The sequence below is a fragment of the Carica papaya genome, chromosome 3, assembly GCF_054855325.1.
Source record: "Carica papaya isolate Zhongbai chromosome 3, ASM5485532v1, whole genome shotgun sequence".
NCBI classification, from domain to species: domain Eukaryota; kingdom Viridiplantae; phylum Streptophyta; class Magnoliopsida; order Brassicales; family Caricaceae; genus Carica; species Carica papaya.
The window spans coordinates 11,472,987-11,545,075 of record NC_142311.1 but is presented as its reverse complement, the minus strand read 5'-3'; the positions used below and the strand labels follow the sequence as shown (position 1 = coordinate 11,545,075).

The 72,089-nt window shown below is 34.9% G+C and overlaps 2 protein-coding genes and 1 long non-coding RNA gene across 6 annotated transcripts; all 3 read right to left on the bottom strand.

Annotated features, from left to right (window-relative positions):
• Positions 1-16,906: 16,906 nt before the first annotated feature.
• Positions 16,907-18,960, bottom strand: LOC148266696 (uncharacterized). Its single transcript, XM_088216034.1, has 4 exons — positions 18,751-18,960; positions 18,063-18,609; positions 17,450-17,618; positions 16,907-17,144 (listed from the first exon to the last, which is right to left on the bottom strand). The coding sequence occupies exons 1-4, from the start codon at positions 18,958-18,960 to the stop codon at positions 16,907-16,909; spliced, it is 1,164 nt and encodes a 387-aa protein (XP_088072160.1).
• A 28,545-nt stretch (positions 18,961-47,505) lies between these two features.
• LOC148266695 (uncharacterized) lies at positions 47,506-54,912 on the bottom strand. The gene is made up of 3 exons (XR_015817781.1): positions 49,008-54,912; positions 48,849-48,929; positions 47,506-48,753 (listed from the first exon to the last, which is right to left on the bottom strand). It is a non-coding gene; the product is annotated as an uncharacterized LOC148266695 (long non-coding RNA).
• A 2,445-nt stretch (positions 54,913-57,357) lies between these two features.
• On the bottom strand, positions 57,358-65,098 carry LOC110826266 (uncharacterized). 4 transcript variants are annotated; one of them, XR_015817778.1, is made up of 6 exons: positions 64,378-65,098; positions 63,660-63,883; positions 63,463-63,546; positions 62,976-63,097; positions 62,557-62,730; positions 57,358-62,250 (listed from the first exon to the last, which is right to left on the bottom strand). XR_015817778.1 is itself a non-coding variant. In XM_088215772.1 (3 exons), exons 1-3 carry the CDS (start codon positions 64,468-64,470, stop codon positions 63,501-63,503), a joined length of 363 nt encoding a protein of 120 aa, XP_088071898.1. In that variant the 5' UTR covers positions 64,471-65,098; the 3' UTR covers positions 63,200-63,500. The 4 variants fall into 4 exon arrangements, 1 of the variants encoding a protein (XP_088071898.1); XR_015817780.1 differs by having other exon boundaries at positions 64,391-65,098; XR_015817779.1 differs by lacking the exon at positions 57,358-62,250 and having other exon boundaries at positions 62,363-62,730.
• Between the last annotated feature and the right edge of the window lie 6,991 nt (positions 65,099-72,089).

Below are 72,089 nucleotides of genomic sequence, written 5' to 3'. Positions count from 1 at the left end.
AAGTACTAAACAATATAATGGAATAATTTCTCTAAAAGAAATACGAGAAATGAGAAAAATAAAGAAAACTATAAAGCATTTAGCATCTACTCGCGGTCTTATTGTGGATCGGGCTCGGGAACCAGGTCTTCCTGATCTGAAATGGTTAAATAAGGAATGAGATACACTAACCCAGTAAGAACATCACACTATATCACCGTCACAGAAGTAAAAGTTTGTAAAAAACTAAAAATAACCAATTGAGCCCAAATTTTAAACCAATACATTTATTTAAATTAAAACCACTTACCCTTTTTCTTACCCTTAGAGAATCTATGAAAACAACCTATAAAGACAATAACATCATACAGATCACAATTTAATGCATAATCAGTAATATAAAACATATCATGAATCCGTATTCATTAACAATAACTAATTATCACCGTTTCTCGTTTTCACCAGCCTACTAATATCCATGGGGATCCATAGGGGTGTCCCCGCTACACGTGAACTATTCTTCTTAACAGTCTAAATTCCAGGGCCGTCCCCATACCCTATCCGGTATGAGCACCAAGACATTAAACCTCAATACCCCGTCTGGTATGAGAGTGAAGCGGGCCGTCCCCATACCCCGTCCGGTATGAGCGCCAAATGACCAAGTCTGCATACCCCGTCCGGTATGAGATGACGTTCACGGTAGGATTTTCTGTGAACCCGGTCTGTCCACCATCTCTCAAGATATCTAGTGAGACTGTCACCTTATCTGTTTTCCTTTAGTCTCCGTTACTAAGTTGAACATAATCACATAAACAATAAACATGCACCTTGTAATACAATCATATCTTAAATTTTAAAATCACACAATGGTCAAGTAAGACAGTAACACATGCATTTAAAACTATAGAATAGATAGATCAGATACCATAATGCATTTAAACTGTAAAATAATTCAAGTAGGAATCGACAGAGAATAATGTCTGATTTCGAGTTCCATTTGCAACCTTAATTAATTATACATATCTGTTAATTTGCACAAAATACAGTATTGCCATTTATTCGAACTTTAATTTCATGATAGGATATAGGGTGAGGGAGGTCCTTACTTGATTCGACGTCGAAAACTAGATTGTTACTGCGCCTACGAGCGGTCATTGGGTTCCCTGAATTTTTTCTCGGGAACTGAAACATGCTTACGGTACCTACACATGTCCCAAATAACCCTAAAATCAGACCCAGTGCCTACTCGGCCAATTTTAGAATTCCGGCACGACGGGTCTGCTGTGCTCCGGTAATGGTGCCACCGCCTGCGGCGGTGATCTGCCTCGGGTTGGCTATTTTCGACCGTTTTCGGTCGAATTCAGCCAAACTTGCATCGGTTCCTGTGAGAAAACACACTTAGGGCCCTCGGTGGGCCGGAAAAACATAGAAAATTTAAACTCATTGGTGGTGGGGTTCTCCGGTGCGGCGGCTCATCCACCTCATGTTGTGGTTGGGTGTTTTGCTCAGGTCAACCTGTAGAGGAGGAAATGGTGATCACAATAATGGAAAAATCACATCGAACAGGAATCGAGAAGGGCCTTATTAGAGGCAAAAACTGAAACACCCCACGGCGGCGCCGCTGAGCTTCGGCAGCATTTTTCGGCTAATTGACCAGTGCTTTCACTCTGATTTAGCCATGGGTGGATTTAGAATCAAATTCTGTGCAAAGGGTAGAATTTTTACCTCGTTTGGCGGCCAAAAATTGCTCCGGTGCGACGGCGGGTAGCGATGGTCGGCTCCCCGGCGGCTGGGCTGTCTTCTCCGGCGAGGGGCTCTAGCGGCTAGGGTTAGGGTTTGGGTGCGGATGGGGTTATTTATACCCATCCAGTTTTGATCTGAGCTATCTATTGCTTTTAATCTGTACCGTCCGATTGCGATTAAATAGGAAGTGAATCTAGACCGTTCATCGCAATTCAATCTGAGCCGTCCGTGCGTGATTCAAACTAGATCGTTCGTGCGCGATGCAATCTGGACTGTCCCTGCGCATTTTTTATTTGGACCGTCTGTGCACGCGGGAACGGATCTCAGCTGTTCGATCACGCGCACGCGGATCGCCCACGTGGCTCCCTCCCGCGTGGCCTCCGCGTCAACGTCTCTGCCACCTGGCGCGTCCTGGTTGGTCGGTGCTGCTGACTAGGCTGCTGACATGGCGTAACTTTTTTAAATTACGTTCTAACCCCCGATTTCTGATTTTTCTTTTAAAAATACTCCCAGAACTCAAATTTTCACCAATTTTTCTCAAAATTATTTTCAATTAAATCCTTAACCAATTTTTACCACTTATTATTATTATTATTTTCATTAAAATAGATTAAATTAAATTAAATTCAATTAATACATATTTATATTTATATAGAATTAATAAAAATAAAATAAAATAAAATAAAAATAATAAAAATAGTTGAGTGTTACAAAAACTATTTAAAAATTATAATTAAACTCCTTAACCAATGAAATTCAGAACAAATGGCCAGCACTCCTAATTATGTAACTAGAGAAATCTCAAAGTTTTTTTAAACTTTTACACGACTCATACTTATGGAGTCGTTAAAATTTCCTCTTTAATTTAGATATTCCCACCAAATTCAGATTGGTTCGGATCATCAAGGGGAGCACCCTGGTTCAACATCATCTCTATGTTCTCCCAATTCAGATATATATCTAAAGGGTCCTCCTCCACAACTTGTTCTTCTTGCTCTTCATTTGCTGCTGCTGCAGGGAGCTTTGTAGATTCTGGCAATGGAGCACTTGTTGAATTTTCCATTGGAGTCACTATGTTTCTAACTGCAGCATAAACTAAGTTCTGAGATGCAAAATTATAATTACCAAAGTGATTATCTGCGAAGCCAACCGGCAACGGACATGAACTTGCATAATAGAGTCACTATGTTTCTAGCTGCAACATAACCTGAGTTCTGAGGTGCAAAATTATAATTACCAGGATGATTATCAGAGTAGCAAGCTTGCATGTTGAAATATTTCGACACTGGAAATGAATTTGCTGCATTTTCCTTTGGAGTCTTGTTATTTCCTGTTGCAGCGAAAAGTGAGCTCTGAGGTCCAAGATTGTTAGTAGGGTGATTATATGAAAGGCCAAACTGTGGTTGGACAGACACCATTGTCTTATATGGAGGGTATGGAGCATATCCATGAGAACATAAGAGATAACTTGAGAATGAGCCACTCTGTTGGTTTTGGTAGATAATGGCAGCATTAACTGCCGGTAAAGGTCCTGACAAGAAACATTGAGCTCCATGGTTCATGGTATCCCATGATTTTGAGGAAGTTGGCTTTCTAATTTTTGTCCGAGTACTCTCCAATGCCATGTTTAGGTACTCGATTGGTGCTTCTTGACACCTCATCATATAACTCTTAGCCTGTAAAAGTCATAGTTTTATGCCAAAAAGAAAAAAAATCACTACTTTGATTAATTTTAGAATCAAGTGGTCAGATTAAACCTTGTCAAATAATGAGGTTTCAAACTTGTAATTGGCTTTTCGAATTGCAATGTGCAATTATCATATTTCCACAAATTTTTTCTCGAAATAGGCCAAGAATGAAGTCTGTTAATTATGAGAAGTTGAAGATCTTTCTTTTCATAAAAGAATGCAGTATAACACACTCTATAATAGATAAATGAAGTTACCTCAGCTTGCAAGAGCCATTCTTCTTGTCTCTTTCCCTTCTGTCGGGGTCTACAAGGTCTTTTGGGTCTTAGTTTCCTAATACGCACACAACAATAAGCATACAATATAATGAGTAACAATTATTAGATGGATACTAAAAACAGAGACTCTTAGACCTTCTAATTATCTCTATTCAATAAGAAAATCTCCAAAAGAATAATGGTATCTCCTCTTACAAATTTTTCTGGGATGAAGCAGTAGCAGGACTACTGGGCCTGGGGATCAAGGGAGCACCAGGTCTAGGGATCAAGGAAGCATGAGGAACTGGACAAACGCCAGGAATTGTAGAAGCATGAGGAACCGGAGAAACACCAGAAAAGGCAAAAGCACGAGGAACCGGGAAAACATAAGGGATCGTAGAAGAATGAGGAATTGATGAAACACCAGGAATCGCAGAAGCACGAGGAACCAGGGAAAAACTGGGAATTGTATAAGCATGAGGAGCTGGGGAAGCACCAGGAATCGCAGAAAGAACAGTTGCTAATGAAGCATCAGTGCTTGAACAAACACCAATTTTTGTGCTCCCTTTACTTGTGATTCAGTGCCATTGTTGATTAAGGTCAGGTTACAATATATTATTTACATGACTTCTTTTATTTTACTCTTTCACAAAATTTAGTCTTTTTCCAGTTTGTTTATCAAGAAACTCATTTATTCGATAATTTTTTATTGTCGGACAATGTTTTAGATTTTTAACACAGTGCTTAAAAGATATAGTAGTAATAGTAAATTGAAGGTAACAGTCATTAAGAGAAGTAAAAAATATTACTTTTACATTTTGTGGGATAGTTATAATCTAGATCCTTCGCTGAAAATTTTATCCTTGTGTGCTTCTGTAACATGTATTGATAAATATTAGCTCAGTTACTTGAATTGATGTTAAAGTTGAATTGATGGAAAATATGATGTAAATGTATCTACAAATGGCTCTTAACATGATAAAGTTCAAGGCGTGAAACATCCATCATCTTCATGACACCCTTTGGTGTTGCTTCAGCAAATAATTAGCCAGAAATAATTGATGCAATTATAAATATAGAATGTAGAAAAAAAGGAATAGTTGAAGTAGAAATATGGATGGATGAAAATAGAAAGCAAGAATTTGATTGATAAGGAAAAACACTAACTAAAGGAATTAGTACTAAAAGATAAATTGAAAGCCAGATGCTGAAAAATAATTAGTACTAAGAATCACTCAACATAAACTTCAAAACCATGAAGATAGGGTTTGTAGCGAACACGCTGCCTAAGTTAGTTTATATATGAAATTTAGGCCACCTGCATGAAACAATGATTGTAAGCCAATGAATGCTAAACGACAATTTACGTAGTTTAATTCTAATTCAATTTAAGAGAATATGACAAATACAGTTGACAAATGGAAAGAATGAAGTTACAAAAAGGAAATGCTATATATATTTTTCTTTCCATCATTTTATTCCAACTCAATCCAAGAGACCAAAAATGACAAGTATTGTTGTTGCGGAATCTAAGAGAAACATATGAGACTAACGAAAAGCAACAAACTTGGCTTAGCACCTGCCAAAAAATTAACAATATTTTAAAAAGTTATACCTAGGGAACTGAAAGATTAAAAAAATAAAGCTTACCAAATGATCACAATTTTTTTTTTCTTCCGCAGCAATGGAAAAATAATAAAGTTCCTTGATTTTTATGTAAACATTAACACTTAGTACACACGTCACAAAAGGAAAACAAAGATTTGATATTATTAAGATCGATAAAAAGTAAATTTGCCCTGTGTACCTGACAAAGAATTAATGTTAGGATTAACTATCAAATGATTAATATCAAATGATTACTTATCAAAGTTCAAGAACGAAAATCAGAAAGAGAAAAAATCTGGAAAAGGACACATGAAACAAATACAAAGCAACAAACTTGCCCCGTGAACCTGACAGAGAATCAATGTTAGGATTAACTTCAAATAACTAATTATCAAATGATTAATTGTCAAAGTCAAATCTGTTACCAAGAAACAAGGTCTCATCCAGCATCGACTATCAACTTTCCTTGTTTTAAGCACTAAAAAGCTGTATACCAAAATCTAAAAGAATCTTCAGAACCAAGCTTAATGTAATTTAGGCCATTGAGCATTGTGCTTTTCATAAACATTATATAATCAAAGAAGAGAATTAATAATATGTATCTCAATGTTCTGCTAAACTCATTCGATAATAGATCAGGTAATAGCATAATGCAAATTAACAAATTCAAGGGTTTTTCCTAGAAACAAACAGACGAAGACAAACAGCTTTGGTCAAAACTGATGTAACTTGAAGTTATCCAACTAAAATTGATGGAACATAGAACCATCTGAAAGGAGTAAGTGAAACCCAGTTTTGCACAGAAAAAAAAAAACGGGAAACATAGCAGAAAATTAAGAATGATTTATTAATTAGAGACCCTTAGCAACTTAAGGTTCTCATAATTTTCTGGTTCATATATAAGTAAGATTATAACACAAAAAAATAGTGCTTCTAAGCCAGATTGCCTAATTGAAAGAAAAAATCGAGGAAAGGAAGTGCATGCAGAGAAAAATTCATGTGTCAAGCAGAAAAATGAGAAGGAATTTTAGAAAATGAAAAATAAAATAAAATAAAGCATTCGATAATGGATCCGAAAAGGAAAAAATAAGGCAACATAGTCAAAGGGCATGTGACACACTCACACACATTGATTTTCTTCGTGAGATGAATTTTCCATGGGAGAGAAAAAGGAACAAAACCAATTTTAAGCATCAAATACTGTATCTGAATTAGAAATGGCGATTGGAATTGAAAGATCAAAGCCTTGATTTGGTTAAAAAATGGAGATGTTCAATGTAGCAGCCTCTGAAACTGAAGACAAAAAGGAAAGAAGTAGAAGACAAAACGTATTTCTCAAACAACAATAAAGCTGCTTTTTAAGTTCTCAGAAAGATTTAAAACAAAAAAAAGAAAAACAGGAAAAAAATTAAAATTTAAAAATCAGCCAGTTAAAGGATAAGGTTGGGGCTACTAACTAAAAGGTCCACCAAGTAGTTTGACAGCATCAAGAAAACGGTCGTGCAGCTCTCTGGTCCAGCTCAGCCGAGGCTTGTTGACGGCCGAGACAGCCATGGGGCTGCCATCCTCCTCCTTCTCCTCCTTGTCTAATCTGATCTCTTCCGAATCCTCATCATCAATATCATCAATATCATCGATAAGAATAAAATCAAGGTAATCACTATCGGTTTTGCTGATTTGAGATGCAGGCGTCATGGTTTCTTGCAGAAAAAGCAATGTGTTTTGATCACCTTGATCTAGCTGGTCAAGATGACGACCATGACTAAGATTTCTATAATCACCCTGGCTAACCTCATCACGGCTCTCCTCAATAAGAATCCCTTTCCCTTTATCCTTCTTCTCTGAACGAATTATTTCAACATTTCGATTAGTACGCACCATTGTTTCTTCTACCTTATTATCAGACATGAACCTAGGAAACATGCACACACAGAGATATAAAAATATATACACAAACACACTCACAGAGAAACTCTGTGCAATGGGACCCAATATATGTAGATCCAAAGGAAGTGTTATTTATTTGTGCTTTAGAAACTGCACTCCTACATGTTTATTTTTTACCAAGTCAATAGCAGCTCCTAGACCTTAGGATTCAGTTTTTCATTTTCCAGTATGTGGAGATCGTGGCTTGCTTCTTGCAGTTATGATCCTTTATTTAAATGTAGTTTATTTCTTTACTAATTTGTAATTAAGTTTGTAGCAATATAGTTCTTCAGAAAATTATTTTGCAGAAAATTTCTATTTTTCAGATTTTCAGATTTCCAGCTTTTATCTTTATCTTCAAATTTTTATTTTCAACTAACAATTGGTATCAAAGCATTTTTCTTGAGGGACTTGTGTGTGCAAGAGTGAACTCAGTAGACGCCATGGATGGAGAAGCCAGTATTTCTTCAATTGCTCCACAAATTTTTGATGGAGACAACTACCAAATGTGGGCAGTACGAATGGAAACATATTTGGAGGCCTTGGACCTTTGGGAGGCTGTAGAAGAAGATTATGATGTTCTAGCCTTGCCAAGTAATCCCACTGTTGCTCAAATCAAGACTCATAAAGAGAAAAAGACAAAGAAATCCAAAGCGAAGGCATGTTTGTCTGCTGCTGTGTCACCAATGATCTTTACAAGGATAATGTCTCTTAAAACAGCTAAAGCCATTTGGGATTATCTGAGAGAGGAGTATGCTGGTGATGAAAGGATAAAAGCAATGTAGACTTTAAATTTGATCAGAGAATTCGAATTACAGAAAATGAAGGACTCTAAGACAATTAAAGACTATTCTGACAGATTTTTATCAATTGCAAGCAAGGTAAGGCTTCTCGGATCTATATTTACAGACTTTAGAATTATTGAAAAAATTCTAGTTACTGTACCTGAGAGACATGAAGCAACCATTTCAATCTTGAAGAACACTAAGGACCTATCAAACATCATCTTGGCAGAATTGCTCAATGCTTTCCAGGCTCAAGATTAGAGAAGATCGATGAGACACAACACATCGGTAGAAGGAGCTTTGACGGCAAAGCACCAAAATGCAAACAAAAATAAGAAGAAAAAAAGGGATAAAGAGCAAAGTGAAACTGGTACTAAATCATCCAATGTCAAAGGAAAAAATGAAAATCAGAAAAAATCGTATCCACCTTGTAAACATTGTGGAAAAAAGGGTCATCCTCCTTTCAAATGTTGGAGAAGACCCGATGCTAAGTGCTCCAAATGCAACCAGCTTGGACATGAAGCAGTAATCTGCAGAGGAAAAGATGAAAAGCAGAAAGTTGCAGCCCAAATTGCAAATCAAGAAGATGAAGATCATCTTTTCGTAGCATTATGCTTTGCTGGCAGCAGTTCAACTGATGGTTGGTTAATTGACAGCGGGTGTACCAATCATATGACCAACGACAGAAAACTCTTCAGGGATTTAAATCCAACTGACATCAGTAAAGTCAGAATTGGAAATGGTGACCATATATCCGTGAAAGGGAAAGGAACAATAGTCATAACTGGAAATTTAGGAACAAAAAAGATTTCTGACGTTCTTTATGTGCTTGATATTGATCAAAACCTGTTGAGTGTAGGTCAATTGATTGAAAAAGGTTTTAAGGTATTTTTTGAAGACAAATTTTGTTATATACAGGATGTCTTAGGTCGAGATTCTCAAAGTAAGAATGAAAGGGAAAAGCTTCTCATTCAATCCATCTAAGGAGGAGAACATTGCCTATTCCGCTAAAGTCAATAACACCGAGATATGACAAAAGAGACTTGGACATTGTCATCTTCAAGGTATGCTGCAGATGAAAAGGCATGAGATAACAACCGGATTGCCTGCCTTTGATGGTAATATGCCAAACTATCATGCTTGTCAATTTGGCAAGCAAAGTAGAGCACCATTTCCTCAAGTCCAATGGAGATCTTCAAAGAAACTTCAGCTAATTCACACTGATGTTACTGGCCCTCAAAGAACGCCTTCATTAAAAGGTAATTTGTATTATGTCATATTTATAGATGACTTTACCCGCATGTGCTGGATTTATTTCTTGAAATTTAAACATGAAGTGGCTAGTATATTTTGGAGATTCAAGAAATTGGTAGAAAATCAAAGTGGGCTAAAGATACAAACCATCAGATCAGATAATGGAAAGGAATATATGTCAGAAAAATTCAATTTGTTTTGTAAAGAAGCAGGTATTGAGCACCAACTGACAGCTCCATCTACACTACAGCAGAATGGTGTCAGTGAGAGAAAAAACAGATGCATTATGGAGATGACTAGGTGCTTGTTGCATGAAAAAGAATTGCTAAAAAGTTTTTGGGCTGAAGCTGCCAATACATCGTTTTTTTTTTGCAAAATAGGCTGCCAACAAAAGCCTTAAAAGGCAAAACACCATTTGAGGTATGGTTTGGTTATAAACCATCTCTAGCCTTCCTTAGAGTTTTTGGGAGTATATGTTTTACTCATGTACCACAAGTGAAGCGTGACAAGTTAGATAAGAAGCCTATACCAGGAATCTTCGTGGGATATAATACAGTGTCAAAGGCTTACAAGGTATACCAGCCACAAATAGGAAGAATGATAGTTAGCTGGGATATTCAGTTTCATGAAGAAGAAAAATAGGATTAGAAAGACTCATCAAAGTCTGAGAATCATTTGAAAAACTCAAAGCTGAGAATTCCCATCAGCTTAGCACAAGAAGAAGCTGATCACTAGCAGTCTGAATCAGAAGATGAGCCACCAGTTCATGGAACACGACTGCTCTCTGACATTTATGAAAGAAGCAATGTAACAGTATACGAGCTTTCAGGAAATGAAGAAGCACTCAGAGATCCTAAGTGGAAGAGAGCAATGGAAGAAGAAATGCAAATGATTAGAAAATATAAAACATGGGAACTGGTTGAAAGGCCAAAGGATAAAAAAGTGATCGGTGTAAGATGGGTGTTCATAACCAAACTAAATGCAGATGGTTCAATAAACAAGCACAAAGCCAGGCTTGTTGTCAAGGGATATGCTCAGTATTTGGGGTTGACTACTCAGACACATTTGCCCATGTTGCTAGATTGAAAACCATTCGATTGGTGCTAGCCATAGCAGCACAAAATGGTTTGGAAGTATTCCAATTAGATGTAAAATCAGCATTTTTAAATGGTTTATTGCAGGAGGAGATTTTTGTTAAGCAACCAGAAGGAGTTGAAAAAGGAAATGAAGACAAGGTGTATTTGCTCAAGAAGGCCCTCTATGGTTTACCAAACTCCCAGGGCTTGGTATAGCAGGATTGATGATTATCTGCTAGGCTTAGGGTTCATGAGAAACATGTCCGAAGTCACCCTTTACATTAAGCAAAAGGAAAATGATGTTCTTATTGTTTCACTTTATGTTGATGATTTGTTGGTGACAGATAGCAATAGCAAGCTCATTGATGAATTCAAAAAGGAGATGATGCTGATTTTTGAAATGACAGACCTTGGTGTGTTAACTTACTTCCTTGGAATTGAAATCAAACAAAGTAAAGGTGAAGTATTTATTTGTGAAAGGAAGTATGCAAAAGAAATACTGAAAAAATTCAACATGGAAGAATGCAAGGCAACAACAACACCAATGAGTCAAAAGGAAAGTCTAAGCAAGGATGACGCACATGATAAGGTGGATGAAAGCTATTTTAGAAGCTTAATTGGATGTTTGATTTATCTAACTGCAACCAGGCCAGATATCATCTTTACTGTAAGCATTCTCTCTCGCTTCATGCATTGTGCCAGTGAAATGCATCTTAAAGCAGCAAAGAGAGTTATGAGGTATATCAAAGGGACTGTTAATTTTGGTGTGAAGTTCAAAAATTGTCAAAATTTGCAGCTCATAGGATACTCAGACAGCGATTGGGGTGGATCTGTGGATGATATGAAGAACACTTCAGGGTACTGTTTTAGTTTGGGATCAAGTATTTTCTCTTGGTGCTCCAAAAAGCAAGAAATCACAGCATAATCAACTGCTGAGGCTGAATTTATTGCTGCTACAGCAGCAGTAAATCAAGCTTTGTGGCTAAGAAAGTTATTATGTGATCTTCAGTTTAAGCAATTGAATGAAACAAATGTCTTTGTAGACAATCAGGCCGCGATTTCAATATCTCATAATCCAGTCTTTCATGGTAAAACCAAACATTTCAAGATCAAGCTTTTCTTTTCAAGGGAAGTGCAGAAGGAAGGGGAAGTGAGTTTGATTCACTGCAAATCTGAAGATCAGCTTGCTGATATTTTTACAAAGTCGCTTCCAGCAAACAAGTTTGAGCTTCTTCGATTAAAACTTAGAGTTTGCAGCTCCTAATGCAAGGAGGAGTGTTATTTATTTGTGCTTTAGAAACTGCACTCCTACAGGAAGGAGGAAAGAAGGGTCACACCAGAAATATCGTGGGGGCGAGTTGTGAGACTAAAACATGGAGGAAGAGAGAAGAAGCCAAAAAAAAGACTCAACGGCTATTTTTTGTATGTATCTGAGAGGGTGGAGAGTGAGATATACTCACGCATCAGGACAAAAACGGAAATGAAACCGAGGAAACAAGCTGGTGCTGCTACTTCTATGGTTACCTGGAGACTGACTAACTCAACTCTGAATGTAGACTCAAGGGATCAATTAACCTTTCGTTTTCACTCAGATTTTGTATCTGGTACTAGGACTAAGTTTAAGCTGCACCCAGAATTGTTCTTGTTCTAAATGTATACACTATTATATATATATATATATGATATAATTTATAACTTCAGTTTCTTGATAGATATATTTGCCTCATTTTTAGTCGAAAGTAGAGCACGAGAAGTTCATTGTCCTCGTATATATTATTATTTTCAATAAATATATGTATATGTAAATATATATATGGGCAAGCATCAATGAGTCAATCATTAAATGGGGTAGAAGTGGAATTCAAATTGCCTACTTTCATCGGCATTTGGCAAGCGGAGGAAAAATTACGTGTTTCATCAGTTCGTATTTGCAGTGCGATGATGAAAAGTAATAATTAATTGGTGGGATTGTGGCGATTTGATAATTGAGGGATAATTAATATGAATTTAAAATTGATAAGATTTGATTATTTTAACTTTTTTTAACCTTTATTTATCTTGTAATTTTACAATTTAAAATTTAACATAATATTTTATATTTTTAATATCAATAATGTTTATAATTCTAGTATTAATAAACTTCTTATTAGATAAGTGAATGGACCAACTGATAATTTTACCATTAATTGACACCTTAACTGTTTTAATGGCCATATGAAGAATAACTATGTTTTGATGCTTATTGATTGTCATTGATTAGGACAGTGAAAATTATTGAATGTGAGTTCAACGTTATCTTAATTCCTATAACAAATAATTATTACTGACTAGCAATTAGTTATATATGGATTTAGTTGAAAGAACTCTATGAAGAGAAAATGACTTATGGGAGATAGCATAATGGTAAAAGAATTTATTATGATTCATAATGGTAAAAGTTTTTAATTATTATATATCACATGAAATTTTAAATTTCATAATTTACTAATAATACAATTATACAAAGAAACATACTTATATGATTGTAGATTTAAATTACTTATTACTTATTAACAATTAGAGTTTGAGTTTTTAAATGGCAGTATAATATTTGAATTTAGAATGTTATAATAATAAAAGAGTACTAGCTAATTGGATAGTTTAAAATTAACCATAATTTATATATTTGACATACAATTAAATTTAATGTTACTTATATTTTTATTGCACAAACTTAATTTCTTTTCTCACATATTAAAAAAATTAACAAAAATAACTAAATTAATTGCACATTATTGATTTAGAATTAGATATTATTTTTATAAAATTTATATTTAATTCTTAATTCATAGAATTTTGTTTGTTTAAGTGTAAAAAGAAAAAGAAAAATCATATAATCAATCACCGATATAAAAATACATAATTGTGTGTAACGCCCCATTTTTTTTTTTCTTAACTGCACAGTCTAAAACAACTTTATGACTAAATACGAAAGTTTCATTCCAAATCAATCACAAACATAGAAATCTTACCGCAATATATTATTCAAAATCAAGATAAACTTGCAACCCTACATGTACATCACAGAGAAATATAATATCATACACTTCCAGCAAACACTATCTACACTACTACTAATTTTTACACACTCTATTCTTCCCACAAAAAGAATCCTTGCTCTGTTGCGCTATATGCTAGACTCGGAAACCAGCAACTCCGATCCCAACTCCATCTCTACTTCATCTGTGAATGATAAAGAGTGAGTACATATAACTCAATACAGTAAAAATTAAGTTACAAGTATCATATGCAACAACAGAAAATCCATTATTTCTATATGTACTCTATCTACACAACCTAAGCCATACCTTAATACCATCCTAGGACTACACAGGACTAACTTACCCCGATAATTTAGTTAGTATGCATATCAAGTGTGACCGTCTTCTGACGTCACCCCAACCGTACAAATGTCATCCCTCGTCACCAATATCAGCAACCAACAATCAACCTTCTATCTCTCGACCCCTAACAAGCCACACACACACACAAATACAATTCTCTCCCGTCATCAATATCAGCGACCCAACCCCTTGCCCGTCGGAGTCTCCCGACCATCACCACTATCGGCGATCCACTTACTCTTTCTAGGTAATGACAACCAATATCGGCGTCCCCCTAATGCTACCAACTCAAGACAATATCATCCTGTTCTCGCTTCACTATGTTGTCCTGAAGCTCTCCTATACCTTTAACCTGTATACCGAACCTACACGCGTCTCCCCATAGGACACACACTAATATTTAACACACACACACCAGTAATGTTCCCTCGCTAATTACTAAATTTACAGCAGCTATACCAACCTATATACCACTTACGCCCTCACACCACACAACTACACCAACACACCTCTATCCCGATACCTCACACCCACGCCCTACAGGCCTCCCTTTCCTTCTCCCTAATTTTCAGCATACACACACTCCACCCTTCCATGCCTACCTCTACCCACAACCACACCACACTTCTTCTCTTACATGAATATGCTCACGCACTAAACTCCTCCTTCCCCCTCCTCCACTTCTCCAAACGACGCCGTTTCCTCCACCTCTTCACCAAACGACACCGTTTCCTCCAAACAACGCTGTTTCCTCCTCTTCTTCTCCAAACAACGCCGTTTCCTCCTCCTCTTCTCCAAACAACGCCGTTTCCTCCTCTTCTTCTCTAAACAACACCGTTTCCTCCTCCTCTTCTCTAAACGACACCATTTTACCTATGTCATCATCACTATATACACATATATACATACATACAAATTTTTTTTTCTTTTACATCCAGTTACTACATATACTTCCCCCCCCCAAAAAAAAAACTTGGTCCCTCAAATTTTGTTACCTTACCTCTAAACAGTTTTGGATAATTTCGTCTCATCTCGTCCTCCCGTTCCCACGTTGCTTCCTCATTCGCGTGATGTCTCCATTGTATCTTCACCATAGGTATTACCCTACTCCTCAACTTCCTTTCTTGTCGCTCGAGAACCCGGATCGGTTCCTCATCATAAGACAAGTCCTTCTCCAATGGTAATGATTCATACCTTATAATATGATTCGGATCTGGGAGATATTTCTGTAGTAGAGATACGTGGAATACATTGTGAACCTCACTATACCGAGGAGGAAGTGCTACCCTGTACGCAACCGCCCCCACCTTCTCCAGAATTTTAAATGGCCCTATGAAACGGGGACTTAACTTCCTTTTCTTCCCAAACCTCAATAAACCCTTCATGGAAGATAATTTCAGGAACACATGATCCCCTACTTCAAAGCTCAAATCTCTTATGTGATTGTCTGCGTATCCCTTTTGTCTACTTTGAGCAGCTTGTAAATTCTACCGTATCACCAACACCTTAGCCGTAGTTTCCTCCACCATTTCCGGTCCCAACAACTTTCTCTCCCCCACTTCACCCCAACACACCGGCGACCTACAGGGCCTACCATATAGAGCTTCATAAGGAGCCATCCCGATGCTAGTATGATAACTATTATTGTATGTAAACTCTATTAAAGGCAACATATCCTCCCAATCTCCCCCCATGTTGATGACACATGCTCGTAACATATCCTCCAATACTTGTATTTTCCTCTCCGTATGCCCATCCGTTTGTGGGTGAAAAGTTGTGCTAAAACTCAATTTAGTACCCAATGCCTGTTGTAAACTTTTCCAAAACCTAGAGGTGAATCGGGAATCTCAATCGGAAACAATCGATATGGGAATGCTGTGTAACCTTACTACCTCTTTGACATACAGTCTGGCCAATTACTCCACTGAATCAGTCACCTTCATTGCTAAGAAATGGAAAGATTTAGTTAGATGATCAACTACCACCCAAATACTATCATGCTTCTTGCGGTTTCTTGATAACCCGGTCACAAAATTCACGGAGACATATTCCCATTTTCACTTGGGTATTGGTAAAGGTTATAACAAACCCCCAGGCCTCTGATGTTCCGCTTTCACTTCCTGGCATATCAAGCACTTTGACACATACTCGGCCACATCTCTCTTCATGCCCCTCCACCAGAAACTTTTCTGTAAGTTTTTATACATCTTAATACTTCCCGGGTGTATGAAAAATTTGGTGTCATGTGCCTCACTAAGTATTTCTTCTCTTATCGTACTATCACGGGGAACACACATTCTGGTTTGAAATCTGAGTACACCGTCACCTTCCACCCTAAAATCTCTCACTGTCTCTGTTCCACCCCCTTCCGGATCCTCTGCATCTCGGTGTCCACCATCTGCCCCTCTTTGATTTTCTGAACTAAGGTAGGTTGTGCCCTTAAACTAGCCACATACCTTCCATTATCCCCTTCTTGCATACATAGTTATTGCATGGCTTCCTGTAAACACCACTCTGACACCATAAAATGTGCCAGCACCCTAGTACTCTTACAACTGAGGGCATCCGCCACAACATTTTCCCGTATTGGGTGATACCTAATTCTACAGTCGAAGTCTTTCAACAGGTCCATCCGTCTCATCTGTCGCATATTCAACTCTTGCTGTGTGAACAGATATTGTAAACTCTTATGATCCGTATAAATTTCAAAGGTTTCCCCATACAAATAATGTCGCCACAACTTTAAGGCATAAACTACTGCAGCCAGTTCCAAGTAATGGGTTGGGTAATTCCTTTCGTGTACTCTTAATTGTTGGGACCCATACGCTATAACCTTCCCCATGTTTCATTAATACACAACCCAATCCAATATGAGATACGTTGCTATACATTGCAAAATCACCTTCTCCCGATGGAATGGCTAATATTGGGGTGGTAGTAAATCTGCATTTCAATTCTTGGAAACTGCTCTCATACCTCTCATTCCATTCAAACTTCACATTTTTTTTTCGTCAACCCAGTAAGAGGTATCGCGATACTCGAAAACCCTTGAATAAATCGACGGTAACACCCTGCCAACCCCAAAAAACTTTTGATCTCTGTTATAGTCTTTGCCCTTTCCCACTTCACTACTGCTTCAACTTTCGTTGGGTCCACTGATACCCCATCTTTCGATACAATATGGCCTAAGAATGCTATCTGATTCAATCAGAACTCACATTTACTGAGCTTTGCGTATAGTTTGGCTTTCCGAAGCATCCCTAGCACAGTTGTCAGATGTTTTGCATGTTCCACTGAATCCTTTGAATAAATCAATATGTCATCTATGAAAACAATGACATAACGATCCAACAGGGGTATGAACACTCGATTCATCAAATCCATAAACATTGCGGGAACATTCGTTAACCCAAAAGGCATCACCAGAAATTCATAATGCCTATACCTGGTGTGGATCGTCATCTTAGCAATGTCTTCTACTCTAACCTGTAGCTGGTGATACCCCGCAGATCTATTTTTTAAAATACTTGTGCCCCTTGCAACTGATCAAATAAGTCTTCAATCCTTGGTAATAGATACTTATTCTTTATTGTCACTTGATTCAGTTCCCTATAATCAATACACATTCTCATAGTCCCATCTTTTTTCTTAACAAATAATACCGGGCCCCCCCACGGTGATATACTCGACCGGATAAATTTTTTATCCAATAACTCTTGTAACTGTTTACTTAGCTTCAGTAGTTCTGACCTCGCCATCCTGTATGGAACCTTGAAGATTGGCTGGGTGCCGGACTGGAGTTCTATGGTGAACTCGACCTCTCTATTGGGTGGCAGTCCCAGAAAGTCGTCCAAAAACACTTCCGAAAAATCTCTCACCACTGGTATCTCCTGGAGTGTAAGCCTCTTACTCTCGTTCCCTATCAAAGACATAGATAAAGTTGTAACTCATGCATATATTCTTTCTAACACATTATCTTAACGCAAAACTTATTTATTCATTAATTTTTCCCATACAGTAAAAGGTTATTCATTAAGGATCTTAAACACTATCCTCTTACGGAAACAGTCTACATGAGCATGTTGTGCCGCAAGCCAATCCATTCCCAGTATTACATCAAAGTCGTTAATGTCTAGTAAAATTAAATCTACCTTTAATTTTCTCCCCTCTATTTCTACTCTACATGAGTTAAACATTACATTGGTACATAAAGCGCCATTTATTGGCGTAGATATTACTAATACCCGATCCAACACCCGAGGTTCCATCCCTATTCTAGATGCGAACCTAGGTGATACAAATGAATGTGTGGCATCAGGGTCAATTAGTACTCTAGCAGGAATATTTGAAATGTAAAGTATACTTTGTATTACTTCCAAAGTAGCGGCTACCTCCGGTACTGTTATGGCAAACACCCGTCTTTGAACCAACGATCTACCAAGCTCTCTCGGCAGAGGGCAATCCCGCACGAAGTGTTGAGTGTTCCCGCACCTATAGCAGCCCCGACCGTCACTCATACATGGCCGATCCCCATGGTTCTTACTACACCGCGTGCAAATCGGGTTACTCAGAGACATCTGATGACTTGGGGCGGCATCTTGTGCCGTTCTCTTCCTCTTCTCTGTTTGGCCGGATGATGGTGGTGGCCGTCTATAACTGGAAGATCCCTTATTATTCTCAACATGTTCCTTATACAATGCCTTTTCAATTACCATCTGATATGTAGGTAACGCAAACATAGCCACCTGGTGATACAATTTCGACCGCAATCCCTTCTTGAACCTTCGGGCCTTCTTTGCCTCATTCATCATAACCTTGGGCACAAACTGGCCCAAATCTATGTATCTCTCAGCATACTCCACCACATACAATCTTCCTTGTCTAAGTTCGGTAAACTCTACTTCCTTCTGCTGCCTCAGGAAATCTGGAAAATACTCCGCATTGAAAGCTTATAGAAACACCTCCCAAGTGATTGGGGAGATCAAAGCTCCTCTTTTCAATTTCCACCAGCGCTCGGCGGATACTCTTAACATGAACGTAGCCAGTTGTACCTTCTGTTCCGTGGTCACGGTTATCACTTCAAATAATTTTTCTGTCTCTTTTATGCAATATTCCGGCACCAATGGGTCAGAACCCCTATTGAAGGCATGAGGGTTTAGCCTTCGGTATTTCTCAATGTTGCTTGTATCCACTACACCTTGATGAATTCCCTGTTGTGGCACTAATGCTGTCTCCGACCGTAATTCTCTATCTCTGATCATAGTAGCCAGACTTTCAACTACCCTGCAAAGCTGATTAAAATCCTCTTGATGCACGTCGGACTGCCCCGCATGGGTTGCCGATGAACCAGTAGCGGGTCTCGACTGTGCGGACGGGGGCACGACGTGGTACGGGGGCGGCCCTTGAAATACAGCGAGTGGCACCTGGTGGAACCCATGTGCTCGTTGAGGGGCTCCCGGTGAACCCTGCGCCCCCAGAGCAAATTCACGACAGGGTCGGCCCTATCCTTTCTTCGTCACCTTCCTTGATCTACCTGCAAAATAATAACACTCGTTAGTAGTATTCTTAATTTACTTTGATACCAATTGTAACACCCCGTTTTTTTTTCTCAACGGCGCAGTCTAAACAACTTCATGACCAAATACGAAAGTTTCATTCCAAATCAATCACACACATAGAAACCTTTCCGCAATCTATTATTCAAAATTAAGATAAACTTGTAACCCTACATGTACATCACAGAGAAATACATTCTCATACACTTCCAGCAGACACTATCTACACTACTACTAATTTTTACACACTCTATTCTGCCCACAAAAAGAATCTTTGCTCTGTTGCGCTATATGCTAGGCTCGAAAACCAGCAACTCCGATCCCGGCTCCATCCCTACTTCATCTGTGAATGATAAAGAGTGAGTACATATAACTTAGTACAGTAAAAATTAAGTTACAAGTATCATATGCAACAACAGAAAACCTGGTATTTTTATGTATACTCTATCTATACAACCTAAGCCATATCTTAATACTACCCTGGGACTACACAGAACTAACTTACCCTAGTAATTTAGTTAGTATGCATATCAAGTTTGACCGTCTTCCGACGTCACCCCAACCGTACAAATGTCTTCGCCCGTCACCAATATCGACAACCCAACCCCTTACCCGTCGGAGTCTCCTGACCATCACCACTATCGGCATTATACTTACTCTTTCTTGGTAGCGACAACCAATATCGATGTCCTTCTAATGCTACCAACTCAAGAACAATATCATCCCGTTCTCGCTTAACTATGTTGTCCTAAATCTCTCCTATACCTTTAACCTGTATACCGAACCTACACACGTCTCCCCATAGAACACACACTAACATTTAACACACACACGCCAGTAATGTTCCCTTGTGAATTACTAAATTTACAGCAGCTATACCAACCTATATACCACTCACACCCTCACACCACACAACTGCACCAACACACCTCTATCCCAATACCTCACACCCATGCCCTACAGGCCTCCCTTTCCTTCTCCCTAATTTCTAGCATACACACACTCCACCCTTCTATGCCTACCTCTATCCACAGTCACACCGCACTTCTTCTCTTATACGAATCTGCTCACGCACTAAACTCCTCCTTCTCCCTCCTTTCGCGACCTACTATAAGGATCCCATTCACGATCATGAACTCTCCTCTCTCTCACGGACCTCACTCACACACCGCACTCCTCTTTCTTTCTCTTCCTGTAGCCTACTCTAAGTATCCCGACTCACCATCACACAATCACGAACTCTCCTCTCTCTCACGGACCACTCACACACCGCTTTCCTCCTTCTCTCTCTTCCCGCGGCCTACTCTAAGTATCCCGACTCATAATCACACAATCACGAACTTTCATCTCTCTCACGGACCACTCACACACCGCATTCTTCCTTCTCTCTCCTCCCGCGGCCTCCTCCATGAACCTCACTCATACTCACACAAAATCTCCTCGCTCTCACGGATCTCACTCACTCACCGAACTCCTCGTTCACTCTCTCCTCCTGCAGCCTCCTCCATGTACTTCCACTCATTTTACACAAAATCTCCTCACTCTCTTGCACCTCTCTCACTCATCGACTTCTTCACTCTCTCTATTCTCGCGACCTCCTCCGTGAACATCCTTCACTCCTCCACGATTTTGCCTACCATCCACACCCGCCTATTCCCTGCATCGTAGTTTTCTGCTCTATATCCCAAACAAAACCTAGATTTCTCAATCTAAAGTCACAAATTCAAAGCCACACCACACATATACAAGAACTTAAAGTTTACCATACCTCTCATCTCTATCTTCCTTCCTCCCTTGGCTCGCATAGTCACAGTCCTCTTTTCATCTCTCTCTCTTCTCGTTTCTCTCTGCTCCAGCTCCTCTCTCTCTCTTGAACCTTCTCTTCCCCCCTCCTCGATCTCTCTTATTTGTTTTATTTTTTTTCTTTTTTTTCTTTCCCTTCTCCTATTTATACCCCACCTGCCTCTCATCCTGCCCGTCCATCTCACCTTATCCCAACTGTCCACTCCCTCTTCTCCAAACGACGTCGTTTCCTCCTCCACTTCTCTAAACTACATCGTTTCCTCCACCCCTTCACCAAACGACACCGTTTCCCCCAAACAACGCTGTTTCCTCCTCCTCTTCTCCAAACGATGCCGTTTCCTCCTCCTCTTCTCCAAACGGCACCGTTTCACCTCTGTTGTCATCTATATACACATATATACATACATACAATTTTTTTTTTTTTTTACATCTAGTTACTACATTGTGCGTGCAATATATTTATCAATATTAGCTAGCAGTAAAAAGTTGTATTGAGTGTAAAGATGTTCATGGAGGATTTAGATGAAAATGCAATCCACTAGATCAAGAAGATCAAAAACCCTACATCAGATCTCCTTTTAACAAGAATCTACCTCTTGATATTTTTTCGAAATCTCCTCTTTCCTACAATACTCCCACTACTCTCATGTCTCCTTATGGGTTGCCACATTAAGATTCCACTCAACCTTGTTAACTCCTCACAGCCTTGCAGCTTCTTGACTCGATGATGAAGAATAGGATAGTGTCGATTCAGTTATTGCCAAAATTCTTTTGCAAAGCCAATTGCTACCACCTGAGAACAAATTCTTGATGGCAAATTTCCTCACCCCAACTCGCCATTTGTGAATCTTCTATTATTGTCAGGGACCTCAATTCTCAAATTCTTTTCTATCAAGAATTCTCTATTTAACTTTGAGCCACACTTATTGTCTGTGAAACTTCATTTATGGATGAGGAGGAGGTTCAAGGTAATAAATGTAGCTCAAAGTTAAATAGAGGGTTCTTGAAGGAAAAGAATTTGAGGATTGAGGTCCTTGGCAATGACAAAAGATTCATAGATGGTGAGTTGGGGATGAAGAAATTTGCCATCAAGAATTCATTCTCAGGTGGTAGTGTTAGGCTTGGAGAAGGAGTTCAATTAACAAATGTCAAGTAAGAATTTGATATCTTTTTCCTTTGTTTAAGGTAAAAAATACACGGTTTTATTTTATAAATATTAAATTTGACCCAATGAACTACTGATGTTGGTAATCAATAATATAAAATAATAGAGTTAGCATATACATAATATATATATATGTATTATATTATCAATAGGCTAAGATGTTGCGATGATATTAATTAAAATAAACAATAAATATAGGTATCAAATTATGAGACCTAATAAGTCCGAGCTCAGCACATCACGGAGCAGATAATATTTGAAGTTTTTTTTAAATTTGGATTTGATATACCTGTCTATAATGGTGAACAGATTGAAAATACAATAACATTGTAATATTTTGTTTTATTTTTGACAACATAATTATTTTTTAAAATTAAAAGACACATACTATTATTTCTAAATTTTGGAGTACTATTTTAAAATTTTAATAAATATATTTTTTAATTTTTTTTTAAATTATTTTTTTTTATTATTTAAAAATAAGTAGGACAAAATACTATAAAAGACTAATGATATTTTGAATAAGCTAATATAAAATAATTAAAATATTGTTAAAGTAAATTAAAAATGAATAAAGGTGTAGTCGTTGGCTTGTGAGACCCGACAAGTCAGAGCCCAACATATCATGTAGCGACTAATGTTTCAGCTTTTTCTTAAATTTGGACTTTATATATCCATATATAATAGTGAACATGCCAAAGGTATAATAAAATTGTGCTATTTCATATTAATTTTGATAAAATAATTATACCTTTTCAAATTAAAAAAGTAACTACTACTATTTATAGGTTTTGGAGTAACATTTTAAAAATTTAATAAATACTACTCTTAAAATAATTTTTAAACATTTTTGTTGTTTTCTTCTTTAAAAATCATTTGGGCAAAATACTGCAAAAGATTAATTATATTTTAGTGAAAAAAATATTTGAATGGTTTAATATACAAAAATTGAAATATAAATAAAATAAATTAAAACTCAACAAAAAGTATGTTCCCGGGCTTTGAAACCTAGTAAGTCCGAGCCCAGCACATTATAAAGTAGGTTAATATTTGATTTTTTTTTTGAAATTTAAATTTGATATACGTATCTATCTATAATATTGAACATACAAAAAGTACAATAAAATTGTGATGTTTCATATTTTTTTAGCAAATTAATTATTTTTTTCAAATTAAAAAAAAAATACATACTATATTTCTAGATTTTGGATTACTATTTTAAAATTTTAATAAATACTTCTTTTAAATTTTTTAAATATTTTATTGTTTTTTTATTCTTTAAAATCCAATAAGAAAAATGTTAAAAAACTAATAATATTTTCAGCAAAAAATACTTGAACTGGATAATATAAAATAATCAAAATATCAACCAAACAAATAAAAAATGAACAAAGAGTATAATCCTCATGCCTTAATACTAGAACTTTTTCTTAAATTTAGACTTGATATACTGTCTGTAATAGTAAACAAAATAGAGTACATTAAAATTGTGATATTTTATATTATCTTTAGTAAAATAATTATTTGTTTTCAAATTAGAAAGTATATGCTATTACTTTTAGATTTTGGAGTACCATTTTAAAAATTTAATTAATAATCTTTTTGAAAAAAAATTAAAATATTTTTATTGTTTCCTTATTTTTTAAAAACCAATAGCGCAAAATATTCAAAAGATTAGTGATATTTTTAGCAAAAACCATATGAACGAGCTATATAAAATATCAAAATTTTAATTAAATAAATTAAAAATGAACAAGAGGTATAATTCTCAAGTCATGAGTTCCAATAAGTTCGAGTCCAATACATTATGAGTAGACTAATGTTTGAATTTTTTTATTAAATTTGGACATGATATATTTGCCTATAATAGTGAACAAACTAAAAATATAGTAAAATTATGATATTTCATATTATCTTTGATAAAATAATTATATTTTTTCAAATAAAAAATATACATATAACAACCCAGAACTTAAAAGAAAATAAAGACGTGAATTGAATGTGGAGGTGGAATAATAGAGTTAGGATTTACATTTCTTACACAATAGTTTAAAATACCAAATAGAGTTACGAGAATATTCCTTCTAAAAGAACAAATAAAAATCAAAAAAATAAACAAAAGTAAATAATTGAACATCTTAGGACGACCTTCACTAGCTTTTGAAGGAGTCCGGGTGGTGAACTATTCATAACCCTCTTATTGATCGAGATATGGGTTTTGATCCTCTTGATATGAAATAGTTAATGAAGGGGTGAGCTACACTATCCTAGTAAGAATATCACACTACTCACCGATACAGAAATAAAGGTTGGTAAAAATTATAAAAACAATCAATGGAGCTCTTAATTTAAGTAAATTCATTTATCATAAGTAAAACTATTTATTGCATACTTACTGTTGCGAGATTTTTAAAATCGATTTATAGAGACAATAATTTAAATAACATTCTAACCTCATACTCAAGTGAGTAAGAATAATAACTTTCTATTTTTTTTGTCTACTGGTATCCCTAGGGGTCCATAGGGATGTCTTACTACATGTGAACCCATATCCAACATTGTCAACAAACTAACCGTCTTCATACCCCATCCTATATGAGTGCCAAAAATACAATCTTTCAATACCTCATCCGGTATGATGGTAAAATGGGTCGTCCTCATACCCCATCCGGTATGAGCGCCAAAAATACCAATCTTTGATATCCCGTCTGGTATGAGGCGATGTTCATAGTAGAATTTTCTATGTATCCGGTCCGTCTACCGTCTCCCAGAATATCCAGTAAGCCTACCATTCATTCATTCACTTAACCAATAAATTCTCTGTTTACGTTTAATTTTCAGTTTCACAATTTAACCGTAAATCAACGCAAGACAAACAATACATGCATCAAGGAAACATAACTGAATTATTTTACCAATTTCAGTATATTATTATGTATTTAAAGCTGTAAAATTAAACAATCAGTTAAACAAGATAACAATAATAAATAACTGGTTCTACCTCCATTAGTAACCTGTAATTAATTCTCGAAACTTTTTAAATTATGCAAAATACCGTATTATTGATAATTAAACTTCAATTCCATAACATGGAATAAAGTGAGGGATTCTTACTCGAATTGCCTCAGCCTGACCATTTTTGACTAGTTTTAGCTGGTTTTATACCCGTTCCTGCAAGAAAATACGTTAGGGGGCTTCGATTAGCTGAAAAAAATCAAAAAATAAAAACCTACTGGCGGCAGAATTTTTTTGTGCGGTAGCTCCGCCGGCTCACCTTCGCAGTTGAGCGTTTTTCTTTGGTCAACTTATAGAAAACAGAATGATGAACACAATTGTGGAAAATTTGCATAAAACGAGAAATGGGTAGGGGTTCATCGGAGGCGATTTTGAGTTTTACCTATGGTTTCCGGCTTGTCCATCGTTTCTTTTGCTCTGATTTGCCCATGAGGGTGTTTGAAATCAAATTCCGAACGAATAGGAGAATTTTTACCTTTTTTTAGTGGTTGGAGGTGGCTCTGGCGCAGCGAGCGGCGGTCGGCTCCCTTCTCTGATGACTGGTTTTTCTTCTCCAGTGGGAGGTTGGCGAGTAGGGTTTGAGTTCGGTGTGATACGAGATATTTATACCTGTCTTCCTTAAATGTGGGCCGTTCATCGCATTTGATCTCGATCGTCTGATCGTGTTTAAAGAGAAAATAAATCTAAACTGTTCATCGAGAGTTGATCTCGACTGTATGATCGCATTTAAAGAGGGAACAAATCTGGACCGTTCATCGTATTTAATCATGACTAACCGATCGCGACTGAGGAGGGAACTGATCTGGACCGTCCACGCGCGCGGGAATGCATGCGGGTCATCTGATCGCAGGCACGCGGATTCCCAGCATGGCCTCCCGCGTGGCATCGAGTCAGTGTGCCTTGCAACCGGCGCGCTCTGGTTCATTGGAGCTACTGATTGGGCGGTCCTACATGACCCAATTTTTTTAATTGCGTTTTGACCCCTATTTTCTGATTTTTCTTTTAAAAATACCATTCGAATCTAAATTTTTACCCATTTTTTTCAAAATTATTTTGAATTTCATTCTCCACCTATTTTTTCCTAATTTTATATTAAATAAAAATTTATAAATCTAAAAATTATATATTTATATATATTTTTAATTTAAAAATTAATCTCGGATCAAATTTCGGGTCCAGGTATTACAATACATGCTGTATTTTTAGATTTTAAAAAGTTCATAAATACTCATTTAAAAAAAAATTTAAACATTTTTATCTTTTTCTTATTCTTTAAGAACCAATAAGGTAAAATATTATAAAAAAAAACCGACGTTATTTTTAGAAAAAAATATCTGAACGGGGTAATATAAAACAATCAAAGTATTAATCAAATGAATGCAAAGTGAAAAAGAAGTATAGTCCTCGGGTCATGAGACTAATAAGTCTGAGCCAAGAACGCCAAGAACATCATGGAATGGTCTAATATTTGAATTTTTTCTTAAATTTGTACTTGATATATCTGTGTATAATAGTAGACATATTAAATGCATAATAAAATTGTGATATTTCATATTATCTTTGACAAAATAACTATATTTTTCAAACTAAAATAGTATATTTTAGATTTTGGAATACTATGTTAAAAATTTAATAAATACTCATTTCAAAAAAAAAAATTTAAAATTTTTTATCATTTTCTTATTATTTAAAAACTAATAAGACAAAATGCTATAAATAGTCAGTGATGTTTTCAGAAAAAAATATAAAGTAATCAAAATATTAATTAAATAAATTAAAAATGAACAAGAGGTATAGTCTTCGAACTGTGAGTTCTGACAAGTCTAAGCTGAGCACATCATGGAGTGGGCTAATGTTTGAACTTTTTGTTAAATTTAAACTTGATATACTTGTTTATAATAGTGAACATGTTAAAATATATTGTAAACTTATGATATTTCTATTATCTTTGGCAAAATAATTATATATTTTTTCAAATAAAAAAGTACATGCTTCTATTTTTAGATTTTGGAATAACATTTTAAAACTTTAATATATACTCATTTAAAAAAATTTAAATATTTTCATCATTTTTTATTCATTAAAAACTAATTAGGAAAATACTACAAAATATTAATGATATTTTCAGCAAAAAATATTTCGGCTACTTAGTATAAAATAATCAAAATATTAACAAAATAAATTAAAAATAAATAAAAATATAATCCTTGAACTCCGAGATCCAAGTTGAGCCCATCATCTCATAGAGTGAGTTAATATTTGAATTTATTTTTTAAAAAAAATTTGGACTTAATATACTTGTCTATAATAATAAACAAGTTAAAAGTGTAGTTAAATTGAGATATTTTATATTATCTTTAGCAAAATATTTTTTTTTTTGCAAATTAAAAGAGTTTATACTATTATATTTAAATGTTGGGTACCATTTTAAAAGGTTAGTTAATACTATTTTTTATAAAAAGATTTCAAACACTTTTATCGTTTTTTTTATTTTTTTTAAAAAACTAATAAATATTTCAATAGAAAGAGGTAGCTTTATCCTAAATCGAATTAGTTTGATTTAAAAAAAAATTTATACCCTCCATTCATTAAGAATAACTGTAATGCCCCAACCCAATAAGGAGACACAAATCTACTCATACTATTTTCTCATACAATGGGCCTACAAAGCATGCATGTGCACAACTCAAAAATTTAACATAAAACTTAACATCCCATGTAATATATATAGTAGTTATATATTCAGAACATGGAGTCAAAATTTAAAGTTTAACAAAATAAAAAAAATTCCTAAAATATGAACAAAATATACATGAACTTGAACGCTTTCATATGTTGAAATATAATAAGCTTCACCAACTCAATAGGTATTTCCATTCTTCCAAAATCCAGATTAGATATCATACAAAAACACAATATGTGCAATAGTAATATTTTCAATACAAAATTTGCTTATAATTTTCACCATTTTCTAAATAAGAATTCACTTATTAAACACAAATTTTTCGAACATTATAATTTTATATTTTTCAAATCGGATTTCTCAATTATACTCGAATATCATTTATAGTCTCAAAGTATCATCTCATACACTCGAAAGAACATACACACTCAGAAGGTCATTTCTAAGGTTTCATTGCGCCATGACATTTATATTGTCATCGAAGAGAGGCGAAATGGATCTCCCCATCACATGGATAACACACACACAAAATCTCGTATTGGCCACAATAGTTACGTTTACTAGGTGACCAATGCTCACAAAGACCTATCCACGTCTAGATTAGGTTTCAAACTCTATCCATATGCAGGTTCACCATACTCGTTAAACTTTAGCCACACAAGCACTCTCCCCTCCTCGATTATGATTAAACGAGTAGGTATGCAGGGTCCATACACTACTCACTCATATCCACCCCTTTTCTAATTTCTTATTTATTTTATTTTTATTTTATTTTTGATTTAAATACATTTAAATTAATTTGTTTCATAACTATAATTAATTCATGTTCTACTTTTATTTTTTTTTCTTACATTCATTTCCTTCTTCTCAATCTTTCACTTTATTGGTGTTTCCTTTTCACTTATAAATTTTATCTCTTATCACAAATTCCAGCATTTATCAATCCTTAATTTTTTTGGCTTCCATCTCCTCATGATTTCAAAACAAGTTAAGGTTCATCTGTCATATGTCACACAATTAAATGAAACAATGTCTAATGATACCAAGACCAAGAAAATCAGGTGTCCCAAACTCATTCCAGGCAGTTCTAGGAAGATATCGAGATTTTGTTTTTCATTAAGGAATCAAGTCAGTATCTGTTCCATATTAAAACACACATAAAATTAATGATATACATGCATACATTCAAAATTTTAATCTAGGTTCAGAATCGGAAATACTTACTAAATTTCCCCAAAAAAGATTATTTTCAACTTGATCTACTACCCAAAATCACCATACAATAACATAATCAAATTTAATTGATGAAAATGAACCAAACCTAAAAGAAAACAACTAACAGTGGTGGTTTTGGGTAATCACCAACAATAAGTTCATTCTTCGATATTCGACGAACCATCACTTCAGCTCCCTGCATCGATGTGGGTGATTTATTTTCCAAAATCTGTACGTATACACATACATACATAGTAACATCTATATTCACCAAAAATCCACAAAAAAAAAGGAAAAGGAAAGTCACCAGATTTGGTTTGGGTACTGTGAAAACTGAACAGCCTCAAGTTTCTAAATTTTCACCACTGAGATGATTTTTTGGTTTCCCGAGAAGACCCTCACGCTCACCTGGTGATCTGAGCACTCTAGCTCCTAAAACTTGCACACACACGTTAATACCCATTTCTATCGACAACCCACACTGAAAGGGGAAAAAGAAACTCACCTGGTTCAGGTTCGGTGCCTAGAAAACCCAAAATGGCCTCGGATTCAATTCCTAGCTTCTGGAGAATAGTTTCCTCGGTTCCCTAAGAGAACTCCTCACTTGTCGCGATATTTAGTGATTTGGTTTCACACCTGCATTCCCGTTAGAGTGAAACACGAAAAGAGAGTCTTGGAGAAATAAAAAGAGACAAAACTCACCTGTTTTCTGAATGCTGGCGTTGCATGCAACATGGCTTCGGAATCTGCCAGCAATGCAGCATTTCTGGATCGTGGTTCCCTTTCCTTTTCCTTCTTTCTACCTTCTGCCTCCACGATACCTCCTCATTCCTCTTCGTTTGTGTTTTCTTCTCTCCTTCTGGTTTCCTTGCTCATCTCTCTCTTGTGCGGTGTTCTCTTCTCCCTCTCGGCCTGACCCTCACTTAGCTCGACCTCCTCTCTCACCCGCTTGACTCATCTCTCTTTCTCTCTCATTTTTGGCTCTCATTTGCTAAGTGAAAAAATCCTAACTTGTTCCTTTAAATACTAGTTTTCTTAGCCATCTGATTTTGCAAGATTATATTTGGGTTATTTAACCAGATGTGATTTCAAGTCGTCAAATCTCTCAGATAGTGCGATCTTGACCATCCATTTCTTGATTTCCATTTTCCCCTTTCCACTCTTATTTAATTATGCATTTGATCCCTTTTTACCATATGTTTTCACATAAATCCTTAAAATTTATAAAAACCCTCTAATTTCTAAAATTTCTTTCATTTAGACTCTAAGTTCTAATTTAATTTATTTTATCATAAAATTGATATTCTTTAATTTATTTACTTATTTACATACCCTTCTATCAAGGATCAGATATTACAATTCTCTCATCCTTACAAAAATTTGATCTTTCAAATTTAATACATTCTTAAAGTAAGTAAGGTTATCGAGCTCGTATCAAGTTTTAAGTTTTCCAAGTAGCTTCTGCTGGTGAATGATGTTGCCAGAATACTTTAATCATCATAACAGTCTTGTTCCTTAACACTCACTCTTGTCTATCTAATATGCCTATTGGTATTTCTTCATAGGACATGTCTTTCTTGATAAGAACATCTTCATACTGAAGCACATGAGATGGATCAGGGTGATACTTGCGGAGCATTGACACATGAAAAACATCATAGATATTAGCTAACTCTAGTGGCAATGCTAGCTGGTAAGTAGTAGTCCAAACATTTTTCAATATTTCAAACAGTCCAATGAAGTGATGGCTCAATTTGCCTTTCTTTCTAAATCTCATAATGTCCTTCATTGGTGACACTTTTAAGAACACATGGTTATTTGTCCCAAATTCTAAGCCCCTTCTACGGTTATTTGTGTAACTTTTTTTGTCTACTTTGAGCTGTTTAAAGATTTTTCTTAATTAGAACAATATTTGATGTAGTTTCTTCAATTAATTTAGGTTTAATTAATTTTCTGTCTCCAATCTCTTCCCAACGTATAGGAGATCTATAAGGTCTGCCATAAAGTGCTTCATATAGAGTTGTATTAATACTGGATTGATAACTGACGTTATAGGCAAATTAGATTAGTGGTAGATGATCATCCCAATTTCCTCCCATCTCTAGTACACAAGCCCTAACCATGTCTTCTATTGTCTGGATGGTTCTCTTTGTTTAACCATCTATTTATGGGTGAAATGTCGTAGTGAAAGATAATATGGCGCCTAGAGTCTGCTGAAGATTCATCCAAAATCTAGAGGTGAAATGGGCATTTCGATTTGAAACTACTGACATCAGAATGTCATGAAGTCTAATCACTTCTTTAATATATAGCCTGACAAGTTTGTCTAAAAGGTCTATAGCTTTTATTGGCAAAAAATGGGCTGACTTCGTTATATCCACTATCACCCAAATAACATCATGGTTTAACTTGGTCTTAGGCAAACCCATCACAACGTCCCTAGTGTGATGTTCCCACTTCTATTCTAGAATTAGTAGAGGTCGGAGTAATCCCCCTAGCTATTGATGTTCAACCTTGATCTTCTTATAGGTGAGATATTTTTTAACAAATTTAGATGTCTTTCTTTATTCCATTCCACCAATATCGAGGTCATAAGTTTTGATACATTTTAGTGATGTCTGGGTGTATGGTAAATCTAAAATTATGTGTTCTTCTAATATGAGTCTAATCAAGTTCGAGTCATCAGGAATACATAGTCTTCCTCTGAATCGAAGTAACCGATCATCATGAACTCTGAAGCCAGGTATTAGTCCTTGTTCTATTTCTTTCCTCAAGGTTTGTTCTATTTCTTTCTTCAAGGTCCGTGTAGCAGAGTCAGCTTCTTGAGCATATTTAACTTTATGAATCAATATTGGCTCGATTTTCAAGCTGGCTATATACATTCCCCATCTCTGAATCCCCAATTGTAACTCTTGTAATGTTTCTCGAGTTTTCCATTCAGAAGCTATTAGTTTTGCTATTATACTCGAAGCCTTGCGGCTCAATGCATCAGCCACCACATTTCTTTTTCCTGAATGGTAGGATATCTTGCAATTGTAGTCCTTATGAAGATCCATCGATCTACGTTAGCGCATGTTCAGTTCTCTCTACACGAAGAGATATTTGAGACTTTTGTGGTCAGTATAAGTCTCAAACATCTCTTCATACAGATAATGACGCCAGATCTTAAGAGCGTATACAATTGCAGCTAATTTTAAATCATGATTGGGTAATTTCACTCATGGTTCTTCAATTATCTTAACCCATATGCGATAACTCTACGTTGTTGCATTAAGACACATCCTAAACCCTAACCTAATGTGTCAATGTACACTGCATAACCTCCTGATCCACTTGGTAGAGCTAATACTGAAGCTGTCATAAGTCGATATTTGAGTTCTCTAAAACTATTCTCACAGTCTGTAGTTCATTCAAATTAGTATCTTTCTTAGTAAGTCGGGTAAGGGGGGTTGTAATATTAGAAAATCCCTTCATAAATCGGCACTAGTATCTAGCCAAACCCAAAAATTTATGGACATCTTTCACAATGGTGGGACGTTCTAATCTCATAATAGGCTCAATCTTCACCAGATCCACGGATACTCTGTCATTGAAAACCACATGACCTAAAAAGGCAATATGTTTGAGCCAGAATGCACATTTACTCCATTTTACATATAACTTCTCTTTTCTAAGGGCTTTCAGAACATATCTCGAGTGTTCTGCATGTTCTTCTAGACTCTTTGAATAAATCAATGTGTCATCAAAAAATACAATAATGAAATGATCTAACCAAGACTCAAATATCTGATTTATCATATCTATAAATACTGTCGGGACATTTGTCAACCCAAATGGTAAGACTAAAAAATCATAATGGCCATATCTAGTTCTAAAAGCGGTCTTTGAGATATCTTCAATTTTAATTTTCACTTGATGGTAATCAAATCGTAAATCAATTTTGAAAAAGATTTGGGCCCCTTGCAATTGATAAAAAAGATCATCAATCCTGGGTAAAGGATATTTGTTCTTGATGGTAACTCGGTTGAGTTCTCTATAATCAATACACATTCATTTGGTTCCACATTTCTTTTTTGTGAACGTCACAAGAGCGCCCCAAGAGGAGACACTAGAGAGGATAAATCCTTTTTCTTGAAGTGCTCTCAATTGTTTCTTTAACTCTTCGATCTTAGCTTTTGTTAGTCTATAAGGAGCAACAAAAATGGGTTGAGTACCTGTTTGTAAATCAATAGAGAATTGTATTTCGCAATTCGAGGGTAATCCTAGAAGTTCGTTAAGAAATACATGTGAATATTCTCGAACTACCAATACATCATGAAAACTAATCTTTTTGTTTTTATTACCTACCACGTCAACCTCCACACGTTAGGTTTAATAATTTGTATAACTTAAATAATAATATACTATTAATAACACCATCCTATCACAAAGTAAAGTTTCTTCATTAGGAATATTAAATACAACCTTTTTATTATGACAGCTAGGATCGCATAGTAAGCTGCTAATTAATCTATTCCTATAATTACATCGAAATCCTCCACATCTAAAAGTATCAAGTCTATCTCTAGTTCTCTCTCAATTATCTCTATTATACAACTTTTATATATAACATATAAAAGTAATACATTCGCACTTGATGTGGATATCATTAAAATATTCTTCAAGTAAACAGGTGTAACACTCAATCGTGGTGCAAAAGTATGTGACACGAATGAGCGTGTGAAACCAAAATCTATTAATACCTTAGCTAAATTTTTAAAGACAAGATACATACCTTGGATGATGTCTAAATTCGTTTTAGCATCCGATGCAGTAAAGGTATACACTCGTCCTTGCTTTGGACCTTCAGTATGTTCATTCATGAGTGGGCAATTATAAATTAGATGTTGTTGGCTACCACATTTGAAACAAGACTAAGTGACATGATGGCACGATTGGTTGCCATGATTCTTCTCGCAACTACGGCAGGCTGGAGCTTTATTGGGTGCTAATGGTGGTCTAAGAGGTATTTCTATTGTCATTCTAGGCCTTTTATCTTGTGAACCAAATACTAGAGTCGGCCTTCTCGGAGCTACAAAAAGTCTAGAACTGCCTACTCCTGATGATGAACCTCTAAGTTTACTTTCTACTATCTCTGCTTTTGTCAAGACTTCATCATAAGTACACAGTTCTAAAACTACAAAAGGATTCTAAATCTCTATACATAGGCCCCACTGAAACTTCCTTGCCTCTGTTCTTCATTAGTCATAATTGCTAGAGCAAAACAAGCTAATTCAGTAAACCTTCGAAACATACTCAACTACTAACAAGTTTCTCTGAGTTAGCTGCATAAATTCCAACTCCTTTTGATTTTGAAGACATGCAGGAAAATACTCGGCATTGAAGGCCCCTAGAAATCGTTCCCAGGTGATGGGAGTAGGTAAAGTGGTATGTCTAAACTCCCACTAATGGTCAGCTTCGCCTACTAGTAAGTATGTAGCAAGAATCACTTTCTGCTCGGTCGTCACACCTAAAACTCTAAATGCTTTTTCAACTACCTTTAACCATCCCTCAGCTTCAATAAAATTCTTTCTACTAGTAAAAGTAGGATGATTAAGTTTCATAAACTTCCTACGACAATCTGGATCCATAACTGGTGGTTCTGGATTATATGGAGCTACTGAGGGAGGACTAAGTAATTTTTCTCTACCTTCTCTAGGTTGATTGACAAGCTCCTCTACTATGTGGTACAAATGATCAATATTTTTCTGTAAGGACATATAATTAGGATGTTACCCCGATAGAGGTTGCCCACGTCTCATTTTACAACCCTACATCTAGAAAAGAAATGATTAGAACATTCCGGTATAAATTTTCCTACTCCTCAACATCCTGAAAATTGTAAGAAATCATGTTTAAACTCTAAAACCTCATGCACAAGGGATAATTCTAGGAACGTGGGCTCTAATACCACCTATAACACCCTAACCTAATAAGGAGGCGCAAATTTACTCATACAATGGGCCCACAAAGCATGCATATGTATAGCTCAAAGATTTAATATAAAATCTAACATCCCATGTGATATATACAGTAGTTATATATACAGAACATGAGGTTAAAATTTAGAGTTTAACAAAACAAAATAAAAATTCCTAAAATATGAACAAAATATACAAGAACTAGAATATTTTCACAAGTTCTACTCGTCCTGCAACGATTCTAGCTTTTCTCTCTCCTCTAAAAATAATTAGGGTGAAATTTAATAAGTTTCACTAACTCAATATGTATTCTCATTCTTTAAAAACTTAGATCAAATATCATGCAAAAACATACAATATATGACAAATGCAGTAGTAATGTTTTCAATACAAACTTTGTTTATAATTTTCACATTTTCTAAACCAGAATTCACATATTAAACACAATTGTTCAGACATTCTAATTTCAGAATTTTCAAATCGGATTTCTCAATTATACTCGAATATCATTTATAGCCTCGAAGTATCACCCCATATACTCGACAAAATATATTTACACTCGAAAGGTCATTTCTAAGATTTCATTACGTGATGTCATTTATATCGTTCTCGAGGAGAGGCGAAATGGATCTCCCCATCGCATGGATAACACATACATAAAATCTCACATTGGCCATAACAGTTAGGTTTGTTGGGTGACCCACGCTCATAAAGACCTATCTACATCTAGACTAGGTTTCAAACTCTATCCATATGCAGGTTTATCATACCCACTGAACTTCAGCCACATACACACCCTCCCCTCCTCGATTCTGACTAAATGAGTAGGTATCCAAGGTCCATACACTAATCACTCATATCCACCTCTTTTCTAATTTCTTATTTATTTTATTTTTATTTTTTTTCTGATTTAAATACATTTAAATTAATTTGTTTCATAACTATAATTAATTCATTTTCTACTTTTATTTGTTTTCTTACATTCATTTCTTTCTTCTTAACCTTTCACTTTATTGGTGTTTCCTTTTAACACATAAATTTTATCTCTTATCATAAATTCTAACATTTATTAGTCCCTAATTTTTCTAGCTTCCATCTCCTCATAATTTCCAAACAAGTTAAGGTTCACTTATCCTATGTCACATAATCAAATAAAATAGTGTCTAATGATGCCAAGACCAGGAAAATCAAGTGTCGCAAACTCATTCCTGGTAGTTCCCACTACCGAGAGGATGTCCAGGTTCTATTCTTCATTAAGAAATCAAGTGAGTATCTGTTCCATACTAAAACACACATAAAATTAATGATATACATGCATACATTCAAAATTCCAATCTAGGTTCAGAATCAGAAATATTTACCAAATTCCCCCTAACAGACTATTTTTAACTTGATCTACTGCCCAAAATCACCATAAAATAACATAATCAAATTTAATTGACGGAAATGAATCAAACCTAAAAGAAAACAACTAACAATGGCAGTTTTGGGTAATTACTAATAGTAAGTTCATTATTCGATATTCGACAAACCACACTTTAGCTCCTTACGTCAGTATGGGTGATTTATTTTTAAAAATTTATACGTATACACATACATACGTATTATCATCTATATTCACCAAAACTCCACAACGAAAAAGAAAGTACCAAATTCAGTTTGGATGCTATGAAAATCAAACAGCCTCAAGTTTTCAAGTTTTTACCATTGGAGATGATTTTCTGATTTTCCTGAGAAGACCCTCACGCTCACCATGGTAATGTGAGCACTCTAGCTCCTGAAACTTGCACATACACGTTAATACCCATTTCCATCGAGAACCCACACCGAAAGAGAAAAAAAAAAACTCACCTGGTTTGGGTTCAATGCCCAGAAAACCCAAAATAGCCTCGGATTCAATTCCTAGCTTCCAGAGAATGGTTTCCTCAATTTCTTGGGAGAACTCCTCACTTGCCATGGCGATTGAGTGATTTGGTTTCACAACTTCATGCCCGTTAGAGTGAAACACAAAAAGGGAATCTAGGAGAAATAAAAAGGGACAAAACTCACCTATTTTCTAAACGCCAGCATCGCATACACACGACTTTAGAATCTGCCAGCAATGCGACATTTTCTGGTCACGGTTCCCTTTCCCTTTCCTTCCTTTGGCCTTCTGCCTCTGCGATACCTCCTTTTTCCTCTTCAGTCGCATTTCCTTCTCTCTTTTTCGTTTCTTTAATCGTCTCTCTCTCCCGCAGTGTTCTCTTCTCCCTCTTGGCTCGACCCTCACTCAGCTCGGCCTCCTCTCTCACCCACTCGCTCATCTCTCTTCCTTTATCATTTTTGGCTCTCATTTACTGAGTGAAAAAACCCTAATTAATTCTTTAAATACTAGTTTCCCTAGCCATCTGATCTTACAAGATTAGATTTAGGCTGTTCAACTGGATGTGATTTTAAGCCGTCAGATCTCTCAGACGGTGCGATCTTGACTGTCCATTTCCTGAGTTCTATTCGCCCCCTTCCACTCTTATTTAATTATGCATTTGATCCCTTTTTCCCACACGTTTTTATTTAAGTCTTTAAAATTTATAAAAATCTCTTAATTTTTAAAATTTCTTTCATTTAGACTCTAAGTTTTAATTTAATTTATTTTATCATAAAATTGATATTCTTTAATTTATTTACTTATTTACACACCCTTATATTGAGGACTGGATATTACAATAACTCTTTCAAATTATCTTTTCCTAATACTAAATTTTTTAGTTTATGATAAATTTAATAGGAATTTGAGACCATTAATAAGAAGTAAATATTATAAGGAAACTCCTTAACCAATGAAATCCGATACATATGGCCAGGACTCTTATTTAGATAACTAGAGTAACCTTAAAGCTCTTTAAACTTCTATAATACTCATATTTTATGGACTCGGTAAATTTTCCTCTTCAATTCAGATGTTCCCACCAGATGCAGATGGGGTCAAATCGTCGAGGAAAGCACCTGGTTCATCATCTCTATGTTCTCCCAATTCAGATAAAGATCCAAAGGGTCCTTCTCTACAGTTTCTGCTTCTTGTTCTTCACCTGCTGCTAGTGCTGCTGCAGGGAGATATTCAGATTCCAGCAATGGGGCACTTGTTGAATTTTTTATTGGAGTCACTATGTTTCTAGCTACAGCATAAACTGAGTTATGTGGTACAAAACTACGATCACAAGGGTGGTCATTTGCAAAGCCAACTGGCACCGGACATACACTTTCTGAATTTTCCATTAGAGTCATTATATTTCCATCTGCAGTATATACTGAGTTATGAAGTGCAAAACTACGATTACCAGAATGCTTATCTACAAAGCCAATCAGCACCGGACATGCACTTGTTGAATTTTTCATTGGAATCATTATGTTTTCAGCTGCAACATAAACTAAATTTTGAGGTGCAAAACTATAATTACTAAGGTGATTATCTACAAAGCCAATAGGCACTGGATACGCACTTGCTGAATTTTTCATTAGAGTCACTATATTTCCAGCTGCAACATAACTTAAGTTTTGAGGTGCAAAACTATGATTAACAGGGTGATTACCTGCAAAGCCAACCTGCACCGGACATGTATTTGCTGAATTTTCCATTAGAGTTTCTATGTTTCCAACTGCAGCATAAACTGAGTTATAAGGTGCAAAACTACGATTAAAAAGGTCATTATCTGCAAGACAACCGACACTGGACAGGAACTTGCTGCATATATGTGTGTGTGTATCGCAAACCCCTTCTTGTTTCTTTGCCTTCTGTCGGGGTCTGTAAGGTCTTTTGGCTCTTGGTTTTCTAATATGCCCACAATAATAAGCATAGAATACAGGAAGTAACAATTATTAGATCGATACTAAAGAAAAAAATACTCTTAGAGTTTTTAATTATTTTTGTTCATCAAGAAAATCTCCAAAAAGAGAATGGTGCCTCATCTTACAAATTTATCGGGGATAAAGTAGCAACAGGACTTGGAGAAGCATCAGACTTAGGGATCAAGGAAGGACCAAGCTTGGGGCTCAAGGAAGTATGAGGAATCGGGGAAACACTAGGAATGGTAGAAACATAAGGAGTTGCAGAAAGAACAACTGCTAAAGCATTAGCGCATGCACAAACACCAGTTTTTATGCTTTCTTTACCTGTCATTCAGTGCCATTATAGATTAAGGTCAGGTCACATGATCACAACCAAATATATATGAGAGGTTGAATAGGTCTTTGCACTAGATATTTAGAAGCTGGATCTCAATTTCGAAGATAAGGTTGATGTTTAAAGGGTACTGTAAGAAACAAATGATAGAGTAGGAAATAGGTAAATAATATTTAGGGTAAAAGAGGTAAAGTTTGGATAAAAGTTTGGATATAAAGTTTCGTCTGTATCTTCCTTGCTGGAGAAGAAAAAAAAAATCTCTCTTAAAAGCCAGAAAAGTTTTGCTAACAAACACATTTCTTCTAAACTCTCTAAGAAATTTTTATAAAAATAATATCTAATTCTAAATCAATAATGTGCAATTAATTTAGTTATTTTTGTTAATTTTATTTAATATGTGAGAAAAGAAATTAAGTTTGTGCAATAAAAATATAAGTAACATTAAATTTAATTGTATGTCAAATATATAAATTATGGTTAATTTTAAACTATCCAATTAGCTAGTACTCTTTTATTATTATAACATTCTAAATTCAAATATTATACTGCCATTTAAAAACTCAAACTCTAATTGTTAATAAGTAATAAGTAATTTAAATCTACAATCATATAAGTATGTTTCTTTGTATAATTGTATTATTAGTAAATTATGAAATTTAAAATTTCATGTGATATATAATAATTAAAAACTTTTACCATTATGAATCATAATAAATTCTTTTACCATTATGCTATCTCCCATAAGTCATTTTCTCTTCATAGAGTTCTTTCAACTAAATCCATATATAACTAATTGCTAGTCAGTAATAATTATTTGTTATAGGAATTAAGATAATGTTGAACTCACATTCAATAATTTTCACTGTCCTAATCAATGACAATCAATAAGCATCAAAACATAGTTATTCTTCATATGGCCATTAAAACAGTTAAGGTGTCAATTAATGGTAAAATTATCAGTTGGTCCATTCACTTATCTAATAAGAAGTTTATTAATACTAGAATTATAAACATTATTGATATTAAAAATATAAAATATTATGTTAAATTTTAAATTGTAAAATTACAAGATAAATAAAGGTTAAAAAAAGTTAAAATAATCAAATCTTATCAATTTTAAATTCATATTAATTATCCCTCAATTATCAAATCGCCACAATCCCACCAATTAATTATTACTTTTCATCATCGCACTGCAAATACGAACTGATGAAACACGTAATTTTTCCTCCGCTTGCCAAATGCCGATGAAAGTAGGCAATTTGAATTCCACTTCTACCCCATTTAATGATTGACTCATTGATGCTTGCCCATATATATATTTACATATACATATATTTATTGAAAATAATAATATATACGAGGACAATGAACTTCTCGTGCTCTACTTTCGACTAAAAATGAGGCAAATATATCTATCAAGAAACTGAAGTTATAAATTATATCATATATATATATATATAATAGTGTATACATTTAGAACAAGAACAATTCTGGGTGCAGCTTAAACTTAGTCCTAGTACCAGATACAAAATCTGAGTGAAAACGAAAGGTTAATTGATCCCTTGAGTCTACATTCAGAGTTGAGTTAGTCAGTCTCCAGGTAACCATAGAAGTAGCAGCACCAGCTTGTTTCCTCGGTTTCATTTCCGTTTTTGTCCTGATGCGTGAGTATATCTCACTCTCCACCCTCTCAGATACATACAAAAAATAGCCGTTGAGTCTTTTTTTTGGCTTCTTCTCTCTTCCTCCATGTTTTAGTCTCACAACTCGCCCCCACGATATTTCTGGTGTGACCCTTCTTTCCTCCTTCCTTTGGATCTACATATATTGGGTCCCATTGCACAGAGTTTCTCTGTGAGTGTGTTTGTGTGTATATTTTATATCTGTGTGTGTGCATATTTCCTGGGTTCATGTCTGATAATAAGGTAGAAGAAACAATGGTGCGTACTAATCGAAATGTTGAAATGATTCGTGCAGAGAAGAAGGATAAAGGGAAAGGGATTCTTGTTGAGGGGAGCCGTGATGAGGTTAGCTGGGGTGATTATAGAAATCTTAGTCATGGTCGTCATCTTGACCAGCTAGATCAAGGTGATCAAAACACATTGCTTTTTCTGCAAGAAACCATGACGCCTGCATCTCAAATCAGTAAAACCGAAAGTGATTACCTTGATTTTATTCTTATCAATGATATTGATGATGAGGATTAGGAAGAGATCGGATTAGACAAGGAAGTGGAGGAGGATGGCAGCCCCATGGCTGTCTCGGCCATCAACAATCCTCGGCTGAGGTGGACCGGAGAGCTGCACGATCGTTTTCTTGATGCGGTCAAACAACTTGGTGGACCTTTCAGGGAGTAGCCCGTCTTATCCTCCTACTAGTTGATTTTTAAATTTTAATTTTTTTCCTTTTTTTTTTTTTTTTTTTTTTTTTTAAATCTTTCTGAGAACTTAAAAAGTAGCTTTATTGTTGTTTGAGAAATACGTTTTGTCTTCTACTTGTTTCCTTTTTGTCTTCAGTTTCAGAGGCTGTTACATTAAACATCTCCATTTTCAAACCAAACCTAGGTTTTTGATCTTTCAATTACAATCGCTATTTCTAATTCAGATACAATATTTGATGCTTAAAATTGGTTTTGTTCCTTTTTCTCTCCCCTCGTAAATTCATCTCACGAAGAACCTCAATATATATATGTGTGTGTGTATCACATGCCCTTTGATTATATTGTCTTTTTTTTTTCCTTTTCAGATCCATTATCGCATGCTTTATTTTATTTTATTTTGCTTTTCAGTTTCTAAAATTTATTCTCATTTTTCTGTTTGACACATGAATTTTTTCTCGGCATGCACTTCCTTTCCTCGATTTTTTTTTTTCAATTAGGCAATCTAGGTTAGCAACACTATTTTTTTCAGTCATAATCTTACTGATATATAAACCAGAAAATGATGAGAACTTTAATACTCTACTTGAATAATTTTTGTGATGGTTCATTAATGTAGGGTAATGTATGGTAAGTGTGCAGGATGATAATTGATAGGTTATGACATATTTGAAAAAAAGTATATTAATATATGATAATAGCATTTGTTTTATTTAGGTTGATCAATTGATATGATTGTATATCAAATCAAATTACCAAATTGTTTATTTCTTAATGTATGTAATATTGAAGGGAAAAAAAATATATTTATTTAAATTATAATTAAATTATTTAATTTGAGAAATTATTTAAACTATAATTTTTAATGAATTTTCTTTTAAAATATCAAAAAATAAATTTATTATGAAGGATAAAAATTTATTTTTTATAGTTAGTATAAAAAATTAATTTAAAACTGTAATTTTTATTTTATTATTATAAATTAAAAAAATCGAAAAAAATAGATTGAGAAGAAGAGAAAAGAGAAGAAAAGAAAAAAAGTAGGTTGGGCTGCTGAGAAGAATTTCTTCGAGAGTAAAATAGGAATTATGAAATTTTAATGAGGGTATAAATAGAACAAAAATGTTAGCCTGTCAAAAACCCCCTAAATCGGTGGTTTTAAAAGTTATCCAAATTTTGCCTTTAGAATACCATAAAAAATTTTAAGATAACTATACCATCAGCAAACAAACATGATGTTGCTATCTCATTACCATGCCCTACATTAATGAATCATATTTTACTATCATCCAAACATAAGGTAAGCTGGCAAGAGTCTCCAATTAATAAATCATTTTTAATTTTCTGCTATGTTTCCCGGTTTTTTTTTTGTGTGCAAAATTGGGGTTAATTAATAAAAATCAAGGAAAGTTAAAAGTCAATGCTGGATGAGACCTTGTTTCTTGGTAGTAGATTCAACTTTGACAATTAGTCATTTGGTAGTTAATCTTAATTATTTGATAATTAGTCATTTAAAGTTAATCCTAACATTGATTCTCTGCCAGGTTCACGGGGCAAGTTTGTTGCTTTGTATTTGTTTCGTGTGTCCTTTTTCGGATTTTTTCTCTTTCTGATTTTTGTTCTTGAACTTTAATAAGCAATCATTTGATTGTTAATCTAACATTGATTCTCTGCCAGGTACACAGGGCAAGTTTGTTGCTTTGTATTTGTTTCGTGTGTCCTTTTTTGCATTTCTTCTCTTTCTAATTTTTGTTCTCTTGTAATCAATTATTTGTGGATGGAAAGATCTTAGGAAAATTATATATAGTATTTTCTTTTTGTAACTTCATTTTTTTCACCTGTTAACTGTGTCTGTCGTATTCTCTTAGATTGAACTAAAATTAAACTAAGTAAATTATCGTTTAGCATTCATTGGCTTACAATCTTTGTTTCATGCAGGTGGCCTAAATTTCAAAGATAGACTAACTTAGGCAGCGTGTTTGCTACAAACCCTATCTTCATGGTATTGAAACTTATGTTGAGCGACTTTTAGTACTAATTGCTTTTCAATATCTGGCTTTCAATTTATCTTTTTATTTGCCTTGGTCAAGATCTATCTTTTAGTACTAATTCCTTTAGTTAGTGTTTTTCCTTATCAATCAAATTCTTACTTTCTATTTTCATCTATCCATATTTCTACTTCAAATATTCCTTTCTTTTTTACGTTCCATATATATAATTGCATCAATTATTTCCTGCTAATTATTTGCAGAAGCAACACCAAAGGGTGTCACGGAGACGATGGATGTTTCAGGCTTAAACTTCCTCATGTTAAGAGCCATTTGCAGGTATATTTACATCATATTTTCTATCAATTCACTTTAACATCAATTCAAGTAACTGAACTAATATTTATCAATATATGTTACAGAAGTACAAAACTGAAAAATTTTCAGTGAAGGATCTGGATTATAACTATCCCACAAAATGTAAAAGTAATAGTTTTTTGCTTCCCTTAATGCTTATTACTTTCATTTTACTATTACCACTATATCTTTCAAGCACTATGTTAAAAATCTAAAATATTATCTGGTAATAAAAAACTGTCGAATAAATAAGTTATTTGATAAACAAACTGGAAAAAGACTAAATTTTGTGAAAGAAAAAAATAAAAGAAATCATAAACAATATATTGTAACCTGACCTTAATCAACAATGGCATTGAATCACAGATAAAGGGAGCACAAAAACTGGTGCTTGTTTAAGCACTGATGCTTCATTAGCAGCTATTCTTTCTGCGATTCCTGGTGCTTCCCCAGTTCCTCATGTTTATGCAATTCCTGATTTCTCCCCGGTTCCTTGTGTTTCTGCGATTCCTGGTGTTTTCCTAGTTCCTCATTTTTCTGGGATTCTTGATGTTTTCCCGGTTCCTCGTGCTTTCGCCTTTTCTGGTGTTTTCTCGGTTCCTCATGCTTCTGCGATTCCTGGTGTTTGTCCAATTCCTCATGCTTCCTTAATGCCCAGGCCTGGTGCTTCCTTGAGCCCTAGGCTTGGTGCTCCCTTGATCCCTAGGCCCGGTGCTTCTCCAAGTCCTGCTGCTGCTTCATCCCAGAGAAATTTGTAAGACGAGATCCCATTCTCCTTTTGGAGATTTTCTTGTTGAATAGAGATAATTAGAAGGTCTAAGAGTCTCCTTTTTTAGTATCCATCTAATAACTTTTACTCACTATATTGTCTCCTTATTGTTGTGGGCGTATTAGGAAACCAAAAGCCAAAAGACCTTACAGACCTCGACAAAAGGGAAAGAGACAAGAAGAATGGCTCTTGCAAGCTGAGGTAACTTCATTTATCTGTTATAGACTGTGTTATACTGCATTCTTTTATGAAAAGAAAGTTCTTCAGTTTCTCATAATCAGCAGACTTCATTCTTGGAATATTTCGAGAAAAAATTTGTGGAAATACGATAATTGCACATTGCAATTCAAAAGGCCAATTACAAGTCTGGAACCTCATTGCTTGACAATGTTTAATCTGACTACTTGATTCTAAAAAGAATAAAAGTAGTTATTTTTTTCTTTTTGGCATAAAACAATGACCTTTACAGGCTGAGAGTTATATGATGAGGTGTCAAGAAGCACCACCTAAACATGGCATTGGAGAGTACTCAACAAAAACTAGAAAGCCAACTTCCTCAAAATCATGGGATACCAACTGCGAACCATGGAGTTCAATGTTTCTTGCCAGGTCCTTTACCAACAGTTAATGCTTCCATTATCTACCAAAACCAATAGACTGGTTCATTCTTGACTTGTCCTTTATGTTATCATGGATATGCTCCATACCCTCCATATAAGACAATGGTGCCTGTCCAACCACAGCTTGGCATTTCAGATAATCATCCTGCTAATAATCTTGGACCTCAAAGCTCACTTTTTGTTGCAACAGGAAATAATAGAACTCCAAAGGAAAATGCAGCAAGTTCATTTCTAGTGCCAGCAAATTTCAACATGCAAGCTGGCTTCTTAGATAATCACCCATGTAATTATAATTTTGCACATCAGAACTCAGGTTATGTTACAGCTAGAAACATAGTGACTCTAATGGAAAATTCAGCAAGTGCATGTCAGTTACCAGTTAGCTTCGCAGATAATCACTATGGTAATTATAATTTTACACATTAGAACTCAGTTTATGTTGCAGCTGAAAACACAGTGATTCCAATAGAAAATTCAGCAAGTGCTCCATTGCCGGAGTCTGCAAATCTCCCTGCAGCAGCAGCAGATGAGGAGCAAGAAGTGCAAGCTGTGGAGGAGGACCATTTAGATATCTATCTGAATTGGGAGAACATAGAGATGATGTTAAACCAGGATACTCCCCTCGACGATCCGAACCAATCTGAATTTGGTGGGAATATCTAAATTGAAGAGGAAATTTTAGCGAGTCCATAAGTATGAGCCGTGTAAAAGTTTTAAAAACTTTGTGATTGCTCTAGTTATATAATTAAGAGTGCTGGCCATATGTTTTGAATTTTATTGGTTAAGGAGTTTTATTATAATGTTTTAATGGTCTTAGATTCCTATTAAATTTATTGCAAATTAACTTGAAATAATTATTATTAGGAAAAGAAAATATTTTTTAAAATAAATTAGGAAAAGAAAATCTGAAAGAGTTATTCAAGTGGACGGTAGAACTATCATTCTTTTGCTGAAACTATCATTGGTCTCTTGTAACATTTTAAAATGGTACTGTAAAATTTAGAAATAATAACATGTGCTTTTTTATTTTTTTTAAATAATTATTTTATTAAAAATAATATGAAATATTACTGTAACTTTAATATATTTTATTATAAACAATTATATCAAGTTCAAATTTAAAAAAAAAATTCAAAAATAAGTCTGTTCTATAATGTGTTAGGCTCGGACTTGTCAAGTCTCAAGACCTGAAGACTATACCTTTTGTTCATTTTTAATTTATTTGATTAATATTTTAATTACTTTATATTAATTTGTTCAAAAGATTTTTTACTAAAAATATTATTGGTAGTTTGTAACATTTTATCATATTTATTTTAAAACGATAAGAAAGTGTTTAAATGTTCAAATTTTTTTTTTTGAATTAGTATTTATTAAAATTTTAAAATGGTATTCCAAAATTTAGAAATCATAGCATGTACTTTTTAAGTTGAAAAAAAAAAAACTATTTTGACAAAGATAATATAAATTATCATAATTTTACTACTTTTTAATCTGTTTATTATTAAACAGGTATATCAAGTTCAAATTTATAAAAAAGTTCAAATATTTTTTGTGAAAATATCATTCATCTATTGTAGTATTTTGCTATATTAGTTTTTAAAGAGTAAGAAAACAATAAAAATATTGTTAAAAAGTTAAAATGAATATTTATTAAAATTTTAAAATGGTACTTCAAAATTTAAAAATAGTAGCATGTACTTTTTTAAAAACAATTATTATTATTTTGCCAAAAATAATATGAAACATCATAATTTTACTATACGTTTAGTCTAATCAGTATTAAAATTAGGTATTTTAAGTTCATATTTCTTTAAAAAAGTTCAAACATTAGCATACTTCAGTATGTGTTGGGCTCGGATTTGTCTTGTAGGACTATACTTTTTGTCCATTTTTAATTTATTTGATTAATATTTTAGTTACTTATATTAATCAGTCCAAAATACTTTTGCTAAAAATATCATTGATCTTCGGTAACATTTTGCCTGATTTATTTTTAAAGATAAAAAAGTAATAAAAATGTTTAAAGAACTTTTCCAAAAGGAGTATTTATTAAATTTTTAAAGTGGTACTGTCACATCCCAGACCCAATAATGAGGCGTAAAACTACTTATACCATTCATCGAACAATGGCCCACAAAACATGCATATACACAGTTAAAAAATTTAACATAAAATCTAACAGCCCATGTGATACATACAGGGGTTATATATAAAGAACATAAGGTCAAAATTTAGAGTTTAACAAAAAAAAAACGAAATTTCTAGAATATGAACAAAATATTCATGAACTGAAATATTTTCACAAATTCTACTCGTCCGACAACGATTCTGACTCTTCTCCTCTAAAAAATATTAGGGTAAAATTTAATGAGTTTCACCAACTCAATAAGTATTTTCGTTCTTTCAAACCCAGATTAGACATCATGCAAAATACACACCATGTGGCATATGCAGTGGTAATATTTTCAACACAAAATTTATTTATAATTTTGACCATTTTCTAAACTTGAATTTACTTATTAAACACAATTATTTCGGACCTTCTGATTTCACTTGTTTCTGATCAGATTTCTTAATTACACTTTAGTATCATTTATAGCATCAAAGTATCATCACATACACTCGAAAGAAAATATATATACTCAAAAAGTCATCTATAGGATTTTATCGCGCGATGCTATTTATGTCATCGTTGAGGAGAGACAAAATGGATCCCTCCATTGCATGGATAGCACACGCACAAAATCTCACATTGGCCACAGTACTTACGTTTGCTAGGTGACCCACGCTCACAAATACCTACCCACGTCTAGACTAGGTTTCAAACTCTATCTATATGCAGGTTCACCATACCCGCTGAACTTCAGCCACTCACATACATTCCCCTCCTCGACTAAGACTAAACGAGAAAGTATTTAGGGTCCATACACTAGTCACTCACATGAGCTCCTTTTTCGATTTCTTATTTACTTCCCTTTTATTCTATTTTTCTTTTAATATTATTTAAGTTAATCATTTAATAACCATAATTAATTCACTTCTACTTTTATTTATTTTCTTATGTTATTTTTTTTTCTCAACCTTTCACTTTATTGGTGGTTTTTTTTCACTTATAATTTTATTTCTTATCATAAATTCAAACATTTATCAATCCTTGATTTTTCTGAATTCCATCTCCCCATAATTTCCAAACAAGTTAGGGTTCACTTGTCATAGGTCCATGTTCTGTTCTTCATCAAAGAATCAAATTAGTATCTGTTCTATATTAAAACACACAAAAATTCAAGAATACACATGCATAGGCTTTCAAAATCCCAATCCAAGTTGAAATAAGGAAATACTTACCAATGTCCCTCAATAGATTGTACTCCACTTGATCAATGGCCTAGAATCACCATACATAAGCATAATTAGATTTAATTGACAAAAATGAATTAAACCCTAGAAAAACTACTAACAGTGGTCGTTTTAGGTAATTACCACGACAATCTCGTTCTTTGGTATTTTGTGAACCACCACTTCAGCTCCTTACATAGGTGTGGACGATTTGGTTCCAAAAATCTATATATATACACATACATATGTATTAGCATCCGTGTTCACCAAAACTCAACAACGAGGAAGGAAAAGGAAGGTTACCGGATTTGGTTTAGTGCTGTGAAGGCCAAATAACTTCACGTTTCCTAACTTACACCACTGGAGATGATTTTCAATTTTTCCAAGAGGACCGTCACACTCACCATGGCGAGGTGAGCAACTTAACTCCCGAAATCTACACACACATACATGAATACCCATTTTCGTCAAGAACTCACACTGAAAGAGGAAAAAGAACGAACTTGATTTGGGTGTGGTGCCCCAAAAACCCAAACAGCCTCTAGTTCAACTCTTACCTTCCGGAGGATGGTCTCCTTAGTTCCCCGAGAGCCCTCCTTGTTTGTTTCAAAGGTGTGATGATTGATTTCACACCTACGTGCCGATTAGTGTGAAATAGGAAAAGAGAATCTCATAAGAAATAGAAAGGATGAAACTTGTCAATTTTTATACACCGACGTTGTGTGCAACACGGCCTCATAATTCGTTAGCAACATGGTGTTTCCCGGCTGCAATTCCCTTTCCTTCCCTTCGATTTTCAATCTCTACGACACCCCTTTCTTCCTCTTTAACCGCGTTTCCTTCTCTCATTTGGGTTTCCTTGCTCGTCTCTCACTCTCACTTGGTGTTCTCTTCTCGTTCTCAACCCGACCCTTCCTCAATCTTGGCCTCCTCTCTCACCCGATCAACTCCTCTCCTCCTCTCTCATTTCAGCTCTCATTTGCTGAATGAAGGAGAAAACCCTAATTGTTTCTTTAAATACCCATTTCCCTAGTCATCTGGTCTTGCAAGATTCAATCTGGACCACTTAATGGAATGAAATTTCAAGTCGTTGGATCCCTCAGACGGTGCGATCAGGACCATCCATCTCCTGACTCGTTTTGCCCCCTTCCATTCTTATTTAATTATGTTTTTGCTCCTTTTTTTCCCACACGTTTTCGTTTAGGTCCTTAAAATTTATAAAAACTCCCTAACTATGAAAATGTCCTTTATTTAAACCTTAAGTCCTAATTTAATTTATTTATTTGCACCTTTTTATTTTAGGGACCGGATATTACAATTCTCCAATCCTTATAAAAATTTGGTCCTCCAAATTTGATACATCTTTAAAGTAAGTAAGGATATCGAGCTTGTATCAAGTCTTTAGTTTCCCAAGTAGCTTCTGCTAGTGAATGATGTTGCTAGAGTACTTTGACCATTGGAATAGTCTTGTTCCTTAATACTCGCTCTTGTCTATCCAATATGCCTATGGGTACCTCTTGATAGGACATGTCTTTCTCGGTAGGAATATCTTCATACTGAAGTACATGAGATGGATTATGGTGATACTTGTGTAGCATGCATACATGAAACACATAATGGATATTAGCTAACTCCGGTGGCAATGCCAGTCGGTAAGCAGTAGTCCCAACTCTTTCTAATATTTCGAACGGTCCAATGAAACGAGGGCTTAATTTTCCTTTCTTCCCAAATCTCATAATGCCCTTCATTGGTGACACTTTTAAGAACACATGGTCCCTTGTCTCACATTATAACCCCTTTCTACGGTTGTCTGTGTAACTTTTTTGTCTACTTTGTGCTATTTGAAGATTTTTCTTAATTAGGACAATATTTAAAGTAGTTTCTTCGACTAATTCAAGTCTAATTAATTTCTTGTCTCCAATCTCTTCCCAACATATAGGAGATCTACAAGTTCTGCCACACAGTGTTTCATACGGAGGTACACCAATATTGGACTAATAATTGTTATTATAAGCAAATTCGATTAGTGGTAGATGGTCATTCCAATTTCCTCCCATCTCTAGTACACAAGCCCTAAGCATGTCTTTTAATGTATGGATGGTTCTATCCGTTTGGCCATCTGTTTGTAGGTGAAATGCCATACTGAAAAATAATGTGGTGCCTAGAGCCTGCTGAAGATTCGTCTAAAATCTAGAGGTGAAACGAGCATCTTGATCTGAAACTACTGACACCAGAATGCCATAAAGTCTGATCACTTCTTTAATATATAGCCTGACAAGTTTGTCTAAAGGGTCTGCAGCTTTTACTGACAAAAAATGAGCTAACTTCATTAATTTGTCCACTATCACTCATATAGTATCATGGTTCAACTTGGTCCTAGGCAACCCATCACAAGGTCCTACTTCTATTTTGGAATTTATAGGGGTCGGAGTAATCCCCCTGACTTTTGATGTTCAGTCTTGATCTTATTACAGGTAAGACATTTATTAACAAATTCAGAGATATTTTTCTTCATTATATTCCATCAATATCGAGGTTGCAAGTTTTGATACATCTTGGTGATGTTTGGGTATATGGTAAATCTAGAGTTATGTGCTTCCTCTAGGACGAGTCTCTTCAAGTTTGGGTCATCATAAATGAATAGTCTTCATCTGAATCGAAGCAACCCATCATCATGAACTCTGAAGCCAGGTCATAGACCTTGTTCTATTTCTTTCCTCAAGATCCCTATAGCAGAGTCAACTTCTTTAGCATATTTAACTTTCTAAATCAATACTGTCTCGATTTTTAAGCTGGCTGTATACATTATCCATTTCTGAATGCCCAACTGTAACTCTTGTAATGTTTTTAGAGTTTTCCATTCATAAGCTATTAGTTTTGCTATCATACCGGAAGTCCTGTGACTCAATGCATCAACCACTATATTTTCTTTTCCTAGATGGTAGGATATTTTGTAATCATAGTCCTTAAGATCCATCCATCTACGTTGGCGCATGTTCAATTTTCTCTACGTGAAGAGATATTTAAGACTATTTTGGTCAGTATAAATCCAAAACATTTTTTCATACAGATAATGACGTCAGATCTTAAGAGTGTATACAATTGCAGCTAATTCCAAGTCATGAGTTAGGTAATTTCACTCATGGTTCTTCAATTGTCTTGACCCATATGCAATGACTCTACGATATTGCATTATGACGCATCCTAAACCCTGACCTGATGCATCAATGTATATTGCATAACCTCTTAATCCACTTGGTAAGGCTAATACTGGAGCGATCACCAGTCAATTTTTAAGTTCTCTAAAACTATTCTCACAGTTCGTAATCCATTCAAACTTAGATTCTTTCTTAATAAGTTGGGTAAGGGGTTTTGCGATCTTAGAAAATTCCTTCACGAATCAATGGTAGTACTCAGCCATACCTAGAAATTTATGGACACTTTTCACATTGGTAGGATGTTCCAATCCCATAATAGGCTCAATTTTTGTCGAATCTACGGATATTCTATCCTTGGAAACCACGTGACTTATAAAGGCAATCTATTCGAGTCAGAATGCACATTTAATCCATTTTGCATATAACTTCTCTTTCCTAAGGGCTTCTAGAATATGTCTCAAGTGTTCTGCATGTTATTCTTGACTATTTGAATAAATCAATATATCATCAATAAATACAATGACGAACTAATCTAGTTAGAGTTCAAATATTTGATTCATCATATCCATAAATACTGATGGTGCATTTGTCGACCTAAAAGGTAAGACTAAGAACTCATAGTAACCATATATGGTTTTAAAAGTAGTCTTTAGGATATCTTCAGGTTTAATTTTCACCTAATGGTAACCGGATCATAAATCAATCTTGGAAAAGACTTAGACCCCTTGCAATTGATCAAAAATATCATCAATCCTTAGTGATATTTGATCTTGATAGTGACTTGGTTGAGTTCTCTATAATCAATGCACGTTCATTTAGTTTTATTTTTCTTCTTTTGTGAATATCCCAGGAGTACCCCAAGGAGAGACACTAGAGTGGATAAATCCTTTTCCTCAGAGTTCTATTAATTATTTCTTTAAGTCTTCTATTTCAGCTCTTACTAGTCTATAAGGAGTAATAGAAATAGGTTGAGTACCTGGTTGTAGGTCAATAGAGAATTCTATTTCGCGATTAGGAGGTAACCTTAGAAGTTCGTCAGAAAATACATATGGATATTCTCGAACTACCAATACATCATAAACTAATCTCTTTGTTTTTAGTACCTAGCACGTCAATCTCCACACGTTAGGTTTAATAATTTGTATAACTTAAATAATAACATAATATTAATAACACCATCTTATTACGAAGTAAAAGTTTCTTCATTAGGGATATTAAATATAACCTTCTTATTACGACAGTCTGGGTTCGCATAATAAGCTATTAACTAGTCCATCCCTATAATTACATCAAAATCTCCAATATCTAAAAGTATTAGGTCTATCTTTAGTTCCCTCCTAGCTATCTCTATTTTACAATTTTTATATATAACATCAGAAAGTAATACATTCGTACTTGGTGTGGATATCATTAAAATATTCTTCAAGTAAATAGGGGTAACACTCAATCGTGGTGCTAAAATGTGTGAAACGAATGAGTGTGTTGAACCAGGATCTATTAATACCTTAGCTAAATTTTTAGAGACAAAATACATACATTGGACAACATTTGGATTCGCTTCAACATCTAATGCAGTAAGGGTATACACTCGTCCCCATTTTGGAGCTTTCATCTGTTCCTATATGAGCAGGCAATTACGAATCATATGTTATCGACTACCACATTTAAAACAGGATCGAGTGACATGATGGCACAACTGATTGCCATGATTCTTCTCGCAAGTATGATAGGTCGGCACCTTACTAGGTACTGATGGTGATCTAGGAGATATTTTTATTGTCATTCTAAGCCTTTTATCTTGTGAACCAAACACTGGAGTTGGCCTTCTCGGAGGTACAGAAGGTCTAGAATTTCCTGCTCCTGATGATGAAACCCTAAGTCTGTTTTCCACTATCTCTACTTTTGCCAAGACTTCATCATAAGTACTCAGTTCTAAAACTGCAAGAGAATCTTTAATTTCTGGGCGTAGCCCCTATTGGAACTTCCTTGCCCTCTGTCCTTCATCAGTCATAATTGCTGGAGCAAAGCAAGTCAATTCCGTAAACTTCCAAGCATACTAAACTACTGACAAGTTTCCTTGAGTTAGCTGCTTAAATTCCAACTCCTTCTGATGTCGAAGTCATGTAGGAAAATATTCAGTGTTGAACACCCTCAGAAACCCTTCCCAAGTGATGGGAGCAGGTAAAGATACTTATAATTTATTTGCCTCAAAAAGTCATATCTGAAAATTATAAACTATACATTTTTTTGAAATAAAAGAGAAATATTATTATGAATAATAGTACCAAGAAGGTACCGCTTGTATACAAAATAGATTTATATCTCAGTCAAGTGGTTGATGACCATTCTAATATCGTTCCAATCTTTCATGTCATGACCCAATAATATTGAACCAAAAGTATTAACCCATCTATCTCTAATTTTTACAAATTCAGTTTCTATGTTCTCAAAAACTCTCATATTTCTTTCCTTCCACACAACCTAAAAAATAGAAAGTGGAATTAGGAACAATTGTCTATTCTTTTTGCATATACCTGAACAAGCCTATAACTCTTTGCCAACAATGTTTGCACTGATCCAATTTAACCCTAGCATCCCATAGACTGTCATCCAAATATTATAAACAAACGGGCAATAGAATAAAGTAAGAGATGATTGCATGATTCCTCAGCACATGTTGTTTATCCTTTTCAATATATCAGTAGTAAGGATACTTCCTTTAGCAGCTTCCTAAGAGGAGCTTTTGACTCCATATCTGCCTATATGGTGCTGACAGCAAAACATTATCCCCTTTCTTGCAAAAGAATTTGTAATATGACTTTACCGAGAAGCCCTTCTGCTTGTCAAGCTTCCAAATCCTACTGTCCTCACTTTCTGTCAGCTTAATATTGGTCAAACAGCCAAGCAAATTGCAATATTCATCCACTTCCCTATCTGAACCTTCATATCTCTTTTAACACTCACATTCCAACCCCCCCCTTTCCCCACCCTCAAACATTTTCTCTCTTTAGCAATGGAGTAAATGTTTGGAAACCTATCCTCACCCAACCATTCATCCTGCCAAAAACAAATCCCCCTCCCATTCCTAATCTGCCAACCGACACAATTCAAAAATGCACTTCTCCCCTACTAATTTTTCTTCAAAAGACTCATCCCATATGGTTTATATTTTCCCCTTCTTCCCCCATCCCTTTCCCAATTCCCTCACCTCACCTCCACCACCCTCCTCCATAATTTTCCATCCTTATTACCAAACCTCCACAACCATATTTGCTTTAGAGTGCATAATTCGTTGCCACAATAGATTTAAGGCAAATATCCCCCTCCACTAAAGGTTTCTTCGCCTCACTCCATCTCACCAAATGATAACTCATATTCCCCTCATCATCAACCCAAAGGAAATTGCATTGGATCCTTTCAAGTTTATTCACAACATTCATCAAAATAGTTAATATGGAAAGTTAGCCTCCCCCCTTTAGATAAAAAATTCTTCTTCCAGCCTACTAACCTCTTCTCAAACATGTTAACAACGGGTTCCCAAGTGCTAGCATATTTATATTTTACACCAAGAGGAAGCCCAAGATATTTTATTGGTAGCGAATTAAACTTGCATCCCGGAACCTCCGCCAAACCCAGCTCATCCCTCCTATCACCAATTCTGACCATTGCTATTTTTTCCATGTTGATTCTCAAACTGGACACCAACTGAAAACTTGATAAAATATACCTTAAATGTAGCAAGGAAGACAAGTCAGGTTCACAAAAGATAAGGGCATCATTCGCAAAGAAGAGATGGGACACCTTCACCATGGACTCCTCCATACCCACGGATATACCTCAGAAGATTAAGTTCACCACCCCTACCTATCTATCTACTAAAAGCTTCCATGACCGTAAGGAGAGAGGGAGAGAGAGGAAGGGAGAAAGAGAGAGAGAGAGAGAGAAAGAGAGAGAGAGAGAGAGAGAGAGAAAGAGAGAGAAAGAGAGAGAGAGAAAGAGAGAGAGAGAGAGAGAGGAAGAGATATTTATAAAGAGAGCGAGAAAAACAGAGAGAGAGAAGGAGAGAGAGGGAGGGAGAGAGAGAGAGAGGGAGGGAGGGAGGGGGAGAGAGAGAGAGAGGGTGGGGGAGAGAGAGAGTGAGAGAGAGACAGAGAGAGTAAGAGATGGTGATGTGAGCAAGGAAAGGGGAAAAAAAAATCTTATCCTTTAAAGAGAGAATCAACCAAGAAAAGGGGGAAAAGAAATTATGGGCTGCTATCAAGGGAGCCTTCATGGCCAGCCTTGAATTATAATAAATCTTCATTTTAAATTACTCATAATCTCTTTTAATAAATAGGAAAAACCATATCAATCCCATTTAGGAATTTAGACTTTAATCTTAATTAATTTCCTAAATCACTCATAATCTTTTCTAATAAAAAGAGAAGACCATATCTATCCTAATTAAAATTTAAACTTTAATTTTAATCAATTTTTTATGTAATTACAATTTTAAATTAGGAGATTTTATTACCTTTTATACACATGGCCTAACCTATAAATAGGTCATCAAATCTCCATTGTAAGTATTCAAGTATGAGAATAATAAAATTATGAAGTTATAGTTTTCAACTAATTAAGTTTCTTCAACCTTATTGTTGAATAAGAATTGATTTAACTTATTAAGGTAAATTCTTGTAGTGTTTTATCAATTTTCTTTCAAATTGATTTTTAACTTATCAAATTCATACTTGTGGCATTTTTAATCAATTCAAACCATCCCAATTATCTTGATTAACATTCACATGTTAATTGTAAGTCAAGTATGCAGGGTTTGTTTGAGAGTTTTGTGATTCTGAATACTGATGTTATATGCGAGGTTGTTGATCATGTTAGTTGATCCTAGATTCTGCATCAGATTGAGAGAGAGAAATGGAGAGGGAAAAAGAGGAGGAAGAGAGAGAGAGATAGAGACAGAGAAAAAGAGAGACAGAGAGAGGGAGAGAGGGGAAGAGAGAGGGAGAGAGGGGGAGAAAGATAGAGAGAGAAATAGAGAGAGAGAGAGAGAGAGAAAAAGAGAGAGAGGGACAAAGCAAGAGACAGAAAGAGAGGTAGAGAGAGATGAAGAGATAGCAAGAGAGGGAGGGAGAGATAAGGAGAGAGAGAGAACGGGAGAGAGAGAGAATGAGAGACAACGAGAGAGAAAGAGAGAGAGAGAGATAGGGAGAGGGAGAGACAGAGAAAGAGAAAGAGAGACAAGGAGAGAGAAAGAGAGAGAGAGAGGGAGAGACATAGAGAGAAAGAGAGAGGAGAGAGGGAGAGAGACAGAGAGAGGGGGGATGGAGAGAGGGAAAGAGGGAGAGGGAGAAAAAAAGAGAGGGATAAAGGGGGGAGAGAGAGAGAGAGAGAGAGAGAGAGAGAGAGAAAGAGTGAGTGAGAGCAAGGGAGAAAGAGGGAGAGAGAGTGTGAGAGAGAGAGGGGAAAAAAGGGAGAGAGAGAGTGAGAGAGAGAGAGAGAGAGAGAGAGAGAGGGAGAGGGAGAGGGAGAGGGAGAGGGAGAGGGAGGGAGAGTGAGTGTTGATATGAATATTCGGTTGCCTATAATGTGATATTTTTCCTATATGGCTCTTACTATTAATTTTTTATTATTATTCAAAATCCCTATTGTAAGAAAAATTTTCTTATTTGTACTTAAGAATTTTTGTATATATATATATATAAGTCATTTGTAACACAAAAAACATAGTGAAAATAAAATAAATATTTTTTCCTAAATTTCTACATGGTATAAGAGCAAACTAAGGGTATTTTATGGTACATTTTTAGGGTTTGTATCAAAACCCTAAAATCTTTTCATTAGCCACCCAAAACAGAGGGATAGTCTCACCAGGCGACTAGCTGCCTTACTCTAGTGACTATCTCTGCCTACCCAACCTACCTGCTCCACCGGACTTCAGCAGTTCAAACGACATTTCGTGCGTAGCTCTCTGGTTCGCGTTCTCAACTCATCTGGTTTGCGTACCATCTGCTCCTTCGTGCACAGCCCTCTACTTGCTTTGTCCGCCTATAGTGGTTCACATGGCATTTCACATGCAACCCTCTACTTTGCATTCTGATCCATCTACTTGCAGCTATTCATGCTACTTCCTTCTCTAGTTCATGTTTTGAGCTACTCCGTTCACGCAAGACACTAGTTCGCACATGAATAGCATTGCAGATCCGACTTTGCCGCCTGACCTGATCAATTTTCTGGGATTCGTGTGGCTGTGTGTGATTGTTGTCCTCCCAGCCATGCATGGTCGCGATTTACCCTCCTTTGGCATGCAAATAACATCTGTTTCTGGAGCCTAAGTGCGTTGTTGAGGTGAACCGCTTCCAAGCTAATATGAGTCATTTTTTGGAGCCAATTTGAGCTATTTTTGGAGCTGTTTTTGCTGTTCAATAGATCTGGTTCCAGCTTGTAGCAATTTTGACATCCTTGATAGTGACAGGAGTAAAGAGATTGTTGGTTCCAAGTTCGGGTTACCCTTCATCAACTATTATGATGTATGTGAGTTAGTTAAACATAAGAGTTCATGTCATGTGAGTAACCATAGAAGTACTACTCCTTTTATGACCATTCATTCTGATGTTTAGGAATCTACTCAAAATACATCTTTATCTAGTCATAAATGATTTATTATTTTCATTGACTGCTGTAGTAGATTAACATAAATTTATCTGTTGAAAACTAAAAGTGATGTGTTCCTATACTTTCAGTCATTTTATAAAATGGTATGTACACAGTTTGATGCTCAAATTAAAATTTTAAAAGCAGACGATGATACAGAATATATGGATGATAGATTCTACACCTACTTAGAGTCTAATGGGATAATTCACTAGACACGTTGTGTCAACACCAATGAACATAATGAGGTTGCTAAAAGAAAAAATAAACACATAATGAAGGTTACTCGATCACTAATGTTCACCATGAATCTACCTAAAAATTATTGGAGAGATGCTGTTCTCTCAGTTGCTTATCTTATCAATAGAATGCATTTATGAGTTCTTAATTTTAGAAGTCCTCTAGAAGTTTTATAAGGTACAAATTCCTATATTGTTGCCCCCAAAGTGTTTGGATATATTTGCTTTATTCATGCTAGAAATGTGGGTAAACTAGAACTTAGATCTCTCAAATGTATATTTGTTGGATATTCTGCTACTCAAAAGAGTTACAAGTGTTATCATCCGCCATCTAGAAAATAATTTGTGACTATGCATGTTATTTTTAGAGAATCTGAACCACACTTCAACTCTACCCAAATACTTCTTTAGGGAAAGAGTGAAATAGAAAAGGTGATGCCCAGTTTGGTCACTCTTGACAGTCATATTCAGGGGGAGAATTTTATGACAGAATATCATATTCAAGAAAAAAATGTGGATGACTGGATAAACCAAACTTGAAGAGGTATTCAAGGAGAGATAAGATAGAAAAAACCATCATGCAGTCTATCTCAGGTCAAAAATCTTTTTCAATTCGTAAAGATACTGGTGAGTCATTTTTGCCTTGTGAATTATTTAATAAACTCATTTCTCTTAGAAAAGGAGTCAGAACTTGTAATAAATATTTTATGTCTAAATTTATCTCTTATTACTCTCTATCTCCCTCCTACAAAGTTTTTGTCTTATATATTTCCTCCGTGTCTATTTCACAGGATTAGAAAGAAGCTCTAGGAGATCCAAATGGAAGGAATGATTGAAGAAATGAAAGTATTGGCAAAAAATGAAACATGAGAACTTGTTTCAACCCTACAAGAAAAGAAGATGGTTGGTTGCAAATGGATGTTCACTGTAAAATACAAAAAAGTATATGGGTCGATTGAAAGATACAAAACTAGACTAGTAGTTAAAGAGCATACTCAGACCTATGAAGTTGACTATCAAGGAACCTTCGCACCTGTCATAAAAATGACCATAATCAGAATATTACTATTATGTGTTGCTAATCTTGATTGGAATTTATACCAGTTTAATGTAAAAAATGTCTTCCTCCATGGGAACTTAAAGGAAGATGTATCTATGAAAATTTCACCTGGATTCGGAGATGAAAGAATATACGAGAAGGTCTGCAAATTAAAGAAGGCATTGTATGGATTAAAACAGTCTCCAAGAGCATAGTTTGAAAGGTTCAGAAGAGTTATAATCTCTTTCAGATATCAGTAAAGCAATGTTGATCATACTCTGTTCATCAAACATTGTGAGGGTAGGATCACTCTTCTCATTGTTTATGTAAGATGATATTGTAGTGACTGAAAATGATACAAAAGATATGGTTCAACTAAAGGGACTTCTTGCTCGAGAATTTGAAATTAAGGATTTAAGAAAATTGCAGTACTTCTTGAGAATTGAGGTTGCCATATCTAATAAAGAAATTTTCATTTTTCAAAGAAAGTATATTTTAAACTTATTAGAAGAAATTGGAATGATGGATTGCAAGCCAGTAGAATCCCCTATTGAAAGTAATCACATACTACAAACTGGTAGTGGTACATCAGTTGACATAGGAAGATATCAGAGATTGGTTGGAAGATTCATTTATCTCTCACATACTAGACCAGATAAAATTTATGTAATTAGTCTGGTGAGTCAGTACATGCATGATTCTCGCGAAACTCATTTACATGCTGTCTTTCGAATATTACAATATCTGAAATCTGCACCAGAAAAAGGTTTACTCTTCTCTAAAAAGGGTCACCTTAAGATTGAAGCATTTATAGATGTCGATTGGACTGGATCTCCAGATGATAAAAGGTCAACTACTGGTTACTATACATTCGTTGGTGGCAACTTTGTTACATGGAAAAGCAAGAAGTAGAATGTGGTTGCCCATTTTAGTGCTAAAGCAGAATATAGAGTAATGACTCAATTGATATGTGAATTATTATAGTTCCAGAAGCTAATGAATGAATTAAAATTATTTAAAGAAGGAAGTCTATCATTGTTTTATGATAATGAAACAACCATTAATATTACCCAAAATCCAGTTCAAAATGAACAAACGAAATACATTGAGATTGACCGTCACTTCATAAAAGAAAAAGTGGTTTATGGATCCTTATGCTTATATAATATATCTTGTAGCAATTAAGTGGCAGATATTTTCATTAAAGGAGTTTACAATAAAATTCTTCAGAACTTGATATACAAGTTGGACATGTATGATATTTTCACACTAACTTGAGGGGGAGTGTTGACATGAATATTTGGTTGCCTAAATAATGTAATATTTTTTCCTATAACTCTTACTATTAATTTTTTATAATTATTCAGAATTGCTATTATAAGAGAAGTTTTCTTACTTGCACTTAGGAATTATTGTATATATATGAGTCATTTGTAACACCAAAAATATAGTGAAAATAAAGTAAACATTTTTTCCTAAATTTCTACAAAGAGAGGGGGAAAGAGAGAGAGAGAGATAGAGAGATAGAGAGAGGGAGAGAGGGATAGAGATAGATAGAGATTGAGAGAGAGAAGGGAATGGGAGAGAGAGGGATAGAGATAAACAGAGAGAGAGGATAGAGGGAGTGAGGGAGAGAGAGAACGAGAGAGAAGGGGAGAGAGAGGGAGAGGGAGAGAGAGAAAAGGAGAGAGAGAGATAGAGAAAAAGGGAGAGAGAAAGAGAGAGAGGGAAAGAGAGAGTGAGAGAGAGGGATAGAGATAGAGAGAGAGAGAGTAAGAGTGAGAGAAAAAGTGGGAGAGAGGGAGAAAGAGAGAGATGCTATCTTTTACCTTTCTAAAATTTATATATTCCCATGAGCAATTACAATTGACAGTTATCTTTTGCCTTTCTACTATCCAGACATGTTTCCAAGGGTTTATCTTTCTCAGGGAGTTAACATAATGGATAAAGATGTCTTCTTCTATTTTTAAGGATGCCAACTTATTCAACTCAATCTCAATTGGCATATATTTCCTTATGTTGGTTCAATGCCTGACAGGTTTGGTCATGTTCCCCAATACACTTGTCTATTCTTATCTCGAAGGTTTTGAGGGTATTATTTTACTTTGTTTAGGAAGCTATTTTAGGAATATGATTTGATTATAATCTTCAATAGATGATAACATACCTCCTCTTTGATTCTTAAATGGGAAGATAATTCTTACAATCGTGTTGTCTATTTTTATACTTTGAACCAGTCCTTAATAGAGTGATAATATAGTTTCGACAACTTTATTTTCTCATAAAGCTTGTTCTCAAATCAACATAATGGTTTAGCTCTTCCAAACATATGCGTGATTCCTATGATCTCAAAATCTTAAGATTCACTCTTCTAAGTCATAAAAATATCGAATCTAAATACTATCAATAAGATATTTACTCGTAATCTTTTATCTCCCAATGTATCATGTTTTAATCGAAATCTGCAAAAATGAAAAGATTATTTTGTCAGCCATAAAAGTCAGTACCAACAAAACCCCAAAAGAAGTATGCAGTCCATACAAGTAATACTGGGAATGATCAACCCATGCATGCTTTCAGGGATATACAAGATTGTCATAATCTTTTTTATATCATATGGAGTTGTAGTAAGAAAGCTACACAGATGGACTATTGCTAAGTTGTTACAGAATTTTAATGATCATAGCTTTTTATTACCATCTCCAAAACAAAAGCACAGCAACATTATGGTTGAACTTTTAAACGTATTTGTAGATAATAAAACAAACCTTCTGAATCTACTGTCTTCACAGACAAGGAGGCTAGTTTAAGAGAATTCATCTCAGTTTTCACTAGTGAAGAAACATATTGAACATATTCTGCTCACTCTTGTATGTTCATTGCACCTCGTAATGAATGAGTGCTCCTAAGTTTCCACCTGGGTATTATTCGAAGTTTCCTCACTGAAATAATCCAATAGTAATTGAAAGCATGAGTGAACTTTATGACATTTTAATCCCTTTTCCTAATTAATTTTAAACCAAATCTAAATATATGTATACTAGATCTAAGTACATGCAAACATATATATCCAAACCAATTTTCAAGCAAGAAACTTAGTTATAAAGAGAAATAATTACAACAGGTGTCCATAAATGTATAAATGATTGATACTTGAGATAACCACTATCGCACAAAAATGTCTTACCTTCCACTCTTATTTTTCCAACCACCTTCTTTCCTGTCGCTGCGCACATTTGTTCTGAATGCTTACCAGTCCTCAATTCTGTCATTTGCATGCCTCGAGGTTGGAACAAAAATTTGTGTAATCTATATAAGAATATGAGAGACCACCGTTTAGACTTAACCTAGCCATACAAGTTCAATGAATTTCATAAGCAGGTAAGCATCAGACAACCTACCCAAAGGCACTTCGCAGAAGAAGGTTATCAAGAAATTTTCTTCATAAAATACATTCAAGGTATACCAGTTTAAACCGTTTAAATTAGCACTGAGAAGCAAAATTACATTCAGGATCTACCAGTTTAAGCCGGTTAAATTAGCACTGAGAAACAATGAGCACTGGTAAACATCAGATTTTCACTTGTGGTAACCGTATCATGCTCTAGTAAAATAAAATCAGACTATAAAAGTGGGTCGACTAGTGCAAATTGAATTTCAGATGCATAATACACCTTGTATTGTAGCAAGGTGAATGATCCAGGCAGCTTTGCTAATAATGGATTTGCACTCCTCCTTCAATTGTGGTACTTTTTGTACTGCAAAAGGCCAATTCAATAAACTTAAACGCCTGGAATTAATGGCAAGTCATAAACAAAAGGTGCTAACTGTGCACTGTACTGAGCACGGAAGAAAAAGAGCCAACTGTCACCTCTCGCTACCAGTGTCTTTTAAAGCTTGCATCTTGCTATCATCTGCTGAACATTCTTTCCTACCATCAAATTCTGATTCTCTCTCCTTGGAAATTCTTACTTCATGTTGCTCAACTTCTGCAAAGCTCTTCACTTCTCTTTCAGTCTCAATTATAGGTGGTGCACTTGGTGTACCCATATGTTCTACCTCTACATGAATGCTTTTAGAGTCGACAGGAGTAACCTGTACAACTCATCAATTTCCAGCACAATGAATTATCTTAAAAATAAAGCTTTTAAAAGATTGATATAGTTCTATAGGAAACATCAATTTCAATTCAACACCAAGATCTTCTACTTTTAAGTAAGCCAAGAATTCAAGATCCCTATAAAATTACTACCAATGTCATACTTGTCATAAAAACCAACACTTTTAGCACAATCCTTTTCAAGGATTGATTGGATAACAAGGTTAAGATGAGGGCAATTCCCATCTTTACAATTCATAGTATAAGATCAGGGTGTTCAAGATCTTATTTGTCTGGGAAGGAATGTTTTACAGACTAAATAATAAATTGGACACCAAATGATAATATAATGTATATATATACGTATTATATATATGGCAACTCTGTTATTTTACACTATTGATCACCAACTGCAGTAGTTCATGAGTCAAATTTTAACGTCTATAAAAAAATCCATGTATCTTTTTCCTTATAAAGTGTAGAAAGATACCAAAATTCTTAACTGGGCATTGGGTGATTGAACTCCTTCTCCAAGCCGAGCGCTACCACCTGGGAACAAATTCTTGATGGCAAATTTCCTCATCCCCAACTCGCCATCTGTTAATCTTCTGTTACTGCCAGGGATCTCAATCCTCAAATTCTTTTCCTTCAAGAACCCTCCATTTAACTTTGACCTATACTTGTTACCAAGAACCTCCTCTTCATCATTATCCTGTCTAGGTCCCAAAACCTCCTCCTCCTCTTCTTTACGCACAGAGAAGCTACCACGGGCACCATCAGAAACTGAATCATCACTCTCTTGTCTTCATCATCGAGGCAAGAAGCCGCAAGGCTGTGAGGAGTTAAGAAGGCAAAGTGGAATCTCAATGGTGGCAGCCCATGAGGAGCCATGAAAGCAGTGGGAGTATTGTAGGAAAGAGAAGATTTCAGAAATGTATCAAGAGGTAGATTCTTGTTAAAGGGAGATCTAATGCAGGGTTCTTGATCCGTATCCGTCCCCTTCTTGATCCAGTTGATTGCATTTTCATCTGAACCCTCCGTGAACATCTTTACACTCTCTACACTATTTTTACAAATTACTCAAGCACAGCAAAGAAATCAAGAACTTGAATTAGTTAAAAAGACAAAGATTAGGCAGAGAGAGCGAAAGAGAAGAACTGGAAAGGGAAACTGAGAGAGAAGAGAAGGGAGCGGAGCGGATGTTACGAATTGGCAACGGCTAGTTTGACATATATAAATAAATAAATAAATAAATAAAAGAACAGCTGGAGGCGGTTGTCCAAACGCACTGCCACTATACGTCTATACCACCACGCGCGGAAAAGGAAGTTTATTTCTTATCTATATTTATATATCTTTATATTTTCATGTATAAGGAGTATGTCAATTACTTCAAATTTTAAATTTTATGGAATAAGAATTAAATACAATTTAAATATTATAAAATTCTAAATCAATTTAATGTGCAATTAATTTTGTTATTTTTGTTAATTTTTTTATTTAATATGTGAGAATAGAAAGTGAGTTTGTCCAATTAATATATAAATAATATTAAATCTAGTTAAATGTCATTACTTTTTTTTATATATTAGTTAATCAATAATTAAGATTTATCAATTAAACAAAAATAAGTATTTCGTATTAAAAAATTGTAATAGTCATCTAAATTATCATTTTTAATTATTAATTTAAATTGTAAAATATTTCTTATTTGGAACAATATTTCAACTAAATTTTTACATTAATTGTTTCAAGTGCAAAACTTTATAAAGATTAGAGTTAAAAAAAATTTATGTTAATTGCATGGTACCACATTCTAAAATAAAAGTTTAAACTATCTCATTTGAATAAATATTTATATTATCATAATTTTATTACGGTCACAAATTACAATCATACATTTATTTACCAAGTTTAAAGTTATAAATATTTGGATTATTTAAATTATTAATTTTTATTAATATTTACTAAAATTGCCTATCATAATTTTGATATTATATTATCTTAGAATTTATTGAATTAGTGTGTGCTCTTATGTCATTTACAACTAACCAGTAATGATTATTTGTTATAGGAATTCTGATAACATTAAATCAAATTCAATAATTTTGATACGAATAATTAATGACAATCAATAACCATAAAAAAATATAATCATTTATAATCTTTAAAATAGTTAAGATGTCTATTAATAATAAAATTATCGGTTGTCTATATATTTATCTAATAACTAGTTTATTAGTATTAAAAAATTAATATTATAAAATATATAGATAAACTATTACAAAAATTATAAACATTATTGATATAAAAATTATAAAATGTTATGTTAAATTTAATACTTATTTAATATCTTTATTTAACTGAGTCCTTTGACTGTTTTGATCATACAGCCAAATCCAATAGGACCCATTAGTTCAATTTAATTTTAAGAACTATGATTCAAAAGCATAAATACAAATCATATTCATTTACTTACCAAATACATACTTGTGTTTGTATACATAATATGTATATACACATACTCGTATTATTATTTTTTTAATCTTCTTCCTATTTGTTGGTGTAAGGTGCTATAGAGGAAAAGGCAATGAAACAATAAAATAGACTGGAACAAAAAGCTCCTCTTGTGTGCGTTGGCTACAGGACAATTCAGAAATAAACCAATCCACAGTACAATTATACCGCCTTCCATTCTCCAAATTCATATTTAGTTACCCCCCAATTATCAAATATTTACACAAATTGCCACAAATCCACCAATTATTTTTCATTGTCGCACTGCAAATACGTACTGATGAAGCAATAGTGTATACATGTAGAACAAGAACAATTATGGGTGCAACTTAACCTTAGTCCTATTACTATATACAAATCGCAAAGAAAGCGAAAGGTTAATTAATCCCTTGATCCAGAGTTGAGTTAGTTAGTCTCCAAGTAACCATAGCAGCAGCTTCACTGGCTTGTTTCGTCGGTTTCCTTTTCGTTTTTATCCTGATATGTGAGTATATCTCACTCTCCACCTTCTCAGATACATATAAAAAATATCCGTTGAGTTTCTTTTTGGCTTCTTCTCTCTTCCTCCATGTTTTAGTCTCACTACTCGCCCCCATGATATTTCTCGTGTGACCCTTCTTTCCTGTTTCCTTAGGATCTATATATATCGGGTCCCATTGCAAAACAGTTTCTCTGGGTTGGTTCCTGGGTTCATGTTTGATAATAGGGTAGAAGAAAAAATGATGGGTACTAATCGAAATGTTGACATGATTCGTGCGGGGATGAAGGACGAAGGGTAAGAGATTTTTGTTAAGGAGAGTCCTCGTGAGGTTAGCAATAGTTGTTACAGAAAGCTTCGTGATGGTCGTCGTGACCAGCTAGATCATGGTGATTCAAACAAATTGCTTTTTCTGCAAGAAACCATGGTGCCTGCAACTCCAGTTATCAAATCCCGAAATGATGACCTTGATTTTGTTCTTCTATATTGATGATGAGGATTCGCAATAGGAGGAGGAGGAAGCTGGCGGTCCTCTAGCTGCCTCCACCATTATGAGACCTCTCCTGAAGTGGACTGGAGAGCCGCACATTCATTTTCTAGGTGCTGTGAAACAACTTTGTGGACCTTTTAGTTAGTAGCCCCAATCTTATCCTCCTACTGACTGATTTTTAAATTTTAATTTTTTTGTCTGTTTCTTTTATTTTTATCTTTTCAAAAACTTAAAAGGCAACTTTATTATTGTTTGAGAAATACGTTTTGTCTTCTACTTCTTTTCTTTTTGTCTTCAGTTCCAGAAGTTGCTACGTTAAATACTCCATTATTAAACCAAACCCATGTTTTTTATCTTTCAATTACAATCACCATTGGTTAATTCCGTTTAATTCCTTTTTGCTGGAGAAAATTAATCCCTAAAGCATGCACAATCACACCAAAGTAAAAGCATAAAGAAAAAAATACAAGTATTTTATATGGTTCGGCAGTGTGCCTACTGGTAAGAAAGAATTCTATAATATAATCTGAGAGTTCATCACTAATAAGTTAGCAATTATATTTATAGAGAAACTAGCAGAGTTTTTCACAAATAAAAACTCTATAAGATATACATCAAATATTTTTCAGGATAAATATAAAGAAAATCCAAATAAATTATCCCCAAAATATAGATAAATATCGCCAAAATTCAAGACACATCAACAAATCTTCCCTTTGGCTTGAATTTCCTCTATCATCAAAACAGTTAACCATCTTGTCGCACCGTCTTGCCAATATGTCCCCACTGGGGTGCTATTGAGTATCACACACTACAACTAAGTTTAGGCCACACCTAAACTTGCTATCTGATCCCTGAACAAAGTGACATAGACCATCAAGTTCTTCACACACAATACCAATCATTTGATCAGCATCTGAACTCCTTGATTCCTGCAAATCAATTGGTCCCGCAACTGACAAGTTACATGCAACCAGATTCTCATACCTATGTGGTTGTCTAATCTATCTTCTCTTCCTACCTGTTGCAATACTATATGGTTGTTGTTGATCAGGTGCGCTATCACATTTTTTATTAAGATCATACACTTCATTCTTTAGACCATTAGACTGAACTTCTAATTCTACTTGTTCTCTGACACCGTGATCTAATTCTGCTATTGTCTTCTCCTTTTAACTATCTAATGAAGCAGACTCATTAAATGTTACATCTCTACTGATAATCAACCTTAGAGACTTTGGATTACTACACCACAACTTATAGCCTTTCACTCTATGTGCATACCCTAGAAATATGCACTTCTTTGCCCTTAGTTCAAGCTTACCATCCCTAACATGAGCATAAGTAGGACAACTAAACACTCTCAACTGAGAGTAATCAGTATGTGACACAGACCATATCTCAAAAGGAGTTTTACTCTCAATAGTTGTGGATGGAGATCTATTTACTAATAAACTAACAGTATTCACAGTTTTAGCCCAAAATTCCTATCCCACACATGAATGAGACAACATGTTTCGTGCCCTATGACAAAGCAATCTACTCATGCATTCTACAATACCACTCATGATTGTAAAATTCTAACCCATTGTCAGTCCTAAGATACTTGATCTTCTTCTCTGTGTGCTTCTCAATCATGGTCTTCCATCTGACAAATGTTAAAAATGCCTCTTCCTTGGATTTCAGAAAATACACTCATACCTTCTTAGAGTAATCATCAATCAATGTCATAAAGTATTTAGCACCACTCTTGGAGACAACTCTGTATGGACTCCATAACTCAAAATGAACATAATCCAACTTACCTTTAGTCTTGTGCACTGCCTTTTTATTGAACTTTACTCTGGTCTGCTTGTCAAACACACAATGTTCACAAAAACCTAAAACTCCTTCTTTATACCCATTCAACAAACTTCACATGCTCAAAACAGATAAGCATTTGTCACTCATGTGACCCAAACATAGATGCCACAATTGATTCTGATTACTGTTTCCTAATGCTACAGTAGCTTCTCCTGAAACTACATTTCCTTGAAGAATATATAATTTAGATTCTAAACTGCCTTTTATGAGTACCTTGAATCTTTTACATACTTTAAGAGTACCATTCTCTGCATGATATTTATAACCCTGAGTCACCAATGTACAAAGAGAAATCATATTCCTCTTCATCTGAATAACATACCAACACTCAATAGTTCTGATGATACTACTAAACATTCTTAATCTGATATTACTAATCTCAGCTACAGATAATGAACTGTCATCTCTCACATATATGGTACCACTTATCTGCTTGTAAGTAGCAAACCAATGGCTATGTAGACACGTGTGGAACGTAGCACCAGAATCAAGAATTCATAAGTTCTTTATATTATCCGAATTCACAGATAAAATTACCCCAACACTGCTATTATCACTATCATCAGAATTATCTCTGTCGACTATATTAGTAGAACTCTCCTACTCCTTTCCTCTCTTTAGTATAGGACAATCTCTCCTAAAATGACTCTTCTCCCCACACTCAAAATAGTTTTCCCTTTTACCTCTAGATTTTGATTTGCTCATTCTCTGTGTCTTTCCCTTGTTTACCAAACCTTCCCCTTTTGTTCTATACTCAATAAAGTTCTTTTGTAATTCTTTCGATTTTAGTACATTGCTAACATCATCTAGTAAAATATTAGCTTTCTCATACAGTAGAGTATCAATAAAAGTCTCATAAGAAGATGGTAATGAACACAAAACAATCAATGTTTGATCTTCATTTTCAATCTTAATATCTATGTTATTCAGGTCCATAATTAAAGAATTAAACTCATCAATGTGCTATTTAATGGTTATACCTTCACTCATTTTGAAATTATACAGCTTTTTCTTCAAATAAAGATAATTCGTCAGCGATTTTACAGAGTACAACTCTTCAATTTCTTTCACGCAGCTGAAGCTGAAATCTTTTCAACAATCTCTCGTAAAACATTGTTATCGACACTCATAAAAATCGCACATAAAGCTCTATCATGCATACTTGCCTTTTCCAACTCTCTCATACCCTTTGGATATCTTTCTTCAATTACCCCCCACAAACCTTGCAGTATTAGGGACAATCTCATTCTAATCTTTTACAGACTGAAACTCTTACCACCATCAAACTTTTTTATCTTATACTTTATGAATGTCATCTCGAATCCCTAGACTATGCACCAAAAAACTAAATAGAGAGAACAAAAACACTATCAGAACGTAAAAAACATTCACAAGGAGTCACTAATGCATATAAAACTACTGAACGGAACCATTGAAACATAGCACACGCCTTCACGTGCCACCATGCTCCTCCACGCGCCGCCACACGCTCCTCCATATGTTGTCACATGGGCAGTCGCCGGAGATGTCACGCGTAGCTGCCGACGACCTCTTACCACCAAAAAATGCATAGAAACGTGCGACTCGATAGATCTGGCACGAATCTGGTGAAAACGCACTGAAAGCACGTAGAGATTGCTGAAAATCGGGTCTCATACGAACTGGGTGCCACCGCACTGGTTCATCTTCTCTGGCGCACGTTCTCCTTCTATAGCTCTAGTTTCGCGTACAAATAGGGAACAGACGTCGCAGATCTGCCTTCAGTTTCTCTTCTCTGCCCCTCTTATTCGAGCAAGATGGTTTTCTTTATGTGAGTCGCTGCACATCCAAGCTTCTTTGTTTCATGTCTGATTTCACCGGTCGCCACTCGCATAATCCAGCTTTTTCCCTCATCGATTTGGTTGAACGGATATGAGCACAAACCATTTCGACCGTTCAAGCCGCAATGTCTACTGTTTCACCCTCTCTGCACGGTTCACCTTCTTCAAGTAAGTAGAAAAAAACCAGATTTAATTTAATTTTTTTTTCTCACTGACTGATATGCTTTTTCTCGCTAACCCAACTAAAACCTAGCTCTGATGCTACTTGTTGGAGAAAATTAATCCCTAAAGCATACACAATCACACCAAAATAAAAATATAAAGAAAAGAACACAAGTATTTTACGTGATTCAGAAATGTGCCTACATCAATGGGCAAGACTAGTAAGAAAGAATTTCACTATGTAATCTAAAAGTACATCACTAATAAGTTAGCAAACCTACTTATAGAGAAACTAGCAAAGTTCTTCACAAATAAAAACTCTATAGGATGTATATCAAATATTTCCTAGAAAAAATATAAGAAAATACAAATAAATTATTCCCAAAACATAGATAGATATCACTAAAATTTAAGACACATCAACACTTTTTTCTCCCCTCATAGATTCATTCTTATGAAGAAAATTAACACATATGTATATGTGTGTGTCTATATCACATGCCCTTTGACTATGTTGCCTCTGTTTTTTTTCCTTTTCAGATCCATTATTTCATGCTTTATTTTATTTTATTTTTTTATTTTCTAAAATTTCTTCTCTTTTTTTCTGCTTGACACATGAATTCTTCTCTAGATGCACTTTCCTTACCTCGATTGTTTCTTTTAAAGGGTAATCTAGTTTACCAGCACCATTTTTTTGAGTCATAATCTTACTGATACGTAAACCAGACAATGATGAGAACTTTAAGTTGGCAAGGAACTCTAATTAATATATCATTCTTATTTTTCTACATGTGTTTTCTGTTTTGCAAAACTGGGGTTCCCTTAATTCTTTCAGATGCTACTATGTGCCATCAGTTTTTTGATATCATGAC

Excerpts from the sequence above, each read along its gene's own strand:
- LOC148266696 (XM_088216034.1), bottom strand. The coding sequence starts at position 18,960 with ATGATCAGAGATAGAGAATTACGGTCGGAGACAGCATTAGTGCCACAA. Across the intron at positions 18,610-18,750 it reads CCGTGACCACGGAACAGAAG|CAGAAGGAAGTAGAGTTTAC; the intron begins GTACAACTGGCT and ends TTCCTGAGGCAG. Across the intron at positions 17,145-17,449 it reads GTTCCATACAGGATGGCGAG|GTATAGGCATTATGAATTTC; the intron begins GTCAGAACTACT and ends GATCCACACCAG.
- LOC110826266 (XM_088215772.1), bottom strand. The coding sequence starts at position 64,470 with ATGAGGAAATTTGCCATCAAGAATTTGTTCCCAGGTGGTAGCGCTCGG. Across the intron at positions 63,884-64,377 it reads ATGCCCAGTTAAGAATTTTG|GTTACTCCTGTCGACTCTAA; the intron begins GTATCTTTCTAC and ends TGAGTTGTACAG. Across the intron at positions 63,547-63,659 it reads AAAGACACTGGTAGCGAGAG|TACAAAAAGTACCACAATTG; the intron begins GTGACAGTTGGC and ends GGCCTTTTGCAG.